This window comes from Pseudopipra pipra, chromosome 3 (assembly GCF_036250125.1).
Source record: "Pseudopipra pipra isolate bDixPip1 chromosome 3, bDixPip1.hap1, whole genome shotgun sequence".
In the NCBI taxonomy this organism is placed as follows: domain Eukaryota; kingdom Metazoa; phylum Chordata; class Aves; order Passeriformes; family Pipridae; genus Pseudopipra; species Pseudopipra pipra.
In genome coordinates, this window is record NC_087551.1 from 75,467,745 (window position 1) to 75,539,833 (window position 72,089).

General features: G+C 41.2%; 1 long non-coding RNA gene across 1 annotated transcript; it reads left to right on the forward strand.

The window, feature by feature from the left end:
* Window positions 1-354: 354 nt before the first annotated feature.
* On the forward strand, window positions 355-30,874 carry LOC135411828 (uncharacterized). The gene is made up of 2 exons (XR_010429337.1): window positions 355-700; window positions 30,449-30,874. It is a non-coding gene; the product is annotated as an uncharacterized LOC135411828 (long non-coding RNA).
* Window positions 30,875-72,089: the final 41,215 nt, after the last annotated feature.

Sequence of the window (72,089 nt, forward strand, 5' to 3'; positions counted from 1 at the left end):
GAAGCTGAGGGAAAATGCTGTTGTGCAAGAACTGTGACCCACACATGCTAAGCAGTGGGTTTTATTTGCATTTTCCCTAAGTATCTATAGTGTCTACAATGGCTAACTTGAAAATCCTTCCTCAAATACATTGTCAAACAGCAGTAACACCAACGTATTCGACCTAGATTTCTTTGGTTGTTGTTGTAAGAAGAGAGGGAGGAGCAGGTTTTTGGCAGGTATAAATGTATGAGATCAATGTGACTATACAGATGTGGATCTGGTCCTTTGCTGTTTGATGAGGAAGAAACTAGCTCTTTACATTTTATCCCCAAGGCAGGTCAAGCGCTGCCTGTTGCTACAACCTACATTACTTTGACAGGTTGTGCTGCTAGTTCAGGCACTACGTTCCCGAAACTCTGTGTGCCCGTGCTGGTGGTGAAAACGGCAGGCATACTATGCCCAGCCCTGTGCCTGAGTTTCCCTGCTTGGCACTTTGATCAGCTCATCCTAAACCAGAGCTGAGGCATTAGCCAAAATGCAAGCAATCCGGGAATCTGAGCTTGAATACAAGTCAGAGCTTGCAGGATCACATTGGTTGTGAAAGCATCTTTATTCTTGATCTGCAGGAAAGATTTCCTCGTGCTGTTTTCTGTGCAGAACTGATGGGATCGGGATTGCTGACTGTCAGGCGACAAGGGAACCCGCCAGCTCACAGAAGGTATGTGATTAGAGAGGACCCCAGGGTAAGGCGATTCCCAGTGGGGCTTATAAGACAGAGAGTACTGCTGAAGCAGCCCACATTCCTGGCTTCCACTGCTGGGAAGTCAGGGCTGGCATCACTGCAGACACTCCCCACCAGTGGATGTTGCTGCAGGCACATCGGAATTTCTTAACGTAGTGGAGAAGAAAGGGGGAAGAGGACAGCAGGGAAGAGAAATCAGGGGAAAAATGTATAAAAAATTCACTACATAAATTAGCTGCGCTTCTTGCAGCAAAACTAACAGTTTCTTTTGAATGTGAATTCTGTTGCTTCTCTTAACTAAATGCCTAAAGGAATTGTATCACATAATATACAAGGGTAATTATTAAAAATGCATAAATAGTCTTGTAGGTACAAAAAGTTGCAACTTGTCTCCTGCAAAACATTAAAAGGTTTGCATATGTCAATGAATTACAGGCTGTTTGCTTTTAATCGCTGCTATTTTGGGAGTTCCTGTAAGGATGTTTTTAGAAGAAACACATTTGGTAATTGGAGGAGGCTGCCCCATTGTAATGGGCAGTTGAAACCCAAAGGAGGCCTAGTGAGGATTATTCAGGGTGTCTAACGGTTCTGGCTCTGGCTTTGGGTGTTAAGTATCGGCTAACATGTTTATGCCTGGCCTTCAGATGTCCAAACACAAAGGCTCTTTTCTTCTGCTCCTGGCAAGAATCCAGGCCAATCTTAGAATATTTGCCCATCCTCCTCTTCTGTATCCGACCCATCATTGAGGACAGTGTTTCTCTTGGAGTTTCATCTGAAAAACACTACAGCAAAGGAATGTTCACTGACCCAGAAGCCCAGTGACAAGAAGAGGGAATTATATGTGTATGAATGTCTGCCTTTGGGAAAAAAAGCACACAGAAAGAGAACTACAACAAATCCAAACTTTTTTCCAAACTGAGCCACCTGGATTTTTTCTTTTTAGAAGTCAGACCTCGTGGGATACGCTTGGATTTTTATTTATTTTTTTAAGCAAAATATTATGTTAAGACAGCCTGCTTAGCATTGCAGCTCTGAGATGGAAGAAATAGAAAATGTACATTTGTGTTCAAGAGCACAGACATCAGTTCAGGTTGATACTTGGAGATTATCTTGAGCTAGAATAATGTATTTATGACTAGGGTCAAAGGGATTACCCACATGAATAAGACTAGCAGGATCAGGCTCTGCTGCTTATAGCCAGTCAGGAATGGGTAACATAATATGAAAACAGACTTTTTTGGATTGTTTTCTCCAAGCCTATACATATAATTTCTTTCTCTGTGTTTGAAGCTGTTAAAAGCACTTGATGCAGTCCTAAGTCTTGGTCAATATTTTCTTTTAATTCTATATTTTTTACCACAGTCCTGTAGTTCCAGGTGATGGAAAAAGAGATGAGTGCTTCTTGCAAGTAGCCAGAAGCCAGTTTCTAAGGACTTGTGTTATTTGTAAGAAAAAGGATTGCCAACATGAACACTGTGGAATCAGTTCCAGGGTTTGTCATATGAGTGCTCCAATGTTTATATTAAAGATTAGGCAGAGAAAACCTGCATTCAGCTAAGTCCTCATGTTTCCCAGTTTCAGCAGCTATACACAGTATCTGTAACATATCTTCTCAGTTTAAAGTCTGATGTGCTACAACGAATGGTGATGATAGGATACAATAAAAGCATTTTACTGGCTAACAAGATGGGAAAGAAAATGAAAAGCATCCTTAAGTCTCAATCATTAGCTTCTGTATTCAAGTGTTGTTTCAATAAGTGGAATTTATCCTCTACTTAGAAGTGTTTAGTATTGAGAGTATTTGCATGCTATGATTATGTCCTTCTAGTGTAGTTAATGTGTTTGTTTTTATGACTCATAGAAGAACCCTGAATCTTTTGATGTTCATACATCTTGGCCTCTGCTGAAAGAGCCTGTCCCTTTCTTAATCCAGATTTCCAGTCAATGCACCAAACTTCAGATTTTTAGCAAGGAAGACCAAAGGAAGAGAAGTTACCTGACAGAAAAAAAAGCAGGGAAGCAGGTAGCTCTAATTACACAGGTAGCATTTCCAGCATTGTTGTTTCTGCCTTCTCCCATTAAGGAGTTATTTAGATGGAAAGACTGAAGGACTAACCATCATTACTGCTGTTATAAAAGTTGCTCCCTCTCCCTCTGCTGCTGAAGAAAAGGCAAAAACTCCAACTGATATAAAGAGGAGCAGGATTGGGCCCTTAGGCTGTACATAAGTGTCTGTGTTGGAGAAGAGAATGTACAATGTTGGATGCTTCTTATAATATAAGATTAGATCAAATCCTTTCAGTGCCCCGAAGCTTTATACCTTAATGCTGGACTACCTGTGGCAGATAGCAAGTGAATTCCTGTCAGCATGGATCATCCTCTCAGCATTCACTAAAAAAGTACAATTCTCATTTTGCAGCATTTGAGATCTTTTAAAAAATAAAATCTAGTGGGAATAGTAGCCAACATTAAGACAAGCAGCTTCAATTTTTACATGATCATTGGCATAATCAACGTATTGTAAATAGAGAGATGCTTGACAACCGATCGATGGACAGTCAGAAAACCAGTTAGTTGCTAGTCTTTGAGGTGCATGAAATTATATGCAACTAGTGTGAGGGAATGGTTCACTGAACAAATAAATGGGTGTTTTCAGCAAAAGCAAAAATTTGCTAATGCTTATCAGATGAAAGAACTTTTCCCCATCCCACCTCTAATCTGCCTGTGAAGGAAACTTCTCTGGAGTATGACCTTGTTTCACTAATGCTCAGCGGCCACAGCCACGTGGAGCTACATAACATGTCCCCTTGACAGCAGTCTTCAGGCTGGGTGACAGACTCTAGTTGCCCCTGTACACATGGGCTCCTGGGCAGTGTCCCAAATCTAGTGATGGCGCAGTCATAGTAGGGACCTGGGAAATGTGGCAATTTGACCTGACTAGAACAAAAGAGAGCACAGCAAAATAACTACACATAATTGTGTGTTGTAAGAGCCTTCCTGAAGTGTTTGGATGTCCAAACCTAATTGCCTTTGGACAGTTGACAGGAGATTCCCCAGGTGCACTTCTGTGTTTGAGGACAGCACTTTGCCTTTTGTTTCACACACCATCTTACCTGAATGGCCATGTTGTAGGGACCTGAGACTCCCTGGAAAGCAAGCATGCCTTCATACCAAACCCCAAGCCAAAGCCAGTACTGAGTGCAATGGGCAGGGACACATGGCACAGAATGGCTCAGGGGAGCTGCACTTTATTCTCCCCAAAACCAGTGTGCCTTTAGCTCTCTTGTCTTCATCTCCCAGGCTGCACTGAGGCACTGGGTGGAGAGTGTGCTGCTGCCCACAAAGCTGGACAATGACCTGGGACATGACCATGCCAACACATCAGCACTCAGGCTTTGCCCCTGCCTAATTTGCAGGTATAGGCACTTCACTGAATGACGCTCGGATGCCCTCACCAGCCCTTCATTTTCTGGCAGAGGAGAAATATGCACAAGGCTGATGGCTCCCAGGCTGAGGCTACAGAGGTGAACCCTGAAGACCTCTGGCTTCCTCCTTGCCTTGTATTTTACGTTAAAGTTGAACGGAGTTGAAATGAGACAGTGTTTTCACCCCACACTATCATGACTGGAATTTTGAACCATTAATTTTTTTTTTAATTAAAAGCTGCTTTTTACATAAGAAATATACAATGTCGGTGAATACCAATTAAAAGCATATTTCACAAAATCAGACTTTCAGTTGCCCGTTCTATTGAATATCAGTCAGTAATAAGCTTTCTTCATTTCCCTGAGCATGTAATTTTTCCCTTGAATTCTTGAGTCACTGCTTTGATCAGTTCTTGATTGCTTAAAGGCTGTGAGTCAGTAATATTTCCCAGTTTTGTTGTCACATCAAAGATCTTTGAGGGGCTTTCTCCAATAGAAGGCAGCTAAGGTTCCTGGTTGACATAGTTCATCACCATGCTGAAGCGATGTTGTACAAATGAAAATAGGGAATAATGCACCACTTTTAGCCATTCGTGTAATCACTTGAATAATATGTATTACCTCCTTAAATGGGCCAGCTGCTACACAGTATTTTTTTGCTAGAATTTTTACACTTGAAAACAGGGAGGACAAACAGTAAACAGGAAAGGAGATTTTTATACAGACATGCTGATGAGAGGAAGCAAAGGCAGTCACTTTCCTCTGTTTACAGACTTTTGCTGTTGCTTTATTCAAGCATTTATGACATGAACAATTCTGGCATTGAAAAGCCTCACATTTTTACAGAAACATCATTTAATGTGATAATATGCAATACAAACAATTTGTGCAGGATTCAGACTTTCAGTTTGGTACAGGAATTTGTATCCCACAATGGCAGTTTTGATCTGCTTAAATCATTGATGGGGCTTCCCACAGCATGCCAGATCCTGACATCCTTACTCTGCTTTTTCTTGGACTCCTCTTTAGCAAAACTCAGCAGGTTTCCAAAGAAGCTGGGTCTGAGCAAAATGATGGCCAAATCACTATCAAGACCTGTCAGTGTTTTCCTTCGCTTGTGGGAAGAGGAAAAGTCTATTTCCCCACCAAGTGCTGTGACCCAGGTGTTCTGTGAGAGCTGTGACACCAAAGCCTCCGGACTTCCATCTTTGGATGTGAAATCCTGACGTGGTGAAAGAAGAGCATCCTGTCGAGCCCCACCTGAACTGCCTGCATCTTCATTTTCCTCTCTTGGTGGGAGAGTCATGGTGTTTGCAAGCATCCCTTTGGGAAGTGTTTGGGGTCCCATCTCTCACAGAGGGAGAAATGAGGAGGAAGAGACCTGCTTTGGTATGATCTGAAAGCAAAAGCTCTCTGTGAAGAAGGCTGTGAAGCTTGTGGCAAATTTAACTTCCTCAGGAGCTATGAGCATTTCCAGTGTGAACTTCATGCCATCATCCCTGGAGTAAATAAATTACAATAGGAAGGTATTTAAAGGGACACCATCACACTACCGTTCCTACCTTGCAAACAAACAAATGCCTTTACCTGTGTTACAAATCCCACCTTAACATTATTAAGAGTGAAAGAATTTTTAAAAATCCAATTTACTTGTCACTCTTTCCACTTTGTTTACTGGTTGTGTTTTCTCACCGTGGACAATAGAAATCAATGAAGTCAGGTTTGCCTGTGTTTGAGTCACTTTCACTTTTGGGTTTTCAGGTTTAGGGCGGAAAGTTCAGGGGAATGGTTATTTCATCAAATACGACTGTTTTCACTTGCAATTAAAAAAATCAATGGCAATGTTTCCATTTAGACATATGTTTGTAAAAGTCTGCTTTTGTGAGATTTAAACTTTGGCAGTGTGCTCTTTGAAAGATGGAGCTAAGTAAAATACAATGGCAATAAAAAGAATGCTTTTCATTATCATGGCAGATTGGAGACCAGTTATGCAGCAGGACCCCATTTTTATAGGTATTGCATAAGTAAAGGATAAAATACGGTCACGGCCTCTGAAACAAGGAGTAGATACATCCCTATCAAGAAAAAAGATAATGAGATACTAATATTCAGCAGTATGAAGCATGATTTCAGCAGCCCAAAAAACCACAGTTCTTGTAGATAACATGGCAAAGGCTGCTCTGGAAAGGAATGTGAAAGCAGATAAAGGAGTAACTTTGCAGATATTTACATGAGATTCTCATAAGCACGACGGGCAGCTTTTGATCAAAGGATATAATCCGGGTGAATCTAAATGTGGTTTTTTTCCCTACGCTGGAGTTCCCTGTTCTGTGCTGCGGCAGGAGGGCTCAATTTCAGTCCTCATAATGGTATGCAAAACTTGCAAAATGTATCCCAGCTGAGGCATGCTCTCTAGCTAAGGCTTCCTTCTTGCTCCAGCAGGACTTCAAACTGGGGAGTTACTGAAAGAGTGAAACACAGAATAGCAAGTGCTGTTTGCATTTTGAAAAGTAGCCCTAGCCTTCTGCTGCCACCTGTGTCTCAGAAAGGATTTCAGGACTGGGCCTAAAGCTTCTATTTTTTATTTATTTCAAGCTAGTGTGTTCCTACTCAATGCTGTCAGAAAAACCTAAATTTTAGTAAGTGTACATAATTTGAATAATTAAAAATTGGTTTGTTAATTAAAAAATGTAGAGTCAACTCTAATTATTTTCAACCTAAAGTATTTTTTCATTCATAATATTTTAGTGGAAGTGATATTAAATACAAGGACTAAGTTTTGTGGTTTCGTATTGACTGAGATGTACCTCAGGTGTGCCAGAGTGTCCCTGGAAGCCTAAAAGACTCCCCCCTCTTCCTTACTGGAGTGTGAGAAGTGTTTGGACTCTACTCTGCGTGACTAGGCACTGTCAGTAGGCTGGTCAATAATTCGTTTATGGTCTGCTCATTTATACTCTGTTTGGCATACACTGTATAATCCTGCAAAAGGCAAAATAGTAGAAGCAGTCATTCAAGGATAGATTATTTTTCCACTCAGAGAAGTAATAAGGCTCCTTAATCCAGGCTCAAAATGATACAAAATGGTAGCTTTAGGTTTCAAATACAAAGCACTGGAAGATGCCTGTGTAAAGTCCTGCACAGTTCCCCTTTTGGACTGACGGCTAAAGGTTTCACCCAAAGGGAGCTGATTTTTGTTTAAAAATGCTGAGAGCACAGATTTCACCAAGTGAACATTGCTTCATCAAGTAGCTGTCTGCATGCCTTTCAGTCACTGCTCCTCCTGACAAGCTCATGTTCTTGCAGGCAGCATCTAATTGCTATAAATACCTGCAATGTATCATTCACTTCTCCTCCTTAACATAAAACTTTGGCTATAGAGGAAAATCGAATCTGTTATTCCTGATGTTTCTTAACCTCTCACTGTTGCTAGATGATACCAGGCAGGGTGGCAGGAGAAGGAGATCAGGTTGCTTCCAGGTAAGCCGGCAAATTGCTCTGCAGACCCGGCAGGGGCCACCAAGTCCCCTCTAAGGCTATAGGTATCATGGGCAGGGAATTCCCAGACAGTAAACCTTCTTGTACTGGCGGACTGGGAGTTGTTTTTAAAGGGGGGAGAAATGGGGGATAAGAAAAGAAGACCTTGTAGAAAATTCCAGTCTCTATTCATAAGGCTTGTGCTAAAAATGACCTCATGTGTTTCATAGTGCAGCAAACAGAGTTGAAGAATGCGGTCTTGTGGCCAAGAGGAGGGTGTTTCAGTGACCACTTAGGAATATTTGAATCACACAGTGGCTTATTTTGCTGTTCTTTCTTATTCCTGACAGCACAGGGTTTAGAGAGGCTCTTTGAATGGGATGGAGACACTGAGGTTTTAGTATGGATAATTCAGCTGCACTCTTTCAGTTGTTCAAAGCTTTGCAGAAGGAGGGACCAGATTTTTGGCCTTCTGAAACATCTCATAATCTATCAGTGTCTGTCTGTCATAGATTCAATTCTTTGAGCTATGATCCTAAAAGCCCTCAGGGGCCAAACTTCTTGGTGAACGAAGCACTTAACAGAAAGTCTTCTGCAATCAGTACTAGAAAAGTTTTTAAAATACTTTTATTTCCTTAAAAGAAAGAAGAACCTGTAGAGATGAAACTTACTCATCCCCAACTTTACTGCTATTATAAGCAGTTGCTAAAAAGCTTAGAGGGACCAGTGACACTTCTCCTCTTCGGGTACAACTTTCTTTGTTCAGAAATGTCTTCCATTTTCACCTCATGGCACCAGTTACTTTGTCTTTCCAACACATACTAAAAGCAAATGGGCATGTGAGTAGCACCCGGACTGCATGGTTTTTCAGCCCAGTTGCCATCCAAACCTCTTGAAGGAAAACAAGCCTCCTGGTTCTTACAGCCAGTTTTAGGCTCTGAGACATGAGACAACCATTTGCCTGGCTTGTGAATCTGGAGATCCCAAACCTGTATCAACAGTGATACACTTAGGACATAAAAAATGTAGCCTTTGATCATGACATGTCATCAGCTGCTCAGTCCTCAGGTATGTTTCCAACTGCAGTATTTTTGACTTTTCCCCCACTTGCATCTTTGCAGAGGTCTGCATGGGATGGAAGCGAGTGGGAAATGCAAACTTCCTCTCTTGTAACGAATCCTCTCGCAACTGCCTGCTTCTGGCTCTTTGTCTGCTTTCAGGAGAGGCCCTCCTCTCCTGTGTAGACACAAGAGATTTCAACTGAAACACAGGTCTCCCCTTTGCTGTCTCCCCCTTCTTTCCGAGACTTAAGAGGAAATCGAACGCTGCAATATAAGCACGCGGGTTACACTTGTATTTAGTTCAATGGCCTCTTCTTTCTAACAGTTTACTTTGTCTCTTCTAATTCAAGCATGTCAGTAGCAAGTATCATATCTGTGACATCGATAATAAAAATCCCATTGTAAATGCCGGGGTGTCATTTTCCATTCTGCCTAAACAATCCCGAGCTTTGTACTTTCTGGAGTGGCCTCTGTCTTTCACAGGTGACATTTGCAAATGGGGATCTGCATGTGTAAACCATGCAGCTAACCGTCTCATTTCCATATGGACAGGCTGGCATAAGCACACTTTGTGTCAATGAAGAGACTAGTCTGTGGCAGGTGGAAATTTGACTATATTGGATTTACCACGGGGGGACAGGTCCTTCTCCCTCCATATGGGTGTCAGCCCAGTGGAGGCAGTGGAAGACTGTTGCGTGGTACCCAGCAGTTTCACATGCAACTCCACACTCTTTGTTTACAGGGGAAAATCGAGAAAACCATCCAAAGGCTTGTGTGCTTGGACTCTGAAATGCTTTTATTGACATGCTTGGCCCAAGGGTGCCTAGGGAAGCTGACACCTGTCTTGTGTGAAAATCAGCATGTCCAGAGCTCTGGAGCAGCTGGACCACTCTGCAGGTTCTCAGAGGTGGAAGTAGCTGCTCCCAGCTGGACAGGGATGGTTTGGAGACAGCCAATACCTTTTCTGCATCATCACCATGGCTTCTTCTGTGGCCCTGCCAGTGTTGCAGTGGCAACGTGGAAGGGGTTGTGCTCCCATCTCAGGAGAAAAGTGAATAATTTTCAAAAAATGTGGCCCTTGGGAAGGCTTGGTTTACTGAGTAGGGGGTCAAAACTGTGGGGTTTTTTGTGGTCTTACCCTTCTTAGAATTACATCATTGTTTATATACTCTCGTAAATCACACCAATTACTCTAAATATGTACCGACATATACCAAAGTAGCTAAAAAGGAACAATTACGATACTATTTGGCATGGTTACAGCATCTGTGAAAAAGACATCTTTTATGTGTAACACAATTTGTCCAGAATTAATGAAAATATCCAGGGCTGTTTTTATGAAGTAATTTGTCACATTAAACTAAAAAAACCTAAGGTTATGTTGGACATGAAAAGAAACTCCCTGAAGGTCAAAGCAATTAAACATTGGAACAACCCATCAACCCAGAGGTCACCGAGGCCTCATCTAATGAGAACGTTCAAACGAGAGGAAATCCTGCAATCGTCTCTACTCATTTCTTTGCCAGGTTAAATACCCATTTGAAGTCCTGGCACAGCACAGCCAATAGAAAAATTCCCATGGGCTTGATAGGGACTGCTTTTTTTTCTCCTTGGATTTTAATGAAACCTTTGTATTTCAATCAGATCTGGAATAGTTTGCATCTTCTATGAATTCCTGTAAACCAAAAGACCTGCAAGGAACCCAGCAGTAGCATCTTCAATAGTTTTTTCTTTCTTCTTCTGTATTAACATTAACAGCTAACATTCGGCTGTTGTGAATAGATTCAGATTTAGTTGTTTCTGAGAGAATGCGCATGTGTGTGTTCACAATCAAAAAAGAACTACTGCAGAAAGGTTTTTTAGAAGAAAACAGTCCAACAGGAGAAGAGTGTTTATACAGATCTGGTAAGATTATAGTGTGATTTTAGCATTCAGTCAAATCTTGTCGTAGTTTGAAATCTTGATAATAAAAAGGACTTGTCACTAAGAAACTGAGAATTTGTGTGCTGCCCTAACCTTCTGAGAGTAGATATAAGAAAACTTATAAATACCTCTCCTTTAAAAATGGTTTTGAAAAATGCCAGGTAAGCTCATACAGATTTGTGGAAAGAACTATGTGGGCCAAGTGCTAGAAATTTTTTTGTGAGCCTCAGATTGGCAAACTGTTTTAGAGCTGGTAATGATGGCATAGCACAGAGCAGTTTCTTGGTGCTTCTTCCCTCCTGTGCTTTACTGCCTTGGTGTTGTCATTAACACTGCTCCCTCTTGTTTTCCACTCCTCCTTTCAATTTTTCTTGGATGCATGAATATCTGAGAAGTTTACAATACTCAGTTAACAGTATTATGTTCTATAAGTTATAATTTCCATAGGCAATTCCCTGATTTAGAGCAGATTCTTTTACTACAAACCAAGCAAAAAGGAACTAATGTCTTTGTGAAAGATTGGTGTCTTCAATATATTTTTATATTAGACAGAAGGATAAAAGACAAAATAAATTCTTGGGACTATGTACTATCATCTGTCCATGTACAGAGGTCCATGTGATTCTGTGCAGGGACTGGAAGCAAAACCAATGCAACAGTTTGGAGTTCATTAAGTAGTGATGAAATGTGATAGTTTTTCATTTGTAGCAGCTTAAGTCTTGATCCAGTTAGACTAGGAACATGCATAAGACAAAATTTGGTATTTTGTGCTTTTTGGCTAAGTGGGATATAATGCATTCCTGTTTTCTACACTTGACTGCTCATCAGCTTTTAATTCAGATGAAACTATAATGGTATTCCGTAGTGTGGGGAAGGCTTTGCAAGTAAAGATTGCAGCAAGTAAAGATTTCTGATATTTTATAAGCAATCACCATATATAAAAGGAAAATGGTTCAAAACATACTTCATAAGGATTTATCCATAACTTCACTAATTCTCCACTGTTAAATAATGATATCAGTGCTCTAACCATGTCAGACATCATTCATGTCTTGCTTTCCTTCCACAGTTGTTAAATTTGAGGGTTCATTTTAATGTGCTTTGTCCCAGCAGAACGGCAGGCACATGGAGCTGGCAGTGATGAAATGTAGTGGTATAAGGACAGGGAAGAACATTTAGGAGAAAGAAAATTCAAAATCTACTCCACCACTATCAGAAGCTCCACAGAAAATCAGTTTGAGACACTGATTTTCTTAAAGGAATTAGGATTTAGACATAATACAATCATTAATATTGTCAATGCATAAAACTGCTTAAGGGTGTTTTATGTCTGAGATGTTTTGGTGTGGGTTTTTTTTTTTTTTTTTTGGTTGTTTGTGATTTTTTTTTTTTTTAATTGTCCTGTCACAGCTTTTACATGATGCAGGTACATGGCTCAGCCAGGTTTTGGGCGTCATCTGCAGGGAAAAGAAGAAACTAGGGTGTTTCTGAAAAATTGTTCAGCTTTAAAAAGAGTGTATTTAGGGCTGAATGAATGTGCTTCAAAAAAGAGTAAATCAGAAGTTTCCATCAGATTAAAACCCAGCATTTTGAATATTACTTTTAAAATTATTATAAAAGATGTTAATCAACAGTTTACAGAAAATAGGCAAAAGTTGAACTTGTGTTCACTCTACCAGGCAAGCTCAGAGCCCTGTGGAGCAGGGCAGAGCAGAGCAGGGATACCCAATGCACGGCACTAACCACACTGTACTGGGGGAATGCGAGTATTTCAGTGGCCAAAGGGGTCCTGCCCAAGAACAAGAAAAGGCAATCAGGGAATGTTTGTTTCCCCCAAGAGCTGTTCTCTGCCCCAGACATTGCTTCTTCAAAGCCTGCATCAGGAGCTGACAATGGCACCTTCCTGTCATCTCTCCCTTTGGTGTCTGCAAAGGAACCCATTTTCCTCTGAGATGGTACTTATTGTCTGCTTCTCCTGGCAGAAAATATATGCACTTTTAGGATGTGATTCCACTTATCTACTACTACTTGAGCAGCAGCATTGCTTTTTGGTAAGTCCTACCCCAAAGGCTTTGTGGAGATGTATGTTTTCTCGGGCTTCTTGTATTGATCTATAAGGTTTTCCTGCTCTTCCTCTTTCAAATATTTTCCTTCTTTTATTACATTGTAAAGCCACGCAATCTGAAAGGACAAGTTTTATATTTAATTTTTGGTCTTTGGTCTTTTCCAGCCTAAATGGTTCTATGATTATAAACGAACACATAGCAAATGCTAACTGAAACTTGGTCCAGGTTTTATGACCAGATGCTAGTCCTGTGTGAACCAGAGAGGAGGAGATGCCTCGTGAACTCAGACTCACCCACACTATCCCAGAGGGAAGCATCATGTTCTAGGTTTCATTTTCAGTGTTTAGCTATGGAAACAGGAGTGATTTTTAACAGCTTGTTCGACCTCACCAGCACTCTACCTCACTGGTTAATAGCCCATTTTTTTCCAGCTCTTGTCTTTTTTACACCTGGTTGATAAGGTCCTGTGTAAAGTGTATTGAGTTTTACAGGTATCTGTAGGCGGGGCTAACATAAATCTTTGAACCAGGCACAACAGGAGCGCAACCTTGTCTGCGGATAACGACAGACAACAGGGAGTAGTGGGCACTGATCTCTTGGGGGTTTCCAGGAGTAACAGGGGAACCTGACTTCTTTTGAAAGTCTCCCCCTCCAGTCAGTAAATGGAAGAAAGATAATGAGCTTTTGTAATAGGCACAGGACTGCTAATAAAAGCTTGTCTTGCTGACATCCCTTTATTGAAATTGTTACGTGTTCCTTTTCATGTTAAACCAAGATTAAAACAACCCTAGGATATTACTGTTTTATTGGAGCCAGAAGTCTACACACTGCCAGAAGAGACAAAAATCTAACCCAAATTCATACCTACAAGCTGGAGGTGAGGACTTAATCATCTTTTCTAACAGACACTATCAGACAAAGTGATCTTTTAAGAAGAGGCTGACTTTCTGTTGACAGAGATGGACAGAGACGTTGAATGATTGCAGAGCCAAAACTAAAAGATGAATGTGGCTGGATCAGCAAAATGTCATGATTAATAGTATCAAAAGCAACCAAAATAATTAAAAAGCAATAGGTCAGTCACATTGCCACACTTTGAAGACTAATAAATAATAAAAAATTCAAACCGATGCAGCCTCAGTATTATGGAAATCAAAGTGGACTTTAGGGAAATTTTTTGGGACTAGATGGTCAGACATATGATCATCTTTCCCTTCAACCCACCTCTCAGTTCTTTTCCAAGGTCTTAGGGATGTGAGGTGAAAGAGAGAAGGTTATAATTCAAGATGATTAGGAGACAATGGTAACTTACTTCGATAACTGAATAATAGTGGCACAATTCAAAACAGATAAAACATAATCACAAACAAGCTGTGGGCTTACCCCTGTTGAAATAAAGGGATCAAACACTCAAAGAGGCATTGATTGCACTTAGGGGTATTTTGGATCTGGATCATGTAAAGCTTTTGCATGAATTTAATTTATTCCCATTAGCTCTGAGAGTGACTCCAGTACAGCAAATTACATGTCTGCTTAGATTGTTGCAGCATCAGACTATAGGGTGAATCTGACCAAAGGAAGTTGAAATAATCAGCTAAGGGACAGTCAGAGAAGAGAGATGGGATATGCAAATAGCTAAAAGGTGACAAAAAAGGCAGCAAAAACTTCTGCAGAAGTTTTAAAAATTGGTTTTGCTACATAATAAAAAGAGCTCTTCATCAACGTGAAACAATTGAATAGGATTTGAAGGCTAGCTAGACTTTTGCTTTCTAAAAATGACACTGTCAAAGAGTTTGAGTGCACTGACATCTAACTATATTTTATGTAACAAAATTGAAATTTGGTTTTGATTTATTTTCCCTTATTTAGTTCTGGAAACATAGAAATACAAGTATAAGATGAAATGAGCCACCAACATCATTGACTTGACCTCTCAGCCCCTTGGCCCTGCTGGCAGCAGGAGGAGCCACATTCATCCTGCGACTTGAGCCACTGTTGGGATGATGCATGCTGCTTCAACAGCATGCCCTGCCTCCTGTGGCCCCCTAAGTCAGGTGGGCCTCCCTGACCATTTGGATATCCATGGTTAATTTTATGTGATTAGGTGAAACAGCAAACCAAAATACAAAAAGAAAAATATACTGTAAATCCTTACTCCAGTAAGGAGATTATACCTTACAGATAGTCTTATAAATAAAGCAGAAAGAAAGCAAAAGATGCATTTTGACATGTACCTGAGCGTCTCCCTCTAAGATTATCAAAGAAAAATATATCAAAATCCTTTCTGATCCAGTTGGCACATTAATCAGTTATTTTCTTGACAAATCCACCATTAACCAAATGATCCATTTCAAGATCAGTGCATAAATCCAATTTAACAATTTGTCAGTAGAATGGAGGAGTTCAAGCATTTCTTAACCAAAATCATGACTTGTACCACTATTAGTTTTGAATTAAAATTTAAACAGGGTAGAATATAGAAAGACATAGGACCAGATTTCATGTTTGTTGCAATGGCATCCATTCCAGTTATTCCACTGAATTCAGTTGAGTTCCTGACAATTCTGGCTTCCTGCTGAAGCTGAATTTGGTTAATAATCTGCTTGCTGGTAGACAGCACAGCATACTATTCTTACTGACATCTTGCAAATTTCTTTCAACTGTAGATCCCAAAATGCATACTGGATGCTGAAGATCCTAGTTGTGACCTTGATGTCAGCAAACTCATAAAATATCAAGACTCATACAGAGGTCTTTGTGATGTTGGTAGGAATATGTATGTCTCAAAGCCATAATGGAGAGGTGAAACAATAAACACAGTGGGCCAAGTTCACTGCTGCTGATGATGGTATAAATGGCAGTGCAGATCCGATTTCAGACTAAGTGGTTCAAAAGGCAACACACTGATTCTGAGTTAAAGGATCCTGTGAACCCGAAACTAACAACTACTAGTGTAAGAGGATAATGCACAGATATTGACTAATCAAAACATTCCCTTCACCAACATCTTTTTGTGTTACAACCTTTAAATGCCACCACTTGTGCATGGAGACAGCATCTATCAACACCAAACACAAAAAGTTGTCGCTGGATTTTCTGCTGCAAAACATAAAAAGCCCAGCAGAGCAGCAGGATGTTGCCGGCATGAAAATATCTGGAGAGGTCATGATTCTACTCTTCTGCATGCATCCCTCAGTTCTACAGGCTACTGTAAGTTACTGACTTCAATAACTTACTTTGGCGGCTATATAATGACATCACTTGTGTCTATCCATTCAGTTTACAGCTGCTATAGAACTTTCCCTGGACCTCAGATTTTGTTCAGCTGCTCACTTTTTAAATTTTTTTTCCAAGAAATTGATTCATAGGAAAATATCTCCACACCTTTTCCCCAAGTCAAGCAATCTTATCCACAAATCAATTCTACTAACCTGTGATTGCATTTTATTTAAAGCAAAATCATTGGTTGGAATTTTGATTCAGAGAAAAGTAGCAAGATAGGGAGAAATCTGATGTCTTGCCAATAAACATCAATTAATGTTGCAACTATATAAATAGAATCAGAAAAGGGTGGTACCCCTGCCCAGTTTGTCCCAAAACAGATGTAGCAAGATAGAGTCAGTCTCAAAAAATGTGTTTTCTTTTTTTTTTTTCTCCAGAAAAGGATTTTAGAAGAGGTGCTTGCTGCAAGCAAAGCTAATAAGTTGCTCTGTTAGCACTGAGATTTACAAAAATTGATTTTCTTTTGCACTGTGTTTTCTGGCTGGATCCTCTGGTGCCTAGTAGGGCTCAAAGAATGAGCAGACTGTATGTGGGGGTTGGGGTAACTTCTCTGGCATCTCTTGGCAGGTATGAGCAGCCTGTAACTGTCTTCTCAGATAGGGCACTGGAAAGATATGCCTCTTCTGCCATTTGCTTCTCTGCATGAAACATTTAGGAAGAAAGATGGCTTTTGAACACTGTGGGCTTCTGTTGGGTTAAGCTAAAAGTGCTAATGAGTTTAGGGGGAAGGTGATGTAGAGGAGCAATAGTATCTCTGTCTTTCACACCCACATGCCCACAGTATGTGCAACACCAACATGACCATGCAAGCCTTTTTTTCTTAAGAAAATGAGATTCAGAAATTCACATTGACTTTGCAGAGCTCTAATCCAGGATTGTTGATAGATATCTCTGATGGGTCAGCTGGATTGATACTAGAATTACATTGAGAATTATGTTAAATGTGTCGAGCATCATACGAAGGGCATCTTACTCGTGGATATTACCTATTCATGAGAAATGTAATGAATATTTCCAGGCTATGCAGAACAAACCTGCAGAGTACTGCAGGGACAGAAGGGATAGTGGGGCTGAGGAGTGGGATGCATAAGCCTGATGCAGCGGAGATCATCCCAGTTGTAGTTTTCAATATCACATTACTTCCAGTTGACACCAGGACCGAGGAGAAAAGAATCCGTCTGGGTCAGCAGACAGAAGAAACGCACGTGGCTCAATGGGTTAAGGAATAGGCGAGTGCTAACCCTGCCTAGAGAGTGGTGAATGAATGATCATCCTCCCCCTCTCCGTTCCAGCAGTGATCAGGATTCCTTTCCCAGCCCGCCCCCGGGATTCCTCCCTCTGGAGGAAAAGGGAAAAAAGCAAACCCTTTCTCTTCGTGGGGCTCAGTAGGGGCATGGAGCAGCGCTCCCCGCCCGCGCTTCCCCTCTGCACCCCCGTGCTGGCATCTGGATGCTGCAGAAGTTGCAAGCTGCTCTTACAAAATTCAAATGTGTTCGCAGGACTTTTCCTTCCATTGAGAGCAAAGACAGAATTCAAGTGAGGAGAGGCATACAATTGAGATTTGCTGTTTAACTGTGTCTGTCCAAACAGAAAGATGAATTGAGATCCCTTTGAAAATGTGGTCCTTATCATTCTTTGAGCAGAACAAATAAGGTGACCGCAGCTAATATTACTTTTGTAACCCTGTCACCTGTGGATTTCAGCACATTTTGTGAACTTTCCTCTTACTTCTCTTAAAACCCAACGCTGCAGATGGCAAGTACTACTTTCTTCATTTTGGAGGGGAGAACTCCAAGAGCTGGTGAAGAGTTTTGCCCAATCCTTCAGAAAACCTGTAGCAGAGCAAGGAAGAAGAATAATTTGACCAGTTATTCTTCCCTTTCACATTTGTGTCATTGTTTCCTTTTAATCCAAATAACTTCAGGGATTTACATTGCAAAAGACAGTTTCTAGGGCACTTTCTAACATCCTGAGCCCACTGAAGTGTACCAAACCCACTGACGTCAAAGGACCATCCTTAGACTAAGGTGCTGTGTGAACCTGTCCTCATTTGGCTTATGATAATAATCCATAATAACATTGGGGCCAAGAGATTATAGACATTAATCTTGCCTCAGAACTATTTAGGATCATTAACCAACCCAACAGAAAATCACTGTATGTCTCCATAAATTTAATTCACCTTAAAAACATTTTCTTCTTCACTTCTTTTTAAATATCCTTTAATCTTTATTGGGGAAGAAGAGGGCTTAGCCTGGTGGACACAGCTGGAAATGTATTTCTCTCTGGTGTATTCTGACGTCGTTGTCAGTAAATCCTACCACAGCACACAATTCCTGCAAAAACAGAGCTCGGTTTGCTTTTTTTTTTTTTTTTTTTTTCATTCAAAGGACCTTAGTAGAATCATGATTAGTAGATTCATGATTGACAGAGTGGCATTCTGGCCAACAGCCAGCCATACCAATCATACTTTGTTGGTTGCATACTTTATATGGTTCTTCCCTCCCCTTCCACTCCTCTCTTCCCTTTCCTTCAGCATATTCTGGATAAAATTGGTGCTGAGGCTTAGTGGGTGGGAAAAGAAAGAAAAAGGGTAAAAATAGTCTAAGTAATAGCTGGGTAGTAGCTTCTCCTGCTGCAGGCATCCCACTGTATTGGCTGGGCCTGATATCATGTTCTCTTCAGCTGGTTCTGCTGAAGAAACAGGTATTACTAGACTTTCAGAAAGCTTATTTGGGACCTTTGAGATGCATTTTTCCCCCCACATGGGACACCATCATGTCAGGCACATGACAGTACCAGTCAACATGAAACCATGTGGGAGGTGAGCAACCCAAGCGCTGAGGCAAGGTGTCACAGCTCACTTTCTGTTCTGCTCCTCGCTCCAGCAAAGAGGATCACTGTGGGGAGCAGAGAAGAAGAGAACCTGGCACTGAGCTGCAGGAATAGAAGAAAGGATGTAATTGCAGAGGATGCACTCCCAAAATGTCTGGTTTGGGTGTCTGGCTGCAATGAGAGTTGCACCTGTTTACCCCAGAGATGGTCTTGGACTAAAAGACACACAGAAGCAAATATCAGAGATTTAGAAATCTAGAGACAGATTTATAGATGCTATTGAATCCCCAATGTATTTTTAAGCTTCATTTTAAAGGGAAAACAATGGGAAAAAAGCCTCAAAGGCACATATTTAAGTGTTAGTTTCAAAGTAATACCTCCTCAGAGATCTGACTTTATCACTACTGAAAGGAGAAAACAGGAAATGGAATTGTTTTTGTTGTTCTATCATGTTTATGACATGACAAAAAATGTGGAGTTCTTCTGCCTTTTGCTTTTCACCTTGTTGAACTGCTGTCAGACTTCTGTAAATCGTTTGCACCATAAACAAGCTTTGTGAGTGAAAGGGCAAGTGCTGAGAAAAGCCAAAGGCAGAGATTTTACATTGAATCTTTTCTTACAGAGATAACTGACTTCAGCGTGGACCAGCTTCACCTAGATCTGTGAAGAAAAGCCAAGCATCATTGAAGGCAACAGCATAATGAAGCTCAAACAAATGGGCTCAGCACATGAGCTAAGACTCTGAAAAAGTAGGCAAAGTAAGATAATGGAGGTGAGGGAATTTGGTTTTGAACAAGAGCTACTGCCTTGTTTCTCCATATCATTTCAGCCACAAATGTGGAAAGACTGACATCACTTACACTGGAGTACTACCTGGGAACTGCCTGCTGTTGTGAAGCTACAACTGTTACTAATTGCAATGGAAAGTTTGGAAGACTATCTGCCCCCAAGCACTGGTGATGGGATATGGAGACAGGAAGAGAAGATTATGCTTTTGGCTTGCATATTCCAGTACCCAGCACAGCAGGCATCTTCAGCTCACCAAAGATTGCAGAAGTTCACTTTGTTCCCATAGTGTCCTCTTTCCCAACATGGTATCCCAGATAGATGAAGAATAGTATTTAAGGAGCTTAAGAGCCATTACTGATCTTACATTACATGGATAACCCCAAATCTACCTGTGCTGGAGCCCACTAAGTCCAAGCATATCTTATGCAAATACTTGCAGACTAGGTTCAACTTGTGACTCCAAGGGAGAAATTTGTATGATTGGTCTCTTCAGTAGTTCAAGGTGCACCAAACTTTCTGTTTTACATGCTTAGCTTTGCTTTGGTTGTTACATCTGGGACCTTTTAGAAAGTCATGTTACACAGTCCAGTAGTAATTACTTTTCTTTAAACATCTCTTTTTCTTCTTTTCTTCCAAATTTACTATTACCCTTTCACCACTGCTTCTATGTGACTTATGCAACTGGGGTTTCAAGCAACAATAACCTCTTAAAAATATTACAATCTCAATAACTGACAATAAAAAGCAAAATACAAATCTTAGAAAAGAATAAAAAAGACACAGAGCCTGACTTTAACCAGCGCTCTGCCTTTGGAGGGCTTAACATTTTTGACACTGGGGATTCTCCATATAAATCTACTTTGAATATGGAACTCAGATGAATTATCTGGTGTTTTTTACTTCCTTGTTTGGGAAGAAACTGAGGAAGATCTGGGAAAGGCTCTTCTGCCTGAGACAGGCTAATGATAAGAACTTGTCATCTTCTGCTGATGAGACATTTAAATAAGGATCACTGGGGCAAAAAATGGATCTGGCCTAGAGCAAATCCATTTTTTCTATCTAGCCCAGAAGAGCAGAAAAATAAATAATAGAGATATATCTGATGAAGATTATGGGAAGGTCACATAATTAAAGGATATATAGGGTATAGAAGAAAGGGTTTCTCAGGAGATGATGTGGAAATAGAGGTGAAAGACTGATCAAGCATGTGCCATCTGCCCACTGGCAAAGAAGGTCTAAAAGATGTCATGAGCAGGAGCAGAGAGAAAAACCAAAAGGATCTGGTTCGTAGCCCACCAGAAGAAGAAGATCTCTTCAAAACAATGGACAAGTTGAGGAGAAAAGAAACTAGAAGAGGATAGAGAGGTCATAAGGATTTATTTTCTTTAGATATGTATATTTCTGTGTCACTAAATCCAAGATAGTGTGATTCTAAAAACTCCTGACTATTTCATCTTAGGTGGTTATCTAAGATAAGTGGCACAAATTCCTTTCCAGAGGTGTTTGCTTCTCACTGTGGACTGTATATGGATTCTAGGTATACTTAGACAATTAAAGCTTGACAGAAAGAACATCTCCTTCAATACCCTTAATTTTTCCCTCTGACTAACGAGCCTGTGGCTTTCCTGGCTGGCAGTCTGAATCTTGTCAGCAGCATGTTTCTTAATTACACCATAGCTGTTAAGTTCCAGAGATGCTTTTTGAAGAATGGTCTGAAAATAAAATGAAGAGTAAACTCAGATACCTTGCTGAAGCAGAGCCTATGTACTACTTTTTAAAGGAAAAACCCCAAACACCTTTATGTGAGCTTCTAGCTGGTTATGAATTGTGTGATGAGGATGAAAAAGAAATAGTACGTATTTATAGGGTAAGAAGTTAAATTATCATTGGCACCAGGAATCATTGGATCCCATGTGGCTTGAAGATGCTCTGATGCAGTGCACTGGTGTCCACTTCATTCAAATAGGCATCAGAAGAGCTGTTACATCTTGTTTCCAGGAGTTGTGATGCACCCCAAAGGGAGAGCTCAGCTTAAGCCTGGGGTCAATTCTGCAGCCACTGGTAATGCTAGAAGAGGCTGGCAGGAGATTAGACAGAAATGTACATTCAATAAAATCAAAAGGATTTTGTCTCCCTAAAGGTTTGGAAGAAATGAGTTTATAGATAACTATTTGCCCTATGGACATCATTCTTTAACTTTCACTGAGGCAGCACATGCTGTTATCCTATAGATGTCCAATGAAGCAAATGATAAGGAATAGATGATTTTTCTGGCCAGCTCTGTAGCACATTTAATATATTTTTTAGGATAGAAATTTCATGAAAATTGTATCAACTTCAAGGTTATTTTTAATGGTGGCTTTATGGTTTGCCATCAACTAATGGCATTTCATTGGGAGCCTCCAAAACCATTCCAAACCAACACTTTCAGACATTCATTTAATTGTCTGTCTAAGAGACTGTAACTTTGAAGGCAAACTGCCACAGCTTTGAATCTTCTTCATCCTTCTTCGACTTAGCTTGGCATTTGGATTTTTCAGTTGCACCCTTATGCAACTGAATTACAAGTATTTTCTTTTAGAATCAATATCTTTGATAATTTTCTACATGGCTTAAAACTCAGAAATAAATTGATTGCATAGTCTTTTTAAAGCCTAGTTATAGTTAAAGATTAAAAGTTACAAAGATTCTTAGCGAGCAATAGAGTAATTCCTAAAACATTTTCCCTTGCCTTGCCTATTCTTGCCTTGCCTTGCCTTCTTCCCGTACCTCTCTCTCGCCTAGACGAGGTGTACTGAACCAGTTTCCTTAACAGAAAGATGCTACAATAGTGACTAGGTGTTTTCAATTAATTTTTTTTCTCAGAGATTTTTTGGAATTTCCATTTGAAAGTTATCTGCAAAATTTTGGGTTAGAAATGCTGAACAGACTTTCTGAAAATCCCCCTTTATCATTGCTAAGACATTATTAGTTAACCATCTTTTGAAAAGACATTTCTTGCCCCAAAACTCTGAAACTCTGCATTAGTTTGAGGAATAGATTTCATGTTCCCTTGACTGTCTGAATATCATCTTCCTTTGCAGGAAGGACAGAATAAAAGACCTGCAATAAACAGTGTATGTGGTGGTTTTTTTTCTTTTGGGACTCCCTGTGAACAAAGCTATCAGAAATGAAAAGATAAATAGATTATTACTGGTCACCAGGGTATGTGGTACCACATCTTATGGGGCCACCAGCACAAACCAGATGCTGCTTTACAGCATGCTTCTAACTGGAACCACCCGATCTGGGGTGGTTCCCCCAGATGGATCTGCTTTTCAAGCTGCTGAGCAGCTGCTGAGAGCGTTCGGTGTGGACGGACCAGGCAAGGCTGCTCCAAATGTCCCTGTCACAAGTCCATGCATATGTTGAGCTTCATGAACTTCTCTTCTTAGTGCTGCCCATGGTCATGATAGGACAGACCATAGAAATCTTGTGTGAGCTGTTTCTTAAGGGTGAGATGTTGACACAGCAAAGCAGCATTTATACAGTGGAGCATCCAGTGGTAATCACTTGGGAAGCATTTCCTGACATATAGACAGGAGCTGGACATAGGCAATTGTTTTATGGCAGACTTAAACTGACATGATGAAATACTGTGCCTGCTGCTCCTTGGTGGAGGCAGAGAAAATAATGGCGTTATATTCATTCATAGCCTCATACAGAACTGGAATAGGAGCTCCAGAATTTGCAAACGAAGAAAGGGGCCTTTGTGGCACTTCCTGGTGTGCAGAGGTTGCCCCGAATCTGTCCCCACAAAAGCTGGCTGAAGAAATGGATGCAGCAAGGTATTGGCACTTGCTTTCATATTTGAGATCCTTAAATTGCTGATTAGCTGTATTTCAGGTGACTCTCTTCTGTCAGGAGTAATGCTGGGCTACATGCACTAGCACTGTTTGAGGAGAAGGCACTGAAAGCAAGATAGTGCTGTTGGCAGCCATCTAACATATGGCCAGTGACATATCTGTTCTTTGCATGATGTGCCTTTCAACCACCCATTTGCCAGGTTCAAGCAGAGTATTTTTATTTGGCATTGTCTCTGCGCTCTGTAAGTTGTTGATTTGCAGGTCTGGTACAGGTAAACAGGATTTGTCTGCCCTCATCACTGTGAGTGTGTACAGAGAGGCAAGGAAACGAAGGGCTCCTTGCAAGTCCAGGCAAACACCATGTGATGTATTAAGGTGAGACCTACATAATTTGAACTGTTTTAATCAATTTTTAATTGGCTTTTACTACACAACTGCAATTTATTATAGGTTTTATGTGATTATAGGCTTACTGAGATTTTACTTGTTCATTTACCATAGTTTTTATGGGCTCATGATGATTTTAGGTTTTATATGTTAAAGACATTTTCCAACTTTGCTAAATGTTTTTCTTTACAACTTCCCTGTTCCCTTTGTCTTGGCAGAAGACAACATTGCTACAGGCTGCCCCATTTATTAACCAAATATTCAAATCAGAGAAAAAAACCATGTAACTTGCATTACAGACTTTTTATAAAAGCAGAAAAAGTGATGTTTTATAAACACTGTGCAAATGCATGCACTTGTAGCCACATGTGCTTGCATAACCTATTCAATACTGTGAAAAGACAGGGCACAGATGGAAGCTCTAAGCCCTGAGCATCAAAGTGCTCCATCTCCAAAGCACATTTTTTCCTGGCAAAGTTGCCAGGCTGGGGAGGCTTCTACACTGGTGGAGTGATCCCTAGATGCCACATTTGTCTCCAGCTGTTCCTGTTTTTTCCACCTCTGCCACTGAACAGAAGGAGCTTCTCCAGCCAAAAGGAGGGGGAGAAGAGGATTACACTTGCTCAGGGATAATTTCTGAGGTTTTGTCAACTGGACAGACTTTCTGGGACTTGACAACTCCTTGGGGTGCCACCAATGTGGTCTTGACATGAGGGAACTGCCCAGAAGCTTCGTGAACTGATACCATATCATACTGCTGATACCATTGGGCACTGAGATCTGCAAGCAGAGCAGTAAAACTGAAGGAAAAGTGGAGCAGTCTCAAAGATGTGGACATTTCTGGAGATCATGTAATTTCAGGACCAGTAGTATTCACATCACAGTACCTCCAATCTGACTGGAGCTGATCAGGGACTGGCACAGACAGGGGCAGCGTGAAGAGGATACAAGGCAGCAAGTAGCATGGGGGACATAATATGGCACAGAGAACTGCAGGTATGATTGTTAAGGACTTTATAGACTGGACTCTAATCACCCCTAATGACAGTCTCTGTGATTTGCCCACAGTTTAGCGTGCGGACTCTTCCTCACACACAAAGCAAATCCTCTGGTTTGGGTACAACTGTCTCTTCCCTGCACCATCCAGAGCATGTTTAAAAGTTTTGAAGGGAGATTGAGGGCCACAACATGCCACCACATTGGAGAACTGACACTTCCATTTCAAAATGAACTTTATAAAGGGACCAGTCTAATCTACCTAAGCCATAAAGCTCTCCACTGCCTAAGGAGAGTGTCAGTAGGAGGATGGCACAGTATGTCTGAGGACAGTTTGGAGCGATCTTGCAATTCAGGACCTTATCTATTCCAGGCTTCCCTTGTGCTAGTCTAGATGCGGCCAAAGATGCCGCAGGCTGTTGTGAGCAGCAAGGTTATCCTGGCTTTGCTGCTTGCTTTGCCTGTGTTGCAGCCTGAGAGAAGCCAGCAGGCTGCCGCTGAGCCTGAGATCAAATAGTGATGGCAACAGTGGGGAACAGCAGCAGCCAGCCCAGCTCTGCAGATCTTCCCCCAGGCTCCTTGTCCCAGCTCCATTCCTTCTTCCTTCCCTCCTTGTCCTGGGGTAAGAGCCGCCCCAGATGTTGTCTCCCTGGTAGGGAAACCCCACTGTGTCAGTGGCACTGTGACCTGTGGGGCTGGCTTTGGCTCTGGGTTTCTCTATGCTTCGCTGGGTGGAAGGCTCCCAAAAAGCAGTTCAAACATCCTGTAAATAACCATCAAACAAATAAATCTGCCTTACTGGCTAGCACTGTATTTTTTCTTCTCTTTCTCTTTTCAGTGTTATAAGGAAGTAAAATGTGAATTAGTCTTGTAAGCCAGCATTAATGTGAACTCCATCATCAGTTTCAGTCACTAAGACTATTAAGGTTGTCTTTTAGGCTGATTCTTGTGCTAGAGATGAGAAAGTTACACAATGGACATTAGAGAATCACTTTAAAAATCCTCCACAATCCTGCATTGAAATCCCATCCAGTAAGGGAGAGAACCAGCCCTCGCCTGGCTGAGACGCAGTCACATGAGTGTCCAAAACAATGAACACACAGTGTCGACAGCTGAGGCCATTGAACTTTATGTCACTTCCCAACTGCAGCATTACTCATAATTTATGGCTATACTCGCCTTTCAACCTTTTAAACCTTTTCCCAAGTATTTGCAGCATTCTCACATAAATATTGCTACAATAAGTAACATCAACATTTAGTAGCTGTTTTTCAAGAATAACCGTGTGACACTGTTACGGCATTCCATTAAACCAGCTGCAATGTGGGGAAGGTCTAAATCAAATCATGTCCACTAAAGATAATGTTTACACTTATGCAAGGAACAATGGATGGGAAAAGTTTATTTTGTGTTTCAAGACTTAAATGTCAGTTTTGTCTCCTTTCCTGGTTATGCAAGGTGTCTCTCTCTCTGGTGAAATGACTCAGAGTGGACACAGACAGCAGCTTACATTCCAGTGCTATTTATTACTTTCTCAAGAAAAGCTGCAATTATGAAATCTATGGTTTGGTTTATTTATTTTTTTTTTTTTTAGGGAGAAAACCTCATTTCAAAGGAACAGAGAATGTTGTCTTTTTGTTAAAGCTATCAAATGTTGTGAAATGATTAGTTAGAAATTCCTTGCCAGAGTTGTTCACTGTCCAAAATGCATTGCAATGTCTAAATGTAAATGACAGATAGTTAGCTCGCATATAGATACGTGCTTAATTGCCTTCATCCCTCCTGTCTGAGGAATGCACTTAAGCATATGCTCATTAAAACACATATGCTTAATTTCTGTTTAGGTCAACAGGATTTGAGCACGTGCTTAAACATAAGCAAATGCTTAAGTGCTTCTCTTGAATAGGGATGCTTTTCTGGGGCAAAGCCAAAGAAATACTCTTTAGTAGTATTTCTTCTTCTAGCCTGCCTCTTGCTCCAGCTGCACTGTGGGAGCACTCCTTCTTCACAAAAACCAGCTTACCCTCTCTCCTCATCTCCCCTAGGGCTGGTGTCAGACACCCACAAACCCCATCATTCTGCCAGCTAACCTGGTACATTGACACCGGCAGAACTGCCCGTGGTGGAGAGAGAGGAAGGGGAGAGAGGCAGAGATCTGTGGAGGAGGAGGAGAAGGGCAGCTACACTGAGGAATACGCAGCCTTCCCCGAGTAGGGCAAACGTTGCATATGCATGAGCCTGCTGAGAGGGCGAGAGAAGTCAGCAGCACCTCACTTGCACCCAGCCTGCCACCCTGCAGGTGCAGGGAACGGGTGCAGTGTCTGTGTGACACTGTTCCCACGTGGCCCCGGGGGAGCATCACGCTGCAGCTTGTCCCTCTGCATCCAGCAGAGCTGAATGGTTTTACACGTCTTTGCTATAAGTTTTGCCTTCATCCTGCACCTTCCCCGTGCCAGCCTTCTTGTCTTACCTTGGGCTGTGGCGGTGGCTGGTTTAGATAGAGCGCCTCTGCTTGGAGGTGTATGTGGGTGCTTCGTTGCCGACACCCGAGGCTTAGCTGTGCAGCTGTGTGGGTTCCCTGTGGGAGAAACATCAAGCTCATGGCAGTGTCAAAACCTTCGCAGCAGAGTGATGCAGGGCTTGATTTCTGCTCTCTGTTGGGCTGCAGAGCCTGCCCAGCTGCTGCAGCAGGTGACCTCTGGCTGGGCGGTGTAACCCCTGCACAAACATGTGCTTGCGAGAGAGCCAGCAGTGTTCAGGGTTGTTTCCAGATGCACTTTGGAGCTGTGTCTGTTGTGCATTATCAATTTAATTAAGATAAAGGTATGGAGTTTATGCCATATTCCCATAAATGACAGGGTAGGGATATAAATGATTTATATGGCATTAATTGTACTTGCAAAGCTTAGGTCTGTCAATACGCATTAATAAAACCATCATTTGAATCCAAGTTAGGGAATGAAAGCACAAAATTTACTTTTTTTTTCCTTAACAACTTTCCAAAATTCCACTGTTTGCAAAAAACCAACATGCAATGGGCAAAATGTTGTAAGGGGCAGAAGCTGGATCACCTGGGCAATAATTAATAAAAAATCATCCAAAGGCAACTTTGGGGAGTGAATTTGATTCAGTGAAAGAAGACTGGCTCCTCTCCCTGCCCTGCAGGTAATGTGTTAGCCTGTGACGGCAGCAGATTATTTGTTCTTTTTTTTTTCCCCTGCCACTGAACTAAAGAATGCATTGTGGGAAAACCGTCCTGACACATGACACTGTGCAAAGGAGGATCACAGCGTGAGGCAGCATCAAGGGGCTTACTTGGTCTTGATGCACTCTTGCACAGCATGGGGCTCCAGAGATGAGTGTCTCTTCCAACGAAAGCACTGGTGCAATTTGCACAACTCTCATGAGAGCGCACAGTGAAGCTGCTCTCAAAGCCCTCATGTAAACAGGGCTAGAGAAAGAAAAGGGAGAGTAAAAGAGCCTGCACCATCCACGGGAAAACACAAAAGGAGATGGTTCAAAAGAGGCTGAGCTAAGGAGGAGGGGACTTGTGAGGGAAGTGGGGATGGGGGGGGGGAAGGGGCAGAAAATTAAATACAAATATTAGAGCAGAAGGGAAAGTCTTAGCAATGTAATGAAACAGTTAGCACTACTGTGATGGAAGTGGTCAGGAGAAGTGAAGTATGGGAAGACACTGGATGGCAATGCGCAACTAGAGATTCAGCTTTCAAGGCAAAACCATAGCTGAGATGTGCTCTGAAGACTGTTCCTCAGATATGCAGCCCTTAACTTTTTCAAAACCTCCTAAGTTCAGATAATAAGTTTGCATAAAGAGAGAGATGGAGGGGAAGAGAAAAAATAAAGGCGGCTGTAAGTGCTCCTCGCTAGCCTGTCTCTGAGCAACAGGCCCTCCTGTACTCACTCTCCCTTGTTGCTCCTGCTTATCATAATATGCCACTTTTGTGCATCAAATTTACATTTCAAAAAATGCTGTATCGCTGCTCTAAAATTAATTATTAATCTTTCATCAGTCCCTTCCATAGATACATTTTTAACTTTGATTTTGCTACCCGTTCGGGGGAGGGATGGGAGAAGGGGGCGGGGGAGAGAAAATCCTTTAATCTTGTCACTTTTCTGTGGGATTCTCCTCTCGTGTGCTGCTACTTCCAGCCCTGCATGTCCCCTAAGCGCTCTGGAGGTACAACTTTAGTTTTTCTGCTTGTTCAGAAAAGAATCTTCCCACACTTTTGAGAGCATGAAAATTTTCACCCTGCAGGATGTAAAGCAGAGAAGCGCCTGCTCCTCTTGTTTGACCTGGCATTTCAGCCTCGGTAAGATGAACTTGTACTGATAAATTGAGCCCCAGGCTAAATAGCTGTGTGGATTATATGCCAATGCAAGGGAAAAAGATCTGTGTGGGATTTATAGGGCCTATCTAGAGTGCAATATGCTTTTATTCATCAATTAGTTCATCACAATGACTTGTAGGCAATGGTCTGAATATTGGCTATTTACAGTTAAAGGTAAGCAAGTACTGGAATTGCAGCCACTGCTGTTCATCTATCGAAGACTTCTCTTGCCTGAAGTGTAAAAGAAAGAGGAGCAAGGAGAAAACCATGTGTGTCAGATGGACACTGGAGAAATATGAACTGCTGGCAAACTTCATACTTGTCCTATCCCTGGTCTGGCATTGTGTCAAATGCTATAATTTGCTTGATGGAGTGGGAAAGGGCTCATACGAGATGTAGTTATGATGAGATGCTGTTATGGATTACAGAACAAACATATTGCTTTTTACTTCTCTGCTGCAAACTTATTGATCAGTGGCTTCATAGACAGATGCACATGTGTGTAAATGTCTGCACGCACGTGCGCACACACACACACACACACACACACACGTGTGTGTGCGTGTGTAGTCAGCCCCCTCCACCAGAAACCTGCCCTCTGGACATTCATGAAACCGAAGTGCTGCGTGTAGGCTGCTTTCTTGAATTAAGGTGGAAAGGCTTGCTGTACCCAATCACATTCAGTGCATTTTGCTCAAAAGCGACAAAAAAAATCACATTGGAAGACAGATGTCAACTCAACATGGTGTCTAGTTAAAGGCCAAGTTCTCCCAGTTATAAACAATACTTTACATTGCACTTTTTATCTTTCTATTCACATGTACAGTATAAGGAATGAGTACTCTTCTCAGAAGCTCTCTTGCTGTTGGATGCTGAGTATACGTGTGGGTGAATGTCTCTCAGGATTTTGGACATAATCAGAGGTGAATTTGGACCAATAGACTATCACTTATGAGAAAATCAGATAAAGTACAGGGGAATAAGAAAGCTGAAAACGCAGAGCAAAACATACCAGGCTTGTTTTCCAGACCCACATCTCCTTCATGTTTCTTCCCCAAATTGTACTTGCCCGGGTTATAAGTGGTTATTCCCTCCACACTGGGCCTCAGTTATGCAGCCCTCTCAGATAAAAATCTGCAGTGCCAACCAGCAGATCCACTTTGAAGGCTGCATGCTGTAGCACTTTCACCTGGGCTATACTTCACCAGTAATAAATTAGCATTCACACAGATGCAGCCAATAGCTCTCACAGCACACCTCTACATAAACATTATCCTCTCTGTCTTTTGCAGGTAGGGAAACCCAGCCAACAAAGTTGCTGGAGGTGAAGAGGGAGTTAGCAGCAGTTCTGGATCAAATCTGAAGCCTTGCTCAATCACATCTTTCTTCTCCATCTTCCAGACAGCAATCTGAATACAGCTGTTTGTCTCCTCTCTGTGATTTATTCTGTGTAACAACACTGATTCTTTTTCAAAGCAGCCTCTGATTTCAGTTTGTTGACACTAGTTGCGCATATATATGTAATTATGTAGGATTATCAGTGTGCTACAGAAGGCCCACTTTTTATATCATACTTCTAAAAACCACTGGCAATGAAGTGCCATGATTCTCCTTGCACATTCTTGTTTCGGGGATGCAAAGAGAAAACAAGTAACTGTAAGCGTAACTCTTGTTTCATACAAATAAACAATGCTTATGTGGATGTGTGACAGATGTTACACCTTGTTGAGTGCCTTGAATTCCTTATAACCAAAAAAAAGTGAGATCACGTCAGCTTCAGAGTAAGTGAGGTTTCAGCAGGAATGGAGCTTGTCCAAAAATCCAATATTGGCCTTGGGAAATGTCCCCTTTCGTCCACAAAAGAGCTGAATAATGTTCACAGCTGAAAATCCTAAGGGTTGTTAATCATGCACAGTCTCTCCTCAATCAAAATACATGCTCCGCTTTTTAGTGAGTTACCTTCTCCCCTGCCAAGCCTGCCAGCTTAGCTGCGGATCTGCATGTGTCAGAAGGAGGAGGTAGAAATTTCTCGCTTCTCAGAATACTTTCTTTCCTTTTGCAGTGTTACAATGGTGTTTTTTTTTAATTTATTTTTATTTAATGCTAGAACCCTTCTAAGGGTTAAACAGACCTAAGAGATTCCCTTGATGGGGCCGTAATAACATTTCTTGATGAAAAGTATGGTTGGAGTGGGCAGGACAAATGAGTGAAGGCATTAGGTCTTCAGCATTTGAGACTTGCGTCTTCTGAGAAAACATAAGCAGATTAGAAGGAGGGCCAGGACATCCTTATCCTTCCCCATCTGCATGCCCCTTCCTGCGCCATTAGTCTGTGTAAAGACTTGACCAGTGCTACTGTTCCCCAGCCACTGCTACCTTTCCCCACCCACTGCTCTTCCCTCCAGTATGTGCTGCAAAGTGATCTTTTAGCTCCTCATTCCTGCCTCTCTCTTTGCCTCTTTGCTGTGGGGCAAGGATCCAAGGCTGCAAGCGGCTTTTCTCACCTGTGAGACACATCGGTCTGTGCCCAGCTCCAAGCCCCACTCCTCCAGAGAAGGAAACATGGTCTTCATTCTCACAGGGCCCAGGCTCCCCTGACGGCTGTTAACCAGTCCCACACCTGCTGAGCAGTCTTCATCCAGAGCTTGGGATGGGGGGGACCTACCCATTTTTCACATGCAGGCAATGGAGAGTTGCCCAAAACTGGCTGCTGCAAGTACCAGAATGTGCTGCCCTGCTCTGTATCCCACTGCATGGGGAGTTCGGCAGCTGTAGGAAGCTTTGTGGTGCCAGCAGCTGCCTCTCCACAGGAAAGCAAGTAGTGAAAGGCAGCATCCTTTTGCAGTTTCTTTCTGTTTCATCCTCCCCATCCTTCATCACACACTGAGCTATGCTCCACAGTGCTTCTAATTACAAAGTGAAGTCATCACAAAACCCCTGGACCAAAATAGAGGTGTGGAAGTCATGGCAGCAGGATGTTTGGGTGCAATCAACTTAGGAAAGTCAGAGGCACAGGGGCAAGCTCTTGGAAGTTGGGATGCAAAGTTGCAGCATGCCTCTCTTCTCAGTGACTACAAAGGTGCACTCCCAGCCAAGTGTTTCCTCCCCAATGGACATTGGATATCTTACATGAAAGTCCAGCATATTATTTAGGAGATTTCTGTGTAGAAGTAATTTCGATACAGCTGACAGATTGCAAGCTTGCATCCGAGCTGATAAGGTCAGCATCTTCTTTGGCTCACACACTTGCCAAGCTATTTGTAAAGGTGGGCCCATACACTGAGGTTAAAAGAATGTATTAATTAGAGGGCCAAATCTTAACGCCTGGGGATGAAAGAGCCCTTATGTGTCAAACTCACATGCCCCCTTCGATGCTATCAGCCTTGGCAAATGACATCCTGTTGGATCTAAAGGGATCCAAAAGTGTATACAAATTCCTTGCATCTAACTCTCCTTCCAAGCTTGGGACTAAGGTCATTATTGCAGGGCGGCAGCACTGGAAAAGGCCTATGGTCTTTGCCCTCTTCCTATAAGCATTCTTTGGATCAAGTTTTTTTTTTTTTGCATGTTTTGTTTGTTTGTTTCTTGGTTTTGTGGTGTGGGTTTTTTTTTGTTTTGTTTTGTTTGGTTGGTTGGTTGGTTTTTTTGGGTTTGTTTTTTTTCTTCCCCCATGGAGAAGCAGGAAGAGGAAATGGTCCTTAATTTTGAAATTTCTTCCTGTAGGAGAGTTACTGGGTGGTTGGAGAAAAGCAGGAAAGGTATCAAAGATATTTCACATCTATACAGCCCAAACAAGCTAAAGTTCAGCTCTCTGCATCCCATTCCTCTCTCAGTTTGGATCCTGTTTGCTACATGCTGCAGAAAAAGCTGCAGTGAGTCCAACAGGTGGAACACTTTCCTGACCATTGTGGAGCTGCTATGGGCTCCCTCCCCTGTGTAAGGGACTGTCTGCCAATGCTGGTGGACTTGGTCCTGTGAGTGCCCCGTGGGGCTGTACTACAGGGCTGCAGCCTGAAGAGAACCTTGGGGGTTCATGGACTGCCTCTGTCTCTGAGTGGACTGGAGATAAGGAGTGGTTACAGGAGTGGTCTTTCCTCTGGTTCATCTCCTGGCAGGAGACAGGATGGGGTCATGAAGGACTTGTAAGACTGCAGATCTGCTCCAACACCTCTGGCATTAGAGTTTTCTAATTTAGACAAGATGAATATTTTGTTGTGACTGACAATTTGTTTGTTGACAACTCCCTCTTTTTAAAAAATACACTTTATAATAAATTAAAATGTTCTGCAATGAAGAAAAGAATGTGAGAGTTGAAGAAAACTATCAGAGCATCAAAAGAAAAAAAATTAATATTAATTTGGTGAAATGAACCAAAATGAGGAAGGGGGCAGGACAGAACAAGAAGGAGAGATCAAAAATAGATTGATTCCAAAATGTTTCTAAACATTTTGTTTGATGATGCATATACCTCTTGCCCACACAGGCTTGAAGAAGACTATTTTGTAATTCAGGCACAGACGTACCCTGTGGATTGGGAAGCAATGTGCTTTGGTGAATGGGAAGTAGGTGGAAAGGTGGGCACTCCTCCATGCTGAGTGCTTCTGTGCTTAGACTCTGATGATCGAGCCTAAGACCTGGAGCAGCTTCCTTCCACCAGTCACCCATTCTGAACGTGAAAGAAGGGCAGTAACAAGCTGCTTGACTTTGAAGTCCTCTGCTTCCACCAGGAATGAATCAGGTCCAGTGGGATTCATCTCTGAGGATGGGCTAAAACTCCATCTGGAGATATCTGCCTCCACTCTTTGTAGAAAGAAGTCAGAAAATAAATCTTGAGAAAGCTAAAAGAAGGTGAGATAAAGACTCTTCCCCATAGTCTGAGAAAGAGTTAACACCTGGAGCACAGTAAATGAGTATAAGCCTGCTGTAGTCAGAATAAGTCCCTTTGTTCTGGCAGCCACGTGTGGAGGCAGAAGGAGGAGCAGACAGGTAGGCTTGCAGGGGCTCCGCAGAACCCCCTGGACAGAGGTGACTGTGTACAGGCCTCCAGAGTGCATTAAAAACACAAGGGTGGTAAGAAACACATTCTCAACAGGGTAGCAGTTCCATTGCTACTCTAGGAGTAGTCTGGATGTCTTTGCTGGAGTGTCTAAAAGAGGAACTTGAAGTCCTCAGGAAAAATGTGCACAGTATCCACCACCGGAGTCAGACCTACATGCTGGTAACTGCGGAAAGCCCTTTGTGTGTTGGTATCTTCATGTTTACAGTTATCTATGAGAGATCTAAGTAGGTACCATCAAGCATGGCTGTGCTAGACATATATTCCACCATTAGGGAGTAGAGAAACAGCAAAGGCAGAGCAGTTAGTCTTAGCACTGTATTGCACCATTAGCACTGTTAGCTGGGAACATCAACAAGGAATAAAAAGAGAGGTGCCTGCTCCATGTGCCAGCACTGGCAAGGGAAAGGTAAAATGTCATCTAATAAGGACATCTCATTTCTACTGAACAGCCCAACAGGAGTATGCTGACAATTAGGAAAGAAAATATAATTTAAATTGCCCAAAATCATACCAAATAAAGCCTGAGACCAAGTGGAACTTGCTGAGACACAGGACAACATTTCTCTGTGTAGGCCACTGCCACCTCCAGACTGTTTTGCTTTCTCCTGATACATGAGGCCAATCTGTCTGTTTGCTTTTCAAAAAAAAAAAAGTGTGTGGAATGCCTTGGCCAATAGCTGTGAAACAATATTTAACTGTTGGCAAAAGCAGCTTCTATTTACTCTGGTAACTGTATTTTCATGCACTGTATTTTTCTGTTTTTGTATTTTGAGCAAGTAATCTCCCTGAGGGGTCACAATTCTCACCTGCTTGAGCTCTCAAGTCCACTGCACCTGCACACGGTGTGGAGACAGTTGCCCTTGTGAACTGTTGGATTAAACTATACTAGCACTTTTTTTCCTGCAGAATAAACTTGTCTTATTCTCTTTTGTCCCTGCTCTACCATGACACATTTGTGCTAATTCCATTATTTCAGTGGTCTCAGGAGTCCTTTGGAAAACAAGAAGCGCCAATGTTAGTGGGACAAAGGCACTTACTCTTTATTGGCCAGTATTTTCCGTGGCCATGATACTAAAGCTGAACAAATAGGCTAGCCCTAAATGAACACAAATACGCAATTGGCACCTTAGAGCTGCTAGCCTTGGTTCTGCCTTGAGCAGGAGGCAAGGGGAGGCTTGCAGGGTCTCCCCAGATGCCATGAGCAGCCAGTTCCCCTGCATCCCAGGGAAAGCCCATAGGTTTCAGAAGGGCCCTCATTGGTGAACAAGCACAGCCTCTGCATACCACATGGATCAAGGCCTTTACACTGGAAATGGGTGATCCCACGTGGACTATTCCTCTCCCTGTACCTCACGAACACCTCCTGTGAGATGGACCCTCCTGGGGCCTTTGAAACCAGCAGATGAACAATATGGTGTAGGTGTTCACATACAAAAGATTATGTGAGGAACACAGCTCCCTGGCACAAGGCTTCCTTTCAGCTATGTCAGGAAAGCAATACGAAGAATCCCCATTTTCCTTCAGTACTACACTTAACGAGAACTAATACTTAATTCCTATATAACACTTCTCAGACACCAAAATGTTTTGCAAAAGAGATCGGTGTCAGATGAGAGAGAGGAAGCAAAACCAATGCCATCACCAGGGTCACTGAAGTCTCCTGTTTCAGCTCTAACTATTAGATCCTGGTGCTTAAACAGGCAGGAGGACTACTCCAAGACTATAGGGGACCTGGTGCTCTTTTAGGCCTTCTTTCAGCTGCTCTGAATAGCCCTAGACTGTGCCAAGTACATGGAGCTGGGAAATGATGGGAACATTGCCACTACTGAGTGTAAGGGCATAGAAGCTTTACAGGAACACACAAATACTTAATTCTCTTTAGCATCATATAATCATCTATATATTTATTCCCTAACCACCCTTATCCAGAGAACATCATTCTTACCCTTCTATGCATGAGAAATATCAGCTTTCTCACATCCAGAAAGGCTAGTGATGTAGGCACAGTCTGGAAAGAGGCTTGTACTCGTTCCCCCATAGCCCAGGCAAGCAGCTGTCCTCTCTCCAGCCCTTTCTGCCTAACAGTGTAAGCAAACCCATGCACAGCTGCCTGCACAGAAGCTCTCAGCATCTATAGAGCAGGCATCACTATTTGCCCCTTAAAGTAGTCATAAAAAGCTAATTAGAATGGCAAGTAAAGTGTACTAAAGGGAAGAATAAAGAAGATAAAGGACTGAAAATAGGGTTTCATTTGGCCATACAAATAGACAAAGAGGTAAAACTTGGATAGCAGCAGAGGAGTTTGAAACAGCTTTTGGTGCATTCGATCTATTACCTCTTCATTCCTGGTGGAAAAGATCACACATATCATCTTACAGTGTTTATTGTTCTCAGTAAAGATCTGCACCAATGGACCTCTCACACTGGCTTCATACTCCATTGTATTGGCTTCCTGTTAACACTTATCAGCTGAAACAACATCATAGCAACACAGAGTCCAGAAGAGTGTATTTTACAATGCCACTAGAAGATCTACAGAAGGGAAGGGATCTACAGAATAAGGTGAATTTACCCAAAGGGTGCCCTAAAGATCAGGATGACTATAAGATAGCATTCCCTGTCATCATCCCTCTTTTCAGACTTGCAAACACTCAGAATCTTAGAATAAACAGTGTGGCCAGCTGAGAAAAGCAGCTATATGACAGCCTCTGTATACAGAGTGGCAGGCAGAACAAAGGGTGAATTTAGAACACTGCAAGTTTGGTTCAGTTCAGAGGAAAAAGAGATGTGCTAATGATCCTTTCTAGATTCCTTTCTCTTCCAAATGTTTCCCAATTACACATAATATTTCCCAATTATATATAATTTTCTCTGAAAGTACCAGAAGTGTTTTATTATGGACTCTGGAAACTGACCCTAAAGGAATTACTTGACATTTTTTCCTTAAATGAAATGAAACAAATTTTCTTTCCTGAAATGAAAATAGATCTGTCATGGATTCTACTCTTCAATAAACAAATCTAAGCTGATTTAATTGCTCTTGAATTAGATAACACAAACTCAGTTTCTGCTTTAACTGTAATCAAAGTTAATAAAGAAAATAAAAGACAGAACTGTAATGGGTCTCTGGGTCACTGAACTGAAATCATGATGAAATTCACTTCCTCAAGGCAGTTCCAAGACAAGGACAGGATAAAATATGAGTATCCTCAGCCTCAGCCACTTGATTTGTTATAATACCAAAAACCAAACATGTCCCAAATAATATCGAAGGTGTATCATACTCATAGGATATATAAGGAAAAAAAATTTGTATTTTCTTTCTCCAATTCAATGGAATTCTCGTGAGAGAACAATGACCAAGATAAAAGCTCAGCAAGGGCAAATAAAGAAACAACTCCACCTGTTCCTGAAAAGATGTGAAAGTAATGTTAACTGGAAAGAGCTTTGTTTTGCTTTTGCTTTCTCTACAACACAGAAAATGATAATGAATTACACTGTTAACTGGAACATAATCTTGTCTGTAAGACATCAGGGGAAATTTAGATGTAGGACTACCTCAGACAATGAGAGACAACAGGGAGTTTTTGGAAGAGCTGAGAAATTGACATGTGAAAATAATAATTATGTATTTTACAGTATTTACTGACAAATACTATAGGAAAAACCTCTTTGTTTTTAACTATGAACCTTGATAGAAAGGGAATTAGGATACCTGATGTTAAAATCTCCTCAAATCCTTCAAAGCTTTAACTGAAGATCTAATGCTTTGGCTGTAACACTGGAGTTTGCTTAGCTGGTACAAATCATATTTCCAGGAAAATTTGTACATCACACTCCCAGATGTCAACCAGATGATACAAGGATATTTTGGCTTGGAAGCTTCTTTTCTCCTTTTCTGTTTTGCTCAAGAAGAAAAGAATTTCTTGTATGTTGCTTAGAAAGATTTCAGCATGATATCTCCTATTTTAGCCACTAACACAAACAACCTTGACAATCAGAATGCATTTTTTTCATCCTTCTTCATCCAGACAAGTAAGCAGTCATCAATTACAATCCCACACATGAAATACAAATTTAGCAGTATAGAAATGAAAACTAAAGCAATTTATACCTTTACTTCTCCAAGGGGATTAATTCTTGCTCTGTTTACTATGAAATATTTCCTCTCTTGAAGTCAAAGTTACATCAATGTCACTGACCTTAAATTGAATCATAGTAAGAAGGTGATATCCTGGTATTCCTGGCATGATCTCTTCGTTACTCAACTTTCTAGTTAGTATGTGTTTTAAAACAACAATCAAGCATTTTTTTTCCTTAGATTGCAGTCAAGCTTGATTTATTTGAGTGGTTATCATCAAATTCAACACTAAAAAATGCATTTTAGAAAACCTGATTTTTAACTGATATCCAGTAAACAAATCAACTTTATCAGCAAAGTATGTAAAATGTTTCTCTACCCACTACATAATATTTCTTAATAATAGCTGAGTCATGACACTAACAAGCTAACATGTAAAAGCATATTAATGTCTATGGAAGCATAGGTTTCTGTGCACCTTTTCATGAACAACTTGGAAAACAGAAAGACAGTTCTGACCGAACAATCCTGTTTCACTTTCAGCTCTTACCCTTCTTTTGTCTGAGAAACAACTGGAATGTTAATATGGGTGTTCATTCTTCTCGTGCATTCTAGAAGTGCATTCTTCTGTCATTTTCCCTGTTTATAAAGTTACTGGTCCCAGTAACATAGCATTTCACACACAGGTCCATACATATACACACATATATGCACAGATGCATACTTATCACAGTATATTATAAATTAGCAGGGTATGTAAAGGAAGGGAGCTCTGTGTCATGCTTGCTCTTGCTGAAAACCATGTCACAGAAAATGTATAAATGATGCATCTCAATCCCCAACACATCTGAAGGTACTCCAAGTCTTCACTGCTGGAGTGCACATTTGAGTGCATGGGCACATTTATATTGAGCCTCTCAACACTCCAAGAACAAAAACATTATTACTCTGCTGCCCAACCCACGTTTTAATACACTTCTGCAACTCCAAACTGACTCCAGCATGGTGAATGAAGCCACTCAGGATTTAGGCTTATTTAAATGAAGGTAGAAGAAGTTGAAGAGGTGCCTGTGCCACATGGGACTCCTGCACCCTCTCTCCCACAAATCTCTGCAAGGCCATTCCACTGCTCCCCTTCTCTTTTAAAATTCTCCTCCTAGTGATTGAAAATGTAGGTGGCTAGCACCAATTCTATTGATCAATATTGCCCCTCATTTCCCTTCGTATCTCTGGTCTGATCCATCTAGTGCCCCTTCTCTTCCACTCAAACTGCTTTTCACAGGGATCACCTTTGGGCTGGTCCGATACAGGCCAAATGCAATGGGGCTCTACAACTCCACTAGGTTCCCTGGGCACTAAGGGACATGCTCATCCTTATTTCAGGGAGTAATGTAAATGCCTAATCTGGGAATGCATCCGCCTCCATTGAGGTAAAAACAGCATTTTGTCAAGACAATTAAGCCTCACTGAGATCTGGAGAGGTTTTAAAGTTCCTCTCTCACTCCATGGTCTAGAGAAGAAACGTGGAGCAGATATGCCTCACAGAGTATCATAAACTAGGTGGAATTCTCTGGGGCTTACATAACAAATACAAAATCCTCCACGTACAAATACACAATAACCACCAGCCCTGTGCTGGGCTCTGTTACAGTAGAACAGTAACACTAATTCTGTGTGATGGCTTGTGTGATTTTGTGGGCTGGCATGGAATTATCATCCCCATTTTCCTTGCACATGAGACCAGAATTTAAATCAAAAGCCTGATGGGCTTTTTCATACAGTATTTCAAGTTGGTGTGTTGAGGTGGGAAAATCAGAACAACTGCATCAGTTGGATATTTGGCTGAACCTGATGTCTCTACTTTTGAGCATATGGTTTATTGAATTGTAATACTTTTCAAGATAATTCTGCCTGCCTTATTCTGAAGGATTTGTATTCTCAAGTAGAACATGCACAAGAATAAAGATTTTGATTGCAGCTTTAATATCAAAGTAATATGTTTCAATTGACTAAGCAGGCCACTAACAATTTAGATAAAGGGATGCAATATAACAATTAATGAGCTATACACAAATTCCTCATTGTTCATTAACCCTTAGGAAGCTGCATATTTGCATACAGGCCATATCTTCCCTTCATTTTGTCCACACTCTAAAAGATGTTAGAGTTCTCAAAATATGCTATTCAGATGTTGTTTTTATGTATGGTAAGTGATATGTGTACACGTTACGAAATAATACGTACAAAGCCCTAAAAATGGTCCTAACAGAGGTAATGGAATTTACTGTAATTTCTACAGGGTAAAATTTTAGTTATTATCCATTACAAAATCAGAGCTAGGTTTGCAAGATCAGTCAGCCTGGGGCAAAACTCTACTTGAAAGAGCAGTAGCATAGGAAAGCTTTCAGGGAATGGGTTACCCACTGCCTTATTCTCAAATTCGGCCCAAGCAAAAATGAAAACAACCCAAGGCCTACTTTGTTTGTGCATGCAGTATTTTAATTTAGCAGCATGGTAAACACCTCATGCTGTTGTTGTACATATTACAGCGCCTGGCATGCTCTGGAGAAGTCCAGATCCAGCAGTCACATGGCTTCATGAAAACCCTCCCTTTTTGCATGTAGTTCTTTGACCTTGTTGGTTGTGGTAAAAAGGCTGGAATTATGAATCCTGAAAAAATGCCATAAAAATCCAAAATCCTTCCCTTTTATTTTCTTGACTTTGTCATGACTCTTCATGAGGTCCTTGGGATGGGAGCATTAGAGTCAGTTACCACAGCTGCTTCTCCCTTTGGATGTTCTTATTCCTCCCTATTCTTTTGCCTCTATTTGCATATTTACTTGATTATTTGACAGAGTAGTTTAGGTTGGAAATGGCAGATATACATAGATGTACATTAGCAAGATTAAACAAAAGTATTTCTACTGATGACAGAGGGAATACAGCACAGTAAGCTACAACTCAGGACTTTTCATCACTGAATTTGGCATTCAGGTGAGCTACATACAAATGACACGAAATTATCATCCCTGTTTTACAAATGGAGAGCAGAGATCTGAGGTACATTAAAGCAGTTTTCCCAAGGACACACTGCAAGTCTCTAACTGAGCCAGAGCTCAAGCAAAGGGCTCCTGGAGGCCATCCCAGCATCCCATCCTCCTGGCAACTGAAGACGCTAAAAGGTCATAAAAGTGTATGAGACAACTGAGTGAATCATGTCTGTAATTTGTTCGCTTGAGCTTTGTTTTCATTCATAAACTCACCAAAGATCAGAGCCCCTGAAGTGAGTTATAGTCCCATCTTCAGTGAAAAGCTGTTTGTTAATCTCAAATGGACCTTTGCCTTTATGGCTACGCAGTGGGAGCAGTTAATATACTTTCATTTACTTTTTTATTGTTAGCTCAAATATTAATGATGTCAGCTGTCTTCCCAGCTCTACCAATAGGGAATACCTGTACAGACCAGTATCCCCACCTGCATGGTAAATGGGTTACCTTTTCCATGGTGCTTGTGTAAGTGTAACTCAAACCCATGGCAATCAGTAGTTAGAGGTCCATCAAATTAAATGGGTTTTGGATCAACTCCACTTTTTCTAGTCCTAAATCACCCACCTGTGTATTGAATAGACCAGTATTACTTGATATTCACATACAGATATGAAATTTCCACTTTTAGCTCTTCATCTGAATCTAAGTAAGTTGGGAGTGGAGGAGTCTGCAGGGCAAAAGCTGGTTTTCTCTTTCCCATGGAGCAGAGCAGTACTAGAAGAGATGCTTTGTGGATGTGGCTTCCTCACAGCTCATGGACAGGGTAGCAATCCTTTTGCAAACTAAATATTCATCCCAGGCAAGTTTTTTTAATTTTTCCTTAGACAAAGAAGGAAAGTTCAGACTCCCTTTCTCTGAGTAGCACCTAGTGATCATTCTCTGTTATAGTAAAGGTACAAAATATATCCTTAAAAATAAGTACTTTCTCATAAAATATAAAATCTTTGCCATCCTGGTTTGAAAGCATTTCTAGTTACTGTTTAAGGAAAGTAATACACTAGGATTGCATTATCACAGGAGATTGTGGTTATGAAGATTCCTGTGGCTTTCTGATATGTGTGCTTGGTAGCTATTTCAGTTGTTTCATATAGTATTTATATGTATGGCACATATTTAATAATTCACAAGGCTCACTAGTACCATGAAATTATAAATTTTAATTTTGAAATGTTTGTACACAACTAAACAAATTCAAGGTGGACAGTAACAATATTCAAGGTACAAGCAAATCCAAAAGGAGATAGACAAAAAATAACCCATCATTTTAGAGCTGGGATTCTTTACTTTGGAAAAAGGATTTCAGTAAAAATCTTACTCTGCATTTTCTCCCCTGGTACATCAAAGTTAAAAATCAAATCAATACCATCTTAATATTAGATGGTGGTGACAGCATGCGGACATCAGTGTTGTAATTAAAAAGCCATTCAGCTCAGTTGGTAAAATGTAATTTTAGCTGTAGTCACAGGCTGTTTCTAAGCAATCTATTTACCCCAAAACGTCCTCAGGCATGGACTGAAGAGTGTGAAATGATCGAGTTTTAGTTATCCTCATACATAACAAATTTCAATTATAATTCCTACTGTAAAAAATGTTATAATAATATTACACCGAAGTCCCTGTGCTAACTGACATCAGGGATAGAAGAGGAGGAAGAAACTTTCTTCGCTTTACTGCTCCCATTAGTCTTATTTTACATGGGACTTTTTCCCTGAGCCTGCAGAGGGGCTGACTCCAGCTGTTTACTGAGGCAACACCCTGTGCTGCTCCAGCCCAAGGCCCACACCAAGAGACCATTCTGGATAATGTTGCTGTGAGATTTCCCCTCGCTCCAACAAGGACTGTCAGAGGAATGCCCCTCATTGCTTAAAGACTGGCACAGCTTCGGCTTTAGATACTGCTCACAGGAAAAGCTTAGGGCCACTCATTAAAGTAGCAACTAAATTAATGGTAAGCAAAATTAAATAAAATACACATAGCATTTAACTTTCTAAGCTAAAACTATCAACCAATTAAACCAAATAGCATGCCTGAATTAAATATTAAACTTATTTATAGATAAAATAAAAGAGGGAGAAAATCAAAAGGGCAGTTTTGAGGATAGTACTTCAAGACTGTTCTACCATAAGTATTTCTTCTAGGTTAACTTATTTCTTTTTAAAATACTGTTTTCCCTTTAACCAACTTTGTCCCAGCTGTAAATCATTTGGTATACTACTGCACATTATGAAGTCCACAGAGATGGACCAGCTCTCAAAGCCACAGGTGTGCCTGTATCTCCAACTCCATCCATTTCCATGTCCCCATCTGTATCCACATCTCCTACACTGTCTGCACATCTGCTTGCTCCTCTGTCTCCTTGGCAGCTCCCAAGGTCATTCCCTTCCACTATATCACTCTGCCATGGACTTATGCTGGAGGCAGCCACCTTGCTGGTTAAAAGAGAATGCTGCTTCAGGACATGTGGACTGTCCTGTTCTCTGCAGTCCAGGAGCAATAGGATACTCTTCCTCCTCAATCACAGCAAAAACTGTTACCTCAACATGTAAAAGTGAGGGTGTACAGGCTTTTGGATTGTTTTATAAACATCTTCCCAGAGGCTGACAAGATTTCTGCTAGTCTTCAGGAGGTCTGTGGCTGTGTTAGGTAGGTAGCTCCTGTAGCTGCCAAACATTTCACCCCTCATCTCCATGTATTCCCATGGGGCTGAACACGATGCAGGCCAGGAAAATGGTTTTGAAAGCCAGAGCTTGATGTCTGAAGAATTCAGAAGCTGTCAGAGGCTTGGAGATCCAGCAGGTCCCCAAGCCACAGCTTGGACTGGTTGGCATAGGGAATGTAAATGCAGTAGTAAAAGCAATCATTTCTGGTAAATATTGAATAAAAGTTTCTTTTCTTTTTTTTTTTTTTTTCTTTTTTTTTTTCTTTCAGGAAGGGCAGAAATAAAAGTAGAAGCAGTGAGATAATATATTTGCTTAATTCTGTGCTAGACCTTACAGGAAAATTAGATGTTCAAATAAAAAGACAAATCACACTGCAATATGCAGTGCAAATGCATATGCAACTTGTCATTTCCTAGTCTCTACTCTTGTCAAGCAGCTATTATTCTCTCACCTTTGCTCAGTGAGTGTGGCACTACCAAAAGTAGTTGTGGGCAGCTAGGAATACCATACATGTTACAAGGCAGATGGTTTGAAGTACAGCCGTTTCAACTGTAGTGTCAGATAAAAAGTTTAGGACCATTTCCTTAACTCTCAGTTTCATCATTGACCTCAGACTCAAGCTGATACGTGGTACAATGAGCCAAATCTTACAGAACAGGGGTTTCCAACCCTTAGGGCTGCTGTGGGATGCAGGCTATTGTATGTTGCATCTTATGCTGACCTGTGCATGTTAAAAAGTGAAAACATAAATTAGAGAGTGTGCCCTAATCTGGCATGCAGATGACTCCCGTTTCTGTAGCACCAGACAAGAAGCAGCAAGAAAGCCAATTTTCTGAGTTTCTCACAGCCTCTCTCTGCAGAACTCTTTCCTTCTTTGTGGGAGATGCTGCACTGTAGCATCCACCAAAGGAAGGTCAGTTTGCAGAAACACACGTACAATTACTGGCCCATCTCTGGTGCTTCTCTTTAGCTAGTCAAGGCAAGCTCCTAACAACTCAATTATACCTGGCATTTTTTTCCCATCCTCAAAAATTGCCACAGCTGCTCTGGTTTTTTTCATGTACGTTTCTTTCCTATGACAGCTCAGAAGGTCTACCAAAATGGGGTGTCTTTTGCCATGTCTGTCTCAGTTTACCTTGGCCAAGCTCACTGAAACCTGAGGGGAACAAGCATTCCCACACATATTTTAAAAAAAATCACAATTTTGTCATTGTTTCCAGGGTCAGGTTAAAATTTAGGGGCAAAGCCACTTGGATTTTAGTGCAGCTGCTGACACAGAGCAGTGACCAGGGACTGGGGCTCTCACTGCCTCTGATTTGCATCAGAGGGAAAATGAAGCCAGAGAGGAGAGGATGTGTTCAGACAACTCTCATACACATCCCAAGGGAAGGGCGAAATGATGGAGGAATACAGTGATGTTTTCTGAAGCATGGTAAATGGGAGTGAAAAGGACAGAGAGGGAGCTCATAAGGATGACTGACACGCAAACAGACCACCCTGGTGGCTTCTGGGGAGGAAAAACTTCCCTCAGCCTTTGGGTGTAGTGTAGTGTCCAGCCTGTCAAACTGTCTTATTTTGGCATATGCATCTCAGTCTACTCCTGCAACCAGGCAGCAAGGACAAGGGGAGTTCTGGAATGCTCCAAATGGAAACAAGCCCTTTTGCTGTCCTCTGAGCAGAGAATATCCATTAACTTCCTAACCTGCATTCCTTCATGTGGTCTTGAAGGCACAAGCTAATCTGTGCAACATTTATTTTTAGGTTTTTAAAAGATTCTAGCTTAGTATATTGACATACAGTGACACTATTTCTCCCTGCGGTCCATAGTTAAAACTACATTAATTGACATTGGATTTATATTCCTGCTATGTTTCTGGAGCATTTAATTAAATTTTTCAGGCTTATTGCCATAAAAAACACATATGGACTAAAGTAGATCTCATATACAGTCTTGTAGGAGCCCTGTGTGATGCACAGAAAGGGCTCCTCACCACAAAACAACCAGTACCTTACTCATTAACCACATGTGCCTATTTATTCAAAATTAAGAGCAAAATGTGTTCCTCACTCTTTCCTAGACACCTTCTTCATTGCTGTGTGCAACATTCATCTGAACAAGCTGTTAAGTGGGAAGAGGAGTAGGAGGTGACCAGCTTTCCCTTCATCCTTTCAACTAGTGAGCAAAACAGCAAATAGTAACTATCAGGGGGAGCACATATTTTTTAGTAGCCTGCAGGCTAAACATCCCTCCTCCATCTACCTGTCTATCTTCCCAGTGCACTGTCGCTCTGAAAGTGCTCAGAATATGCAGAAAGAGCTCCCAGGAAGCCCAAGGAGCAGAACTCAACCTGACTCTTCCAGGATAGTTACATGAATACCAGTACTTCCCTTGCCCATAACGACACGCAAAAAGGTAATTTTATCTCTGCAGTATACAATGCAATATTTTGCAAGACTGAAGGATCCCGAAGCATCAAATACCTAAACTACGGATTGCTGATATTCAGGAGAATATAACAGGGCTTTTGTACTGTTTTTATACAGCTCCCTAGGTATCCCCTTCTGGCTGCTGTTGGGCACAGGCTGCTCAATCAGGTGGCTCTTTGGTCTGACTTGGTGCTAGGTATTTCCCTAAGATCTTAAATGATTTCTAGACTACTGAAACAGTATTGGTGAATCTTCTGTGAAAAACCCTCCAGCGTGATGAGGATATGGTCTAATGTGCTCACAGAATTCAAAGTCTAGTGCCTAGGACAGAAATATCTGTATTAATAACCTCAGTACACTTCGAATATATCTATATGGGTGAATTATACATGTCCAGAACTGTTTTCCTGCCAACTGTTTTCTGGCCTGGAATGCTTGAATCCATATATACACAGATTTCCTAATGGGAATGATCTGTGGACTGACCTAACTTCTGTAGCATGTCCAGGAATTGTGAGAGCGCTGGTAGGACTGGTCAAAACTGTGGCAGGGACCCTCCTAGCAATTTAATGGTTCAGACAATCAAGTTTCAGTGCCAGAGGATTTTCATCTGAGTTTAATTTGCTTAGGTAGCGTTAGCTTTAGGGAATCCAAAAGTCTAAGCTCATTGATAGCCTTCTATATATCATCTGCTGCTATTAGCAAGAGTAATAGCACTTTCTTGATAGAAGTACATGCCTCTATTACAACAGCTTTGAAATGGTCTGATCTGAAGCAGCAATCAAGAGAGGCAAGCTTCCAGGTAGTCCTAAGTCAACTGCCAGTCACTCTAGGTCTGAAGCTCTATTGTCCCACAGTCATTGTCAGCTGGATCGGCCTTGTTCATAGAAAGGAATAGGTCAGCAGCCTTCAAAGCTCTAGCTTCTTCCTCCTTAATGCTTTGGTTCAAAGCATGGGCATCCATATGTTCACAGCGGCTTGTGACTGGTACCCCAGTGATCTTTCTTCCAGGGTGTCTGATCCTGCCCTGGAAGTAGAGCTGGCTGCAGAGAGTAGAGGGATGCTGGGATGAACCAGGAAACTTATGGAAGCTGTATTTTTTGACACTATAATTCTTTTGACTTTTAGAGAGACGAAAATCTCACAAAAGTTTTATCATGAAGCACCCTATGAAATGGACAGTTCTACTGTGGAGCTAGCAAGAAAATGGCCCTGCGCTGAGTTTCTCTCTCTGTTCTTTAACAGCTGACCGTGTGCTGTTTTACCATTCTTTTAGCAGACGGCAAAGGCACTTAATCTGAAACAGAAGGACTTCTCTCTAAAAGCACAAATACAAATATTTCCTGCAGAACACAACGTGATGTAAAACTGGTGGCCAGGGTGGTTTTCTGGTGATATGTTCCCAGGCCCTCTAAGTATTTGCAGCCTCTGGGTCCAGACCATGGCGAGTAGTGGGAAGGCCCCATGACCGGGTCACTGTGCTGGGAGCACACTGCTCCAGGAGCCCCAGCTGCAGGTCCCATCTGAAGCATATAATCAGGAGTAGCAACGTTTCAGTTCTGCATTTCAAACTGGTACAGGTCTCAGAGAAATAAGGTGGGAACCTTTGGCTTTCAGGCAGTAGGGTCAGGCTCTCATGCCAAGGAATGCATAAACAGAAGGTCTCCAAATCATGGTGAGAGCTCAGGAAATCGGTGGATCCCCATCTTTTTACTTAATAATTGAGACAGATTAGAGACAGTGTGCCCTGTTCTTGGCAAGCACATGTTTCCATCTCTTTCCCAGCTTTGGCTGAGCAGAGATGACATCCAGAGCATCATCACCAGCAGCTGGACTCACACTCTGATGTAGGATAGTTGCATAATGTCACGTGTTCTCTTCTGTTCTCCTCCCTCGCCTCACTGGGGATCTTTCGTGATAAAAACAGTAAAAAGGTCTTGATTTATTTTGCTGACTAGAACATTTCGTTATATTGATTCAGCTCATGAAAGCCCCACAAGGAAATGGAAAATAGCCCATTATTTTTAATTTCCAATTGGAAAAGTTACAACACATTTCTGTTTATGATGTGCATGGTTTTTTTTAAAATCTAAATCATCAAATTCAGCACTTATTTTTAGAACAGTCTATTTCTATAGTTAAGGAAAGACTAAGGCTTGAACTTGTGTTTCTCTATATCACAAGCTGCTGAGGTTCAAAGAGATTATTCATATATATTTTGCACAGAGTTGGTGAGGAGGTGAAACTGCCAAGTATCCTGAACTTCTCTATTTTGGGAGAAATGGTGGGCTAGGATGATCTTATAAAATATATTCACGGCTTAAATTGAACAATTTAACACTCTGAAGCTTAAGTAAAAAATTAATAGAAGGCAAATCTTTGAAGTGGTGGCATGTGTGTAAGCCTCTTGTCCCCTGCAGCCAAAAAAAAAAGTCATCAAGGCTTCAGACAAGCAGCATTAAGCATTTGAATTCTCCATAAAAATATTCGTGATCTAGAGCAATTACTTGTTTCTGATATTAGAGAAAAGTTGCTAAAATGTGTTTATTTTGCCTCTCTCTGTGTAATATCCTTTGGAATATTTGCTTTACATGACTTATGCCTCATCTTTTGTGGTGCAATCATGTACCCCCATGCACATACACATGTGTACATATATATTTACACACACACACACACACACACACACACACACACGCACATACGGAACAGATAAACTAAATGGCCAGAAATTCTCGGCATGCACTCCGTTATTTCTGTGTTGCTCTTGCTTGAAGCACTTTAAACATTTTACTTGACTTGAAAACTTAGTAAGGTAGATGGATTAAGGAAAAAAAGCCAAAGGTTGAAAGGATGAATAGTTTAGAGAATAAAGCATTGGGCACTTACAGTACTGCTGGCATTGAATGCAAGGAATCAGTCCTACAGACCTCAAAAGGGTGAGGAATGAAACTCAAACACACCCGGTTTGGTCAGCCCCAAAAACCTGACAGAACAAAGACATCCCAAACCTGCAGCTTGGGTTAAAGAGCTAAGACACTAATCCAGTACAAAGGGCTTTATTCAGACTGTTTACCCTTTTGTATGTATGTATATACAATCAAAACTAATTTTTTTTCAGACTCTGATGTGAACCAGTGCTCTATACAAATCTGTGGGGAAAAAGTCCAGCAAGTTATTTCACTGACAAAAGTGGTCTTTATGTTGCTTCAAAAGTGGCCTTTACTCTTTGCAAAGTTCCTTTAGAATAAGGTCTGCAAGGAATTTTGTGGAAAACAGAGCTACTTTACAGTATTTTCTTCGCATTGACTCTTTAAACATACTAAATCTGTGCTTTGTTAACTCAGCATTCAAATGTAGAGAAATCCAAAGAGCAGGTCAACTTTCTGTCCCTAATGACAGCTTTCCCTCTCAACCGGCCAACGGCCTGGTCACACAACCTAACCTTCTGCCCTGGAAGATTTATCATCAGCTTTGCATGCGTTCTTGTTGCTTTGAACTAAATGGGGCTACTCAACGTGCCTTAAAATTTAGTGCCTGCATATGCCTTTGCTTGACTGAACCCCCAAGAATTATTAGTGCCGAAAGCTTATTGTAGATGTTGTGCTCTTGATAGTGTATCCGAAATTTAGTGTAGTATGTGTCTTGCTGTCTTGATTAAACTGCAGGCTCTTCAGGGAATGGGCAACCTTTCATTTTCCGTAGTTTCCAGTGTACCAAGACTCCAACTTCAGATGGGATCTTTAGGTGCTACTGTAATAGAGACAAATAGAAGACAATAGAAAAAGGTGCCACCAAACAAAATGAAAAATGTGAAAGGCAATAAATACAGCTAATTTAACCCATCTGAAACCAACTGATTAAACCAGCAATCAGTTCAGAAATAAGGTAAAAGATGGAAATATTTCCATAAACATTTTCTACCCTTCTCAGAGGAGCAGTGCAAAGACAATGTATCATTTATCCCTACCCAAACCTTGCTTTGATTTATTACTTTTTAAATAAAAGAAAAGACATCCTCTGTGATTTTTGTTACAAAGTGTTTTTGCAATGCTTCTCGAGAGAAATCCATGCCTACACTAACAAACCTTACAATATCTCCTTAACCAGTAAAAATACAAGCTTCCGAGAGTTTCTAGAAGCTAGAAATGGATCAAATAACATGAGTCCAAACCTTCTGCTTCCTGTCCATGGATATTAAGTATATTGCTGTGAATATAGAGCTGAAAGACTATTCAGATGCAAGAAGGCAATACTCAATTTCTCCTCCCAAAGACAGTTTCTTTGTCAGAATTAGAGGAATTCTAAAGGGCTTTTCACTTGCACAAAAAGCTGCCTGCCACGAATGATCATGGTTAAACAAAAAGCATGTCCAATAGAGCAGGCCATTCATGTGACTATTATTTGCAACCCAGGTACTGGGAGCAAATGCTGGCTGCATACTTTGATCTAAATATACCCCAATTAAGGTTTGACTGATTATCTGTGCTCACAGAGTGGAGGTAGGCAAATTTAACAAATGGGAATGAGGAAACTTGGGTTCATGGAGTAATTTAACAAAGGCAACACAATGGCAATAAGATAGGAGCAGCAGACCACCTGGTCCTTGACTGGGTTCGCTTTCTCCTGGACATGTCACACTGTAGAGCTCCTCACACAAATAAACCAAGAAATAAGCAATTGTTTAAAGGACCAGTCCTGAAATACACCCTGATGGAAACTGATATTAAGTGACACTTTTTAAACCTGTTTGAGGAAATCAAAGGTCTCATTGATTACAGTAGAAGTTTTAACCAAAGGATGCCTGAAAACAACTAACATTTCTCACTTTGCAAATTATATGTGCATTTTGCCAAAATGTTGTAGGGTGCAGGAGAAAATCTTCATGAAAACAGCCTACAGTAAGTAATGAAAAACATTAGCCTTTCTTTAAGCTCTTTTATATCACCATTCAACATATTTGTCAGAGATTCAGACCTTTGTTATTTGGGTAAGTTATAATTTTATTTTTTTTAACCTTGTGTTGGCTGTTTTGGCTTTATTAACATATTTGCTTCATTTCTACTGAGCAACACAGAGTGAAATTTTGAAGTAATAAGTACAATAATACGAAATCAGTTTGTGCCATGAGATTGACACCAATGGATCTAAAAGATAAAACTGCAATATGATGTACCTTTCCTGTATTGGTGGATGAGAGGAAAGAGGCTAAAACATAATGGAATAATGGCATAACTGGACAGAAGGCTCTGAAAACAGTATTAGTAGGGAGTTATTTCACAGTTGTGAATAAAAAATGGGGAGGGGGAAATCACGGTCGCTAAGAGTTGCTCCAAAGACTCAAAGATTCAGATGGGATATTTTCCCAGAATATCTGGTCTGGATCCTAAGGGACTAATTTTGCTTTCAGGTGACCTATGGACGTGAGTCAGCACCTTGGGTAAGCGTTTTAAAACAGATGCCCATGCACCATTTGTTCCTTTCCTCTTGTCACTGATATAAATGACAATTAATATGCACATCTGAACATGCATATTCACTGTGGGACTGCAGACACTAGAGACCTTTGCTTCATTGTCATAATGTGTTTTTTTCCCATGAGTAAATTTACTGCTAATTCTTTCAGCTCTCACAACAGCATTGTTGAAAATAGAAAAGAAAAAAAATATTATTCAGACACGGTAAGAAATCTTAAAGTTTTGGTTAAAAATATGTTGACACAGATATTGTATGAGTTCGTGTCTGACAGCCTACTCTGCAGGCTGGGTTTCCTGAACAGAGTAAGCATGGGATTTAATTCATCTCACTTCAGAAGTCTTAAACATTCATGTTCTAACCACTCTGTTCTTTCTTCACTGTTGGTAGAGAAAAAAAAAATCTTTTCAGAGAAACATTCATCTTAAGTTTTTTCGACAGCTACACTGCTTGAATTGCCTCTAGAGGGGCCTATTTTCCTCCATTATGTTGAAAGTCTAAATTGAGGAGCTTCAGTTGAGATGACTAACTCCTAGTTATCTGCTTTAGGGTAGATCTTCTCTTCCAAATATCCATGTCTTCCAAATATCCATGTCTTCCAAATATCCATGCCTTTCTTGCATGTCAGGCAGGCTCTAGTCTGTGCATGCTGAAGTACTGAATGCATCAGAGAACCCTGGACCATGAAAGTAAATGAAATAGCTCTTAAACTCATCAACAAATGATGAGGAAAAAAAAGAGAGATCTGTTTGGAATGGACCTGGCTGTGAGAGACTCAGATCTGGATCTAAACCTGGACTTTGGGGCACAATAGCCACTGGAAAAGAGCAGGGGCCAAAATTTGGATCAGGGTTGGCACTGTTCTGCTTGTGTTCATAAAACGTCTCAGGTCAGTGCTTGGCACTGAGTGCCACATGCAACAAACAGCCTACATATCCCGGAATCAGTTCAGGGTCGTGTGTCAGCATAAACTCACAATTTCTTCTATTTATCAGTTCCTGTCACAACTGGAATATTAAGGCAGCAGAGACTTGGGGTGTGTTAATCTTACTTTACTGTGAAAATGTTCATGATAGTCCTTTTACTATCAAGATGTAATGCTGCTGATTAAATTACAAATGACACACTACATCAATTCTTATTAGAGATGCTCAGGTCTCTGAGTATGTACACTCATGGCTGATACGTCTCTTGCCCATTTCTCATAACATTCAACCCAGTAATTATCAGCAAAGGTTTCAGACCAGACTTGAGGTAGTCACGCATTTCACTGTCAATCAAGGATTTTATTTTTTTTGGCAATGTTTATCTGATATCAGGGGTCAGAGGTTTTTAACCCTACTTCCCCTGGTGAACTATTACAATCCTCTGTTGGATTCTGCTGGCAAAGGAACATATCCTATTATGCTGCTGTCAATTCTTCATCTTGTAGCATCACTTCACAATTCACAGATATGATATCATTAAGGTTGAAATTCTACTAATAGGACCTAAAAGATCTTGGGACTAGTCTTCAGATATGACGAGACCTGTCAAGAACAACTTCACCAATTTTGGTATACTAACAATATTTTATTATTTAATGATACTTTAAGGCTGTATCAGATGCAACTTGTTCATAACTAGTCTGAAAAAGGTGATTATCTTTTGCAAACAGTTTTCTTTCATTCTTTTCATCCAAAACACAAATACATTTGGCTGAAAACTGAAAATGTTTCATTTTTAATGCAATAGTTCAATTTTCTATTATGACAGAGGAGAACTTTCTGTGGGAAAAAAAAAAGAAGTAATCAGTTTGTTTGCTGAAAAAAATCCACTTTGGTGGAAAATGCTTGGCCAGGCAATTTCTTTGCAACCATCTGAGCCCTACACATATACTCTATGAAAACTTTATAAGTCCTAGATAACCTCTGTAAGTGGATAAACTGAGAAATGTAACATGATAGTTACCAAGAGTGGCACCTCAGCTAGTTTGGTTTTATAGTGACACTTAAGACATTTTAATAATAATAATAATAATAATAATAATAATAATAATAATAATAATAATAATAATAATAATAATAATAATGATAATAAATCCTTTTCTTTTTTTTCTACAAAGTAACAATATGATGAGAACACAACGTTCCGTTTAGTATAATTCTGCAACACAAACTTGGCAAAAATTTGCAAGCAATGCTGTGACAGCAGAGCTGAGAAAATGAAACAGATAAAATTGTTGACAAAAGTAATATGACTCCTAATGGAACAATAAATAGAAGCCACCAAAGCATTTCAGCTAATAAAAAGGTGGCTCCTTTGGATAAAATTCAGTTACACACATATAAGGCAGACTGGATTTTTAGTATGACACTGCAGAGACACAAGGGCACTGACATAGTCCTAGAGTCACCTTTTAATAAGTGAAGTGTTAGGGGGCTGGGCAACCCATGGGGGTGATACAGAGCCACTTGCTTCCAGGTCACTGCTTTGAATCTGGCCTCGGCTGATGCCAGCTGAGAGCTGGAACTCTTTGATAACTGCTTGGTGGCCTTAAAAATTTCCCCTTTTTTTGGGTTCAGTATGAGTGGGTGCTTACTGCACTGGTGAACGCTGCCATGGTGGCAGGTTTAGTGTGGGGACCATGAGGCTGGGTCTGGTGATCTGTGCGGAATGGGACAGCTTGAGTAGGGCGTGTTGCTCCTGTGCCCATAACCCTGTGTATCGACTGCGTGCTGGTACAGGTGCATTGGCAAAGAAGCTCCCTGCAGTACACCAGTCTTGAGGACAGAGTGCTTTATTCTGCATGGCTCTTCCTCAATATCATTCCTGAAAAATTTTTAGTAAATATGCTAATCCTAAAAAATTTTTGTTTTATGAGTAGGTCATTCTTATGCCATTTTATGTCTATTCCCCCACCTCCCATACCACCACCTGGGAGCCCAAAAGCAAACTCATAAAACAGCATAACATTTTCTAGCTATTTATTTATTTGCTACACTTACTTTCTAATGGAGTGTATGCAACATCATATTTAAAACATGACCTTAGAAACTTAAAAACACATCCATTTCTCCCAAAGAATATACAGCTGCCAGAGAAAAGGGGACATTCAGTAAACTGCATGTCACTATCAGCTATTGATAGCCAGTGATTTGTTCTGAATCCAAAGGCTAAACCAACCCTCATGCTGCTGTATGTCAGATGCAATTGGTCCAAAGTCAAAGTTTTACAGCTCAGACAGGGCGCACTTTATCCTTCAGGCTGCTACTTAAGATAGCCATGACCCTGAGGAGAACCAGTCAACAAAACAGACAGACAAGAGGATGTGATTTGTATGCATCCCTGAGCCTGCTCAAATCACCTCTGACCTGCAGGTCAGGCTGCAAATGACAGCAGAGTGCATGCACCTGATCAGACAGCACATTCTCATTAGAAAGCCTGGGAAAAGGGGGCAGCTACACTGTGTTTACTCATAGACCAAATGCAATCTACCCAGGAAATGAGAAGAAAAAAGATCAATTTAGCTCAACAGAAGGATGTGAGCAACATGTAAGTATGTTATGAAATTCCATATCAAACTGCTTATTCTTATAAATCCAGACAGGAGCTCTCCCGCTGGGTGAGGCACCAAGAAGACAGGTTAGCAACAAAAAAACGGGTATTTATTTGCTGCAGAATGCCATGCCAGGAGTCTTTGCTGGGGTGCATAACCTCTATTCTAATAGACTGAGATCTACAATCAAAAGCATTTTTAGGCTTGATTTGCTGCTGGTACTAGCTGAGCATCAGTGCAGTTTGCTGACATGATAGTTGTATAGTCATTGTTGCTAATTTACATCTGCAGTATGTAAATTTATCCAGTAGAGAGGGTAAGATTTATCCAGCAGAAAGGCATGGAATCCAGGACATGGAAATCCAGGCTTTCCTAACTTTTGTTGTTTGGGTATGGAAGCTCGTCAAGTTATCAGAGACATCAAACCCATGGTTTTTCTGCTAGGCTTCTGCAAATTTTGGAGATATTCCATGCTGGTTTTTTGGTTTAGGATAATTTCCAGCACGTTTGGAGCAAGTTTGGGTTTTGAAGGGTGAGTGTGTTTGTTGATTGTATTACTTTGTGCAGAGACTAAGGACTACTCTTCATCGGTTCTCAAAGTTGGCATTACATTTCTTATAAATTTCATCTGGCATTAGACTGAAGGCTGCAGTGCTGCCATGGTCCATCTATGCTAAACAGGCCTGCCAATGGCAGTGAGGGACCTGTGGCATGGGTACATGGCATCACTTGTGCAGACGCTAAGGAAATGCGATTTGTGCCTCCACTTGTCAGGAGCTGCAAGGACTGCTCTGGCTTCGGCATCAGGTCAGACCTGGGGCTACATGAGAATCGTGCTGCCCATCTATTGCCTTAGTCTGAATGGAGATCAGCTTAGCATGCAATTCATCTGCCTCAGCCATTTCTGATTCCAGCTCTTGCTGTGACACCTCCCTGCTTAGTCCCACTTCTCTGCCCGGGCACGAGATGTGGCACTGGTTGCACCAGGCAAGAATTCCTGCACAGTCTGATCACAAACTGACCAGAACATGGAGGTTAAATTTCCCCCATGCAATCCTGGAAAACAGCAAAGTCCTTTGGCAGAGTCCTTTGGAGCCAATCTCTCTCTAGGATACACTAGAAGCGTACTACTAATATGCTTCTTCAGTGTTCTGAGAAGCTGCTAGTGAGGATGTCAGCACCATGACCTATAACTACTATCTTCTGAGAACAAAACTGCATGGTTTTATCCAGTAATAAATGATGCTCCTTGCTCGGCATGAGCTTTTGCCATAAATGTGAGATGGGAAACAAGGTTGAAACAGACTTTAAGGCTGGTCCTTTGCTTGGGTTGAGTGTGGACTCAGTGTGTGAAGGCTAGTATTTTGAATTTTCCACAACAGATTTTAACCATGTCATTCAGATTCATGTTTCCCAGGGATATCCTTGTCATCAGAAAGCAAAGGATTCCTACACACTGGGGTTATTTTAAGAGGTATCATTCCTATGAATTAAATAATTGCATTTTTTAAAGCTCTCAATATAAGATATTTGGTGACAGACATTCTGGACAGGAGTCATCCTTAATTTTACACAGGTGTCCAACTACCACATTATGACATTAATGTTGTTTTCAGGCCTACTAGGCAATCTCTGAGGCCTGTGAGTATGTCGCCTCTTGGTTGCAAGGAGTTTCAGTATCCTGAGCTGGAGAAGACAGTGTGCCTCTGACACAGCTTCCCTGTGCAGAAGAAGAAAGAAGTGTCCCTGTGAGTACTGCGAACAGTGTCACAGCAGTCTGGATTTCTAGTAAAATCCTTTCCAGTATGCTGGCCACAGTTCTAGGGAGAATAAAAATAGACTTTGTTGCTGGAACAAAATAAGAACAGAGGAACAAGACAACAGCTGTACTGAGTGAGACCAAAGGTCCTTCTGCTCCTGTCCCTGACAGTGTCTAGTAATAACTGCTTAGGGAAAGATTATGAGGAGAACAGTAAAGAGTGACCCTTCCCATGGAAGAGTCTCTCTGCATTCTGCTATCTATGATTTAGGAATTTCCTGATACAGACATGGTATCCACTGAAGTTTTTTTTTCTGGCTTTGTGTTGGTTCTTTTTGAGCCCATTTGGCTTCCACATCTTTTTCTAGGGAGGAGTTACATGGTACGAGGAGCCTGAGTATGCTATATATGAAGGGGTACTTTTGTTTGTCTTAAAATTACACCTAGTAATTTCATTTGGTGCTTCTCAATTACCAGACGAGGAGAAATTTTGACATTCTGATTGGACTAGAAAGAAAACTCATGAAGTCAGAAAATCTCCCTGTTGTTTATCTTTGTTGTGGTTTCCATTGCTTTACAAGCCACGCAATTGTTGGTAGGCTGCATTGTGCTAATAGGAGCATATGAAAGTATAAGAAATGACAGCAGAGTCTGGACAGAAATGCATTTTGGTATTGTACGTGCACCTGTAGGTGCACGTACAAGACACAAGACAACAAATTTTGAAAGCTGTGTGTCTCTCACAAACTGCACAAAGGCAATGAAAAGCCAGGCATTTTACAGGGATCTTTTTTCCCAAAAGACAAAGAATGTGGCCAAATACTTTTGTTTCATCTGTGGTTATATTTTCATTGTAGTTTGTTTCTCTGCTTTGTCACCCATAAAATTTAACTAATTGCATCCCAACTATGAGCCCTACATAATACTAACATGTATAATGGATAGGACATAGATTATGAAGAGCTAGGCAAAGCAGAGTGATAGCTGTTTTCCTCAAGTTTCAGCAATGACTACAAGTAGAGTGGTTTATATTTTTATGAACCACTGAGCTTTCCAAGTTTTCCAGACAAACTGATCAATTCATATGTAAATAAAATATATAATATACTATAAGAAAAGAGCAATTGATAAAGAGGATCCAGTGCTGTGGGTCTTTATGACCAAGTGAGGGAAGAATTTCTTTGTGTCACTACAAAATGTTACTCTGCCCCTGAAAGGAAGGAGACAGAAGGCTAGCTCTGTGCAAAAGCCTGACTGCATGTGACTGCCCCAGCAGGAGAAGGGCTGGCTCTCTTTCTTGGGCTCCTTCTGTTGCATGACACAGATCCTAAGTACGTGCCGGATGCCTCTGCCTAATTTCTTGGGGTTATTCAGACCCAGTGATACATTTTAGAACAAGAAGGGGAATGAGCAGATCAAAAATGTAAAGCACAAGCTGTTTCTCTTGAACTTTATTTCTCTGCTGAAAACAAAGCATAGCAAATACATGTACATTTCACTTTTATGGTACACACCAATAGTGACTCTTGTTCTTGTTACAAGAAAAGTTTTCATCATTTTCCTTTTTCCTTTTGAACAGCAGTTTTTATTTAAAATTATCTTGTCCCTTCTGAAATGTGCTTTTTCAGGGTGAGTGAGCCTAGAACAGCTTGAGAAAAAATAAAGTCCTTCCAAGTTGGACTGCATCTCATCAAAGTGTTTTTCCCCTTAGGATTTTATGGAATGTTACCTCACTTTATGACAGTTCACATCACAGTGTAAATGCTGAACATTTCTGTAAGTGAGGCAATGCACTGTGAAATGTCAGGCAAACGATAAAATCAATAATCTGCAAGTTACCAAAGAGAAACAAAATTCATGGATGTCACTAGTTTTTGGGTCAAAGGCAAAATGGAGCAGCTTGGAATGGCCAAACACTTTTGGGCTGTTTTTGTTTAAGTTTCATACGCAGACAGAACTGAAATATGACTCGTATTTGAGCAACCAGGAGCATCTTTATATACACTTCTTCCATCTTTTATTCTTTTAGCTGAGACAGTAAGATTGAAAAATTACTTGTTTTCTTTTGTATCATGCCCTGGATGTATGTTCTGTAACAAAGTTAACTTCTATTCTTAACAAACACAGAAAGAAACCTTTGACAATACCTACCTGAGATCAATGGTTATTTCTTTTCCATTCAAGTCTGACTGCAAAATCAAAAAATGAGGATTGGGATTCTGCTGGAACTAAAAACATATAAAAAATATTTTAGCCAAAAAAAGAAAAACATTCATAGAAGTGTTCTGTGCAAGTCTGAAAATGGAAAATGTTGGGGTAGGCATTTTTTGCATTTTTTTTTCATAAATTAAATATTTGAAACCAAAATTGATTTTTAATGTATCAGCACTGAAATACTTTAAGCATAGTTGTTCAGTTTTGACTTTCAGTTTTTAATTGAAAAAAAATAACATTTTAATGAGAATCTCCTCCCCTCACAATTTCCCACGAACAATTATATGTACTTTTCAGACAGCTCTATTTATTTCTTCAGATGGCCATGTCCAGGAAGGAAATGCTATTGGAACTTCCCACATTCACTTTAAACTTTAAAATATATGAGGGGAAATGTACTTAACATTGCAATTAAAATAGTGTTCTGGGTCACAGAACAAGTAAATTAAAATTGAGTGTTAATATGTTTACTGAGTTGTGCTTATTTATATGATGGTTTTTGAAAAAAAGAATACCGTTGGAAAACTTGAAGGATAGGTGTAGCAGTTGTTGAAATATCTGCAGATGCACTGACAGATGTACAGCTGGAAACATAGTGCTTTCAAAAAAATGTGCAAAGGATGGATAAGGATCCTCTCACCAACTCCCCCCCCCAAAAAAAATTCCCTGGCGAAGCCAGGCAAGTGAAAGCATCCCGATACAGTGATGTACAGTCAAGGCTAATAGGTCAATGACTGCAACTAAAAGTTACCAAGATAATTATTGCTAACGCCTTGATTGGGAAAAATAAGCACCACCACGGAAGCTTTTCAGCTTTGCATCCCTCGCAGCCCTGAGAGAGCTCCTCCGGCCAGGCATTATTTTATTGATATAAAAGGCTTTGGGCTTTATAAGCGCCGCACCTGCGGTACTGCGGTTCCTCGGGGAGTCATTCAGCAAGCTGGCAAATACTGCCCTCCCGACATCAAAAGTTCCCACTCTCCTTCACCCCTTTCAGCAGCGGGTCCCTCCCTCCCCTCTCCCCGGGCGGCTGCCCGCGGCCTGGGGAACCTCTCACTTTTTGTCCTCCCCCGACCCTTTTGGACCACATTCTACGTTTTTATTCAGGCCATCTGCTCGCCGGGGAAGGGAGAGCGGCTGCTGCCCTGCTGGCCCCACGGCAGCTCCTGGCAGTTCCCTGTCCATCCACGCTATCATTCCATCCGGCCGGGGCCGCAGACCGCGCAGCCTGGCTCTGGACAGCCGAGATTTTATTTCCTCTTAAATATAGATGGCGAGGGGTAGGTTTGCGCTGGCGGCCTCCCCCTGCTCCCCCGGAGTGGTACGGCCGCCTTGTTCCTGACAGAAGTCTTTCTAAAGACCTGCTCAAGCCTCACTAAGCAGCTGTGAGTTAGGTCATTTTCCCAGGAGTTTTACATGTGGAAAACCGGGCATTAGGAAGGCCTCAGAAAAGGACACCATCTGGCCCCAGTGAAAAAAAGGATCATGACACTTTCTGTGGTACCAACAGGCCCTGATGAACCATAAAGGAATTCAGGCCTCGACTGTGATCCGATGGTGACTGGCCCAACAATCCCCCCCGTGACAGCCTCCCCCATTCAGCACCGCAGTTATCTCATAGCACAATGGACTTTTGTGCCACGCTGTTTACCGGGGGCGTCGTCAAATCCAGTCGGATTTCTGGGCTCGGCTTCAGCGCCCCTGCTCTTTGCTGCGACATGTAACACACATCGGGAAAGATAAGGACACAAAGAAGGCGGCTTTTTTTTTTTTTTTCCCCTTGGCTTTTTTTTTTTTTTTTCAGCATTGAAACCCCCTCGCATTTCTTTCACTGTATGATGGAATAAAGACTAAAGCTCTGTAGTGGATGCAAGAAAGATCTTTGCTGGGAATCAAGGAATTTCTCCCCCATCACCCCCCAAGTTAAGTCAGATATTGTGGATTATGGGGAATTTGTGCTACTGTTTCCTAAAAGTGAAATTTAATTAATGTGGCTCAGGATTTACAGCTTACATGGAATTTTTGTGAGAAAATAAATGGATTTGTTTATTTTTTTTTTTAGTCAACACATCACTATTGTCCCATTTTGATTTTGAAATAATTTCTGTCTAGGCAAAAAAAATTTACAATTAGCAATATTGGGTTTATTCCACTTTCAGTTTTGTGGCCTGATTTCAATGTATGAGTGTTTATTTTTGTATACAGGAAATGCCTTAATTAGTTTCTACAGTGGGGTGCAAGATCTGCAAGGCCACAAGCAGAAGTAGTCCCCCCTTGCCTCCCCCCACAAAGGATGCTACCTTCTCCCTGCCATTCTCACCCCTCTGCCCCACTCCCACTGCAAGAGAGAGCCTGGGAAAATAAACAGACGTTGTAGCCTGCCCTCAAGGTCACTGCATTGACCTTGAAAGGGTAGGGGGTACCACAATCCAGACTCAAGGAGCCTGCAGAGAAAGAGACCTGCTGCCTCCTGCATGACTCCCCGGTTTAACCCAGTCATGGTGGTGCTTCCACTCTCCAGACTCCTGTGGCACCATTGGTACTGAGTCCATCTATGCTGCTGGTACCCCAAACTAGGCATGCTCCTGAGGTCAAGCCCAGCAACTTTGACATCATCCAAAAACTGTCCGGGGGCTGACACAGCCCGGGCAGCAAGCACTTAAGGACAGATGTGACACATGGCTCCCCATTAGGGTTGAAATGGGCTAAATTTGGCTGGAGGTCTTGGGTCCACTGTAACTCCACAAGAAAGATCTAGTACTGATTTCACAGGGATTTGATTGAGTTATGACTGACTTTGATTTGAAATGATGACAGACAGATACCAGATGTGAATCTGGCTGTTTGTCCTTCCAGTTTTGTGTTTGTGTACCCACCGAGAGGGCATATCTTGTGCCCAGCTTGCTTCCCTCACCCTTCTGTGCTGCAGCCCCTGCAGAGCCCAGATCCCCTAGGTGTGAAGGTGAGCAGGCATACACAGCCAGAGCATGCCTGCCTCACATGCACTGTATGTGACAAGTAACAGAGGTGTCCCCAGGGACTGAAATGCCATTTATTCTTCTTTTGGGAAGGAGAGAGGAGGAACTGATATATCCAGGTTAGTACCAAGTTAGTACCAGAGATGGATAATAAACCACATCTCCTGGAGTATCGGCCCAATGCTTCAAAGTATTTATGCAAGTTTTTGTTAAAACAAATGTCCAAACTCTTACCAGCTCATTTGAGTGCCTAATTGAGCTTTGCAAACCCAAACAGAGGTACGGAGCCTTAGGGAAACATTTCATTGCAAGGTTTCATTCATTGCCTTAATTGGTGACCTCAGACAGCAGTGTATTACCTGTGGCTTTGCTACACTCTGCTTATTACATGGGCCTTCCCAGCCCAAAAAGTGGACCTCTTCAAATGGCTCTGTATTATCCAACAGGTACCCAGTAGCACATGTGATGGCAATCAACAGTTTTTAACAAGATCACTCATTTTCTTATTTCACCATTCTTTTACTACCACAGGTAGCATTCCGCTTTCCATTTCAAGAAGAAGAAAACCAGTGGAGTAACCACATCCAAGCAAAACACTGTAAAGCTTCCACGGAGAGAAGACTACTTACCGCTCAACCAGCACATTGTTTGACAAGATGATGTATTAAAGACCAAATACCAAGGTGGTTTTAGGAAAAGGCTAGTCTTTAGAGGAATTTCTTTATTATTTGGTTTTTGAGACAATGATCACATTTCCTATGGGCCACAATCTCTACTTATAGCTATTTATGGCTCCCAGTAAGTAGGGGCTTTACAGTTATAGAATCATAGAATCATAGAATGAAGTGGGTTGGAAAAGACTTTTGAGATCATCAAGTCCAGCCCTTGATCCAACACCCCTGTGGTTACAAGACCATGGCACTAAGTGCCACATCCAGTCTCATCTTAAAAGCCTCCAGGGATGGTGAATCCACCACCTCTCTGGTGGCCAGGGAGCCCACTGGCAGCCCATTCCAATGTCTGATTACTCTCTCTGCAAAAAATTTCTTCCTAATATCCAACCTAAACCTTCCCTGGCAGAGCTTAAGACCGTGCCCTCCTGTCCTACTGCTGGTTGCCTGGTAGAAGAAACCGATGCCCACCTGGCTACAACCTCCTTTCAGGGAGTTGTAGAGAGCGATGAGGTCTCCCCTGAGCCTTCTCTTCTCCAGGCTAAACAACCCCAGCTCCCTCAGCCTCTCCTCATAGGACTTGTGCTCAAGTCCCTTCACCAGCCTTGCTGCTCTTCTCTGGACCTGCTCCAGCACCTGAACTGAGGGGCTGAGAGCTGGACACAGTACTCCAGGTGTGGCCTCACCAGCGCTGAGTACAGGGGCAGAATCACTTTCCTGGGCCTGCTGGTCACACTGTTCCTGATCCAGGCCAGGATGCCATTGGCCTTCTTGGCCACCTGGGCACACTGCTGGCTCATGTTCAGCTTCCTGTCAGTCCAAACTCCCAGGTCCCTCTCTGTCTGGCTGCTCTCCAGCCACTCTGTGCCCAGCCTGTAGCACTGCATGGGGTTGTTGTGACCAAAGTGCAGGACCCAGCACTTGGCCTTGTTGAACCTCATCCCGTTGGAATCAGCCCAACTCTCCAGTTTGTCCAGGTCCCTCTGCAGAGCCCTCCTGCCTTCCAGCTGATCGACACTCCCCCCAGCTTGGTGTCATCTGCAAATTTCCTAATGATACACTCAATCCCCTCATCCAGATCATCAGTAAAGATATTAAACAGAACTGGGCCCAACACTGATCCCTGGGGGACACCACTAGTGACCGGTTGCCAACTGGATGCAGCCCCGTTCACCACCACTCTCCGGGCCCGGCCCTCCAGCCAGTTCCTGATCCAGCACAGGGTGCCCCTGTCCAAGCCGTGGGCTGCCAGCTTTTTCAGGAGAATGCTATGGGAGATGGTGTCAAAGGCTTTGCTGAAGTCCAGATAGACACATCCACAGTCTTCCCCTCCTCCACCAGGCGGGTCACCTGATCATAAAAGGAGATCAGGTTGGTCAGACAGGACCTGCCCTTCCTAAAACCATGCTGGCTGGGTTTATGCATGCTGGTTTCTGTGTGTGCTACACTGAGAGATGTCAGAAAGGAAGAGCTTGACTGTGAAAGAAGGAACTGTGTGTGTTTGGAAAGGTCTAAAGATGAGATCTGCAGCAGCTTGTATCCACTTACTGAAGTGTTTTTGCAATTATGCACACAGTTATTTATCCTATTATGAGCCTTTCAGAGGTTCCCTCAAATCGCTTAAATGAGAAAACCACCAATGACATTCTGAGCCTAGCAGGAGGGAGGCCAGCCCCTGGTGTGCAATGACTATCAGCTGAGTGGGAGTGCATGGTGAACCCCCAGTGAGCCCTGGTCTCGAAAAGGGCTTTGGGGGCTACAAAGAGCCCTGGCTAAAACTGGTACCACAGACCCCTCCTCCTGCTGAGCAGGAAGAGGAGTCTGGAATACCTTGGTTTGTGCTTCCCTCTGCCACCACAAAAGATACTTATCTAGTCTATTGGCAACTGTTTCAAACAGAAGGAAGACTAGGACGAGGACTTTATCATGCAAATAGTTAAATGTTCCGTAATCTGGGGTACACGTTTACTTTTTATTCAGAAAGCCCTGCTCGCTGTAATGAAAAATGTCAGGCTCTTTTAATAAAAGAACAATTTGAAAACTTGATATATCACAAAACCATTAATTTTAGCTATTATCTGTTTGACACTTTTCATAGCAACGATTTCGCTCTGTAACATGCTTCCCGAGGATTAAAATGATTTTAAAGGATTAAAATGTTAATTAAAAATATAATAGAAATATCAATCGCTGAGAAGACCAACATAAGTATTTGTCTCTTTAACTGTATAATCATGCTGCTGCCGTTTCCTCCTGACTCTTTACAGTTTAGAGATCCAGTTCGTGAGGAGGTAAATGACAGATCCAGGAGCAATTCTGTTCTTTAACTATTTGACAATGCATCTGTTTACACTTCACAAAGGCAGCGTTATGTCCTTGAAATTTCTAAAGGTCATTGTTAATGGGATTTTTTTTTTTTTTTTTTTTTTTTTTTTTTTTTTTTTTTTTTTGGTGCCAACTGTGTCTTTCTTAGCTTGTAAGAGTACTATTCCCGGAGAGAGGCTGGAGGGGGTGGGAGCAGGCAGGTCCAGCAAATTCCATGTGACCAGTTCAGCTGCAATAATCTCTTTTCTCCTTCTGGTCCAAGCTACACATGAGAGCACTCTAGTGTCTTTCATCATTATTTGTCACCCTTTTGTGCTGAGCAACTTATATCCACAGCCATTCCAGCAATTAAAATAAAAAAGGACCAAACATTATTCACAGTGAATAGCTCTGAGACCAGTGACATCAAGTACCAACCAACCCATTGAAGACTGGGTACCTGATATCCCTGGAGTATTTTATGGAGGGAAAAGAAAATGCAGACCAAACTCAAATCCAGCAAACACATGGTTATATGGAGAGTTCAGAGCCTGATTAAAAGATAGGCTCTCTACAGTGATTTGTCTTACACATTCTTAGTAATGAGAGGAGAAGGGAGTGGGGTAGAGTGGTGAGAAGACAAGCTCTCAGCTACTGTACAGCTAGCTTTAAAAGACTGACAACTTCTAAGTTTATTTATATGTTCATGCACCTAAACGGACCACAGGGCTGCATTATCCGCACCTGCCTTCTCAAACACTGTAATGTAGGAAACCTGTGTCATCAGTGCTCTGACAAAGTTAAGCTTGTCTGAGGCACTTTTCAAGTGAATGAGTGTGACAGAGATCGCTTCACTTTTTCCTCTCTGTGCAATTGCCTTCCCTGTGCACCTATTGTACGAAGGAGCAGGGGGATTTGTATGCCTAGGGTGATACAGCGCTTTTCCCACCTGACCAGGTAAACAACTATTCATCTTCTAGAAGCTGATTGTTCTCTATCCAGCATATTCATTTTCCTTTCAGAATGGCACAACCCAGAACAAATAATTAGCTTCAATTTCTCCTCAAATATTAAGAAAAAGCATATTCTTATATTTTCAAAGGGTCTTCAGTGTGAAATAACTTTGAAATAAAAACCCCCACACCAACAGCAATACATTTATGTTGTATTTCTCAGAGCCTGGATTAATACTCTAAGTATTAATTAAGTATGCATAATGGCACAAAGACAAATGATTCTTTTGGCAACAAGAGGAGGCAAGACATTCATCTATTTATGGAAGTGGACTGATTGTCTAACCTCAGAGTTGTGTGGGACTATCTGGAGATATTCATTAGCAATTTCTTCAGTGAACACATAAATACTCCATGGTGTTCAAAAGGCTACCACATCCTTTTATAATTGCTCAATTAGTTAATTAATGGCACCGTTAAAGAAATGTCCTTTATTTCTAATCATCATTTGTGAAGACTGAGTTTTCAGGTTCTGATTGTCAGGCCTCTTCTGCACTAGAGTTATCAGCAAAACTTCCGTCTTTTTAACAGGTAAAGCTTTATATGACATCATAAATTTGCCTTCACCCTTTTTTTTTTTTTAGACAATAAACATGCTGAATTATCTAATTTCTTAACACAGAGTAGAATATTCCATAATTCTGAATGAATAGCAATAGTTTTCTGGATTGTTTTCACATTTTTCCAACATATTTTTTGAAATGGCTGAAAGAACGGGGACAATATTCCAGTAATGTTCTCCGTGGTGCTGTTTAGATGCAATTCACCTCTCTGTTTGATATTCCTCTGCTTTTAAATTTACTATCCCTCACAGCCAAAACACTGGTCTGGGAGATTTGCAATGGTACATAATGTGGGCATTAAGTGGATTTTAGAGTCAGTGCAGTCTGGGCCAAGGGATTTGCCTCTTGTGAGTCTAAAATTAATTAATTTTTTTTTGTTCTGAGATGAATTACATCATGTTTGGAATATCAATAACTTTTTATGTTCAAAGGAGACTAGTTTATCAAGCAACCTAGATTGCTCTGTTCACCTGACCTGCCTCTATCATTAATCTAGGACTGCACCAAATTTGAATCACTACTAAACTTTGCTGCAAATTGTTTATATTTTTTTCTTCCAAAGCACTTTTAAGGTTTCAAATGACAAAGGACAGAAAACAGATCCTAGCAACACTGTGATAGAAACTATCTTTCTGAGGTGGTCCTATCCATTACCTTGTTTTAGCTCCTTTCCTGTGTCTGGGCACTAGTCTCTAGAAACTGGGAAGCAGGCAAATGAATGGTGACTCTGATCAAAATATTCCCCTGACATTTTACTACTTTAATGACACGTCCAGTATGTGTTGCATGGATTTGTCCCAGTGCTGCTTTTTAGGCACTGATATTTGGTAGTAGCAGAAATGCTGCTCTTGGCCCTGAGCTGGGGGAGCTCAGGGCTCTCAGCCTCTGGTGGGAGACTTCTCTCCCCCATGGACAATCCCCCACTGAGGGAGAAGAGGAAAATGCAAGCGAGACTGGGAGAGTTCTCCCCTATTGTTTCACTGGATAAGCTCTATGGCTATGGAAGGATGGGATTCACCTTCTGAGGCTCAGTCCATGCAACCTGTCCCTGGTGAGGTTTGGGTGTGAAAACTCTGCCCCTCATATTGCCTCAGAGGGTCTCTGCCTTTTAGTTTGAGCTCACAGATGCAGAAAGCAGCTTAACTTATAAGCATTTTTTAAAGGGCAAAAGAGGAGAAAAAATACTGACATTGCCAAGGATATTGTTCTGTTTATAAATGACATGAATAAAATAGTGATATATTAAATGCACTGCTCTGTTTGGACCAGATGCTTTCAATTTGTGAAAAATGACCATAATTCTGTCCCTAGGAAAAGCAATCTTTTGCTTTAATGCAATTTATGAAAGAAATCACCATTTTTACATTATTTTTAAAACTTGAGGCATTGAAGAGGAATACTGTTAGAAGTTTCCTCAGCTTTGGTGAATGCTGAGCTGTTTGTAGAGATGTCAGCCACAAGATTGTGGCTGAACCTAGCAGGTTGCATTCAGACTGGCTCTGTGTCTGTTTTCAATTTGAAAGAAACTGGCTAAAGTGTTGCAAACACTTGAAGCCATGCATTCTGCATTACAATGAAAGTGGTGTCATTATACACATTACACTCAACAACAGCTTCCTTTTTAATACAAGAAGGACATCATAGTCAAAATCTGCTGAGTATAAAGCACAGGAACAAAAAAATTCCAACAAATCAGATGACTCTGGATGTACCAAACCTGGCTGGTGTTGTGGACATGGCTTTTCCCCACTCTTGCTCCATAACTTGTACATAATAAAAATATGGTTTTTTAAAGTAATGCATTGGTGGTAGCTGTCAAAAAGGACATTCAGGAAAGGTCATAGCATGACTCCTGTTTCTCTTTCTTTGCTTTGCTTTAACTTTCAATAAAACAGTATATGAAGCACACGTACTGACAAAAAAAACCCCGTGCAATGCATGCACCACCCTGTCACCACTATGAACTAGAGGACAAAGTCATACCACCACAGATGGGTATGGATCCTTCTTCTTCATTCCTCAGAAGATAAGAAGTCCAGAGCTAGAACTAGCAAATCCACTGGGCACATAGGCTTACCAAGCCCTCATGATAGGTGACTCATTTTTGTTCTTGAAGAAGCCTTCTTCTTTTAAAATCCCATGTCTCCCCCAGCACCTATTCCCCTGCTGAAATATTTAATCAGAAGTAGCTATTTCTGTCTTTTCTCCTCTGTAGACAAATATCAAAATGAGCATACAAATTGTAGACAAATATCTAAATAATTTTTATTCCTGGGATTTACTTGGGAGTACGTTACATTTTTAATATTTTCAAGAGGAATAAAAAGGGACAAAGAAAAAGCTTTCCCTGCATGACAGAGTTGCACTGTGTTGGCACAGGGTAGAGAACCTGAGATCTCCTTTCTTGGTGTCAAACTCCCAAGGCCAAGCTTGACAATCACCTGGCCACCCTTGACGGAGCAATCTGAGACTCTTGCCTCTGGACAAGGTGACCTAGAAGTATTTTCCTAGATGAGTTTTAATCAACCCTTTACTAAAGGGTTGATCAGCTGATTTTTCCTGTAATAGGCAGAACCTTAACTGCAGAAGTTCTCAGGGGTACTCAGAATAAAACTCCTGTTTTCACTGTGAAGAAATGTCAGCATCAGGTGTGAGAGAGAACACACTGACCAAACATGGTTATTTTGTTTAATTCTTGGAAAAAAATCTGTTTATGAAACACTACTATTTAAAAGTGTCTCCATGTAAACATCATAATAAATTTGAAGGAAAAAGAAAATACTGTGGAGCAGATAAGTCTTCTCCATATTTGTTTCATCCTTGTAAGAACTAACTTCTATTCAGCTTCCCACCATACTGTGATGGGAACAGAGAGAGGAAAGTTTGTTTACTCAACAGAATTATATCTTTTCTTAAATGCTAGCTTTTGCCACTGTTTGTTTTGTTGAACTGGGTGTGTAATGAACACATGGTAAAATGTGCTTTAACAGCAAAGAGGCAAGGACTGAACACTTCTAGAAATCCTACTTTATGTTCACAAAAATATTGTGGAGCATCTGAAAAACTTTAGATACCAGTTATTTGATGGAATACAAATGTATGATTTTTTAAAATGCCATTTCTGAAAGGCAGAACATAGTAGCAACATTTAAGAAAACAGTTCAAAATTAATTGAATTTATAAGCTGAATTCATACCTGGTCATTCTGGATCCAAATGTGATGACACATGTATTTGTATTATGTTCTTTTAATATCTTCATTCAATTAAACTCCATAGTATTCGTATTGTTGATTAATTCAGTATTTGATTCCATTTTCCTTTTGTGGACCCTTCTCCAAACTCTCATCTTGACATATTTCTATGGCTAATATACAGATTAAAAAGAAACAAAAACCAAAGCCACAAAACTTTGACAATACTGGGGGTTACACAGAAGACTAATGAGGAAGAAAAGAACTCCAAAATGAGGTGGAAATAGAAGTGATGCATGCTACTTCATTTTATATTGAAGGGCTCCTTTTGTTTCACACGTCCTTACCATGTGCCGGTTATTTTCATAAAAACAGGATAAAATACATATATTTCGTATGTAAAAGACTTTATTGAGAAGCTAAACTTTTTTAATGATAGGATTCACTGTTTCTTAGAATGCTATTGTTGTGGACCCTTTTTCCTTATAGGTCTTTAGTAAAAGGTCCATGAGCCAGCAGGGAAAGGATATTGCAGTACCAAAATGAGGGAAGGCAGCAGGCAAGAAGAAAAATGGGGCTCAGAGGGGAAACTCCAAGAGATTGAATGGAGCTCTCGGATCAAGAAGAATAGCACATATAAACATATCATTCACTGACTTCATCTTACTGGAAACCCTACCATGCTCAGGGCAGGTTTAGTTCTGCCTGATTCGGATTGCAGTTAATAGAATTGGCAAATAACACATAAAATGGAAATAGCAGTAGATAGCTGCTTGCATGTACCTGGCTTTCATCACAGCAAAGAGACATGGCATTATTTGGAAAGCACATACAGTGGGATTTGAAGGGTTGGTGTTGTACTTTTAAATCCCTGTGACTGCAACAGCCTGGGGGAATGGACTACTCTTTGGTGCTGGCTCTTTTTGGAGACAGGAGTGGAAGATGGGGCATGAGGGACTTACCACTAACTTACAATGGGAAGCAAGGCAGTCTATTGTGCTTGAAAGACTCAACAAGATACTTGGGAATTTCCTGCCACTGAGAAGGCACAACACTGGTTTTTGATACTAAAAGGTTTTGCCTTTATTTACAATAGGACCTTTGTCAACTGCCAGTGCCCACATTCACAGGGAGTCCTTTGAGCAAAGGCAGTTGTGACAGAGAGGTATAAAATAGTTCAGGTGCAAACTCTCATCTAACATATCTCAGTGTTGATCTACTGCATGCTGGTAGAGCTAAACTGTAACACTGAAGGTCCTGATCCCCAGAAGCATCTAATGAGGTGACTTTGAGGTGTTTTACTTAGTCCTTCTCTGACAACCTGGAAAATACCTGTGTGGGTTAAAGGAGCACAGAGACTTTCAGTCATAGAGATCTGGCCATCATTCATTTGACCGTTCACTAAAGATTTCCAGAATACATTTTCTCCTCCTTTAACAGCTGTAGCAGGCAACTGCACTAGCATTAATATTTCCCTGCTCCCTTGGGTGGTTGGAGTAAACTTCCACTGGCTGTACTTCAAGATGCTACTGAGGCCAAGAACTTTGGTGGATTCAAAGAAAGGATTTATTATTCACACAAACATCCTGGTATTAGTCAGTATAAATCAACTATACTGATAGTAACTTTTATTTTCAGTGGCAAGGCAGGAAAAAATCACCCATTTGCAGGTTTAAGAAGACACTTTGTATCTGAGAAGGATATTTAGTCATTATCCAGGATATGACAATTTTATATTTCTCTTCGTTTCCTGAAATCCACCTTGGTGGTTGTTTCTGAAGAAAACAAAATTGGGCTAGACGAATAATTTTCTTAATTTGCTTTCACATCTCATGTTTGTAGCTTGTCTTGATCAGGATCTTGCAGTGGGTGTGGGGAGAGGTCTGTCTCTTGAGTGGAGCCCAACAATGAGTCCCCATGAACACTGGGTGTTGCTGCCCTTTTCCAGCTAA